The following is a 66,058-nucleotide window of genomic DNA, read 5'->3' as shown; positions in this document are numbered from 1 at the left end:
TTACGTCATATACCAATTCAAAAGCCTCTTTAAACCTAATATCCAAGCCTATTTAACTAAATTAGAAAATAATATTTATGTTGTTTTATTATTACAATGATAACGTTAAAATTATCCAGCTATTTACCTTTCTAAATATTTAAGTATATTTAGACATGGCAACAAGGCGAGTTGGGGGCGGGTTTAAGCATCCCCGTCCCCACCCCCGATTCCATGCATCCACCCCCGCCTCCGTCCCCAAACAATATTGGGGGTAAAAATTGAACACCCAACTCCGCCTTCAATGGAGACGGGTCTCCCGGTCCCGCCCCCACCCCCACCCGCGGAAACTCTATTTTTTACAAAATATTTAAAAAAATGCATGTTTTTTTTTCATAGCAATAAAAAACAATAATTATATTAATAATTAAAGATCTAATAAACTTTTTTCAAAAGAGAAAAATAATTATAATAATTATGTTTCTAAAGAGTAATAATATATTAAAATAGGTTGGTGCTTATGGAAATGAGATTATAAAATTTAATAAAGTAAATTTCAAAAAGCGGGTGCGGGGCATGGGTAAATGCAGGGCGGGTATAAGCATCCCCCGTCCCCGTACTAAAAACTCGGATTTCCCCCACACCCCCACCCTCACCCAGTTAAATCAGCTTTTCCCCGTTAAATTTGGAGCGGATGCGGTCGGGTCTAGGCGAGGGCTGATTTTGTTGCCATGTCTAAATATATAGACCTATGAAAAATACTTTGATCTATAAAATTAGGTGGTAACAAACTTTTAAAAGTTTCATACATAAATGTTGCCATCTTTTAGCCTAATCGTCATTTAGCTTACTTTGAGATAGGTTGATTGAAATTAATTTAAAGTTAGATATATTCTTCAGAAGTGTCCGGCGAACTTGATATAACACTTTTAACAAATAACAAATCATTTTGTAAAAAAAATAACAAATCATATTTGGGTCTTGAATTTTCATAACATCATAAATCTACTTGTATCGTGTTTGGATTGGCATGTAATTGGGAAATATCGCGTCTCAATGCACTTCTAACGTTGGAATTTAAAAGCTACGAAAGGTAGCTTCTTGTCTGCCGCGCGTCTAGAGCAAAAAAAGCGCAGTAACAAACACATGTTTAATAAAAGTCTTGTGGTCGTGCTCACTCTATATCCATCCATGTGTACCCCAATTTTCATGTAAAGATTTTTTTTGGAAGTTTCTATACCGATATCTCACAATTCCTAAAAACCACTTATGTTCATATTTATCCATTCAGACGAAGAAAAAAAACACAATTTTGTTTAGATTTATTCATCCAAACGTGAGAAAAAGGTTCACTTTTTTTCCATCTCAATTGATAAGAGAGTTGTTGTTTTTTAAGAAAAAAAAGTGTGGAGGAAGTAAAAGTAGCTCTAGATTTTTTCACGTAACAGATCAAATAATCCGCGCCACTTAAATCTGCATCTGCCGTGTTTATTTATACTTGCTGGCCTATTTAAGGATGTGTAAATTTGTAATGAACATAACACGACACGAACACGCACATATTTAGGTGTAATCTTTTTTTGAGATGATATTTAGGCGTAAACTTATTATTATCTATTTAAACTATATTATTATGAAATAGACATCTAGATTAAGTCAACTTTTATAAAGAAAATTATTATGAAATAGACATCTACATTAAGTCAACTTTTACTAGAACATCAACCCGTGCGACGCACGGGTCCAACCAACGAAGAAAAGCGACGAATAAGTTATATCGTCTAATTGGGTTGTATTTTAATAGTTCCATAAGGAATATGATGTATTACATGATTAGTATTAAGTTGACATCGTTGGAGTATGACATCATTAAAGTACAAATAAGAGACATGAACAATTTATGCAAACACATTCTTGGATTTACATGGACAATTTACAAAGCAAATTTTTACTACATTAGAATATATAACTATCTTTGATTTTTATAAACTCTAAATGGGAATGAAGATAGTGGAGGTCGGATGTTTGAGACATGCTAACCTCTAAGGCTTAAGAGAGGTTACACGTTCATTCAACATTATGTTACTTAAAATAAATGGTTTCAAAAATACACATTCAATCATAGTCAAGTGTGCTTTACCATATGACCAACTAACTTACATTAAAAAAGGATAACTAATGATAGAAATGTATCTTGGTCATTTTCGGATTAAAATTCCATATGGATGCATGTTAAAATCATAAAATAAGTTGAACTTTTTAAAACTTGATCGTACTATTAATGTATCCAAACTGAGTTGAACTTGTTCAAATTTGGGTATTTTAGATCCTCTAAATTTATATGTAGATGACCTGCTTAAACTATATATTATGTGATGTCCGATAATTGTTAACTTGTAGCTTTGCTTCTATCTCAGCCTGTTTGATGTCTTATAACTTTGCTTCTATCTCTTAAAATAATAAAATAAGTTGAACTTATTTAAATTTGAGTATTAACGATGTATCCAAACTTTGTTTAACTTATTTAAATTTTGTTTATGCTATGTCAGCGCATAATTTTTTTTTGTCTTTTATATTTTCTTCTAACACTATATCAGATGGAATAATTTGCAAATACACTATATTATACTGAATCAAAATAAAGGTGGACATATAACTTAACGCAAAAAAGACGTATTCATTAGATTTTCTGGGGATAAGGAAACATCTTACACGTTGTTACTGAAAACATAAAACAAAAATACATTTCTAAACCATCATTGGTAAGTCTGAGATTAAAAACAGAAACAACTTAAAAACATACTGAAAACATAAAACAAAAATACATTTCTAAACCATCATTGGTAAGTCTGAGATTAAAAACAGAAACAACTTAAAAACATATAAGAAAAATACATAGAACTAACCACATATGAATCTCGTGTAATACAATTAAAATTTGATTTTATCTACAACTTGAAAAACCCCAATTAGAAATTACTAAAACATGGATTGACTCAAAGAAAATATGATGTATCTAAAATACCTCAAAAAAAAAAAAACACACATTTCCTTGACTATGCTGACCTGTGAGAGGGTGAAGAAGATTTCTGCTGAGGGGGTTAAGCTTTAATAATAAGAGATAAACGTGAGCATATAAATGACATTCATTGCGTGACAAAGGGTTAGAAGGTCAAATGTTAGAATTTATTGTGTGGTAAAAGAGTATTTAAAAGATTGATCTTAAAGAAGAAGGTCAAACAATTGCATTTAAATGAGGAGAAATTTTTTGGATTTGATATGAATGAAATTCATTGCGTGACAAAGGGGTGAGAAGGTTAAATGTTATAATTTATTGTGTGGTAAAGGAGCATTTAAAAGATTGATCTTAAAGAAGAAGGTCAAACAATTGCATTTAAATGAGAAGAGAATTTTCAGATTTGATATGAATGGTAAAAGTGCATTTAATGAATGACAAAGGAGTGAGAAGGTCAAATGTGAGAATTCGAAATGCTTTAAGGACATTTAAATGAGAAATTCAAACAATTGAATTTCATGAATGACATTTATTGCATGACAAAGGGGGCGAGGAGGTCAAATCTGCAAATTAATGCATTTCTTTTTTCTTTTTTTTTTAATCAAAGGAAGATAAAATTAAATAAAAAGAAAGAGATACAAAGACTGGGGGGACATTAGACCTGACCCAGGTACAACCCAAATGGGAATACAACAATAAAATCGACCTAGTGGATCAACCCTAATCTATCTTAACAAAGATTCATTAATCACGGACGCAACCCAGCGAACCCGCGTACGGGCGCGAAACCAAGTTACAAAAAAAGTGAAAAATGAACATTGCGAAGAAACATCATGGTATAAAGTTCGGCGAATGGATCGACCGCCAACACGGTATCCAAATCCAAGTGCCAACAGCTCCTTGAACAATACAGCAAGCATAAAAGCTCTTTCGAGCATGAAGTACCCGAGTGTCTGTGCAGACAAGACGACTTGAAACCTGCAGATCTCAACAAATCTGGAAACATCAGAGAGTCAGAGTAGACAAGCCACCAAACACAACAGGTTTCAAACAGACGCGGAAGGACTCAGATCGAGGGATGAGTCCAATACGTTAATTAGTAGCCAGACCCTTTCGGGTTATCAGAACCAGACCCTTTCGGGTTTTTGAAACCATCCACAACATAAGGCCAGAAGTCTTCAACCACCCAATCTTTGATCACGAACAACAGATAAAAACAGAAAACGAACCAGCGCCGACGACGAACCACTGGTAACACAGCAACACCACCAACAACCCAAACAACAACCACCAGCCGCGACAGTTGCTCCACCAACACCAAACAGTAGACGCACAAACCCATAACTCAAAAACAAAAGCACAAACCAAAACTGAACCACCAAGTGCCAACCATATTTAATGCATTTCTTTTATTTGAACCGTGTTTATTTTTTTTGAAACCATATTATTGAAAATTTGCGACCATATTATTTTATTTTCCAACCGTGTTCTATTATTGAAATGTTGCAACCATATTATTTTATTTTCCAAACAACCGTGTCCTTAAATGAAATGAATTGCCAAACAACCTGAATTTAAATGAATTTATGACGTGTATTAAGGGTTTAAATGAAATGAATTGCCAAACAACCTGAATTTAAATGAATTTATGGCGTGTATTAAGGGTGAGGAGGTCAAACCTGGAATTAATGCGTTAGAAATGGGAGGGAAAATGCTAGGTTAATTTTAGGGTTAGGGTTAACTTGACCTGACAAGCTTTAGTAAGTAAGATAAAGAAAAAAGAGAGTCGTGTTATGCCTTGAAAAAAAAAACCTACTCCAAATGAGAAACAAAAGATAGAACCTTAAGTTCAAGAAATAAGTCATAATTATTTTATTTAAAATAAGTGTTATGTTAATAAATGTCTGAATGGCAACTTTTTTTTTAATGGCAAATATAGATATAATAGAAAGATGAGTGATACAAACACCAACGTTGATCGAGAGGTCCTAACGGACACTCGAACCCGCAAACAAAGAAAAACAAAACAAAAGGCCATACACATGTAAACAAGTTGGGCATCTACACCAAAGGGTGTGGCCACCTTAACAACCACCGACCGCGAGAAACAAAACAAAAGAAAGAGAGATAGACGAGATACCCGAAAGGATGAGCCCACCCCAAAAGTATGCATTCACCTCACCTCTACCACCTAACAAACTCATCATGGGTACCACCACACGCCGCTACCAATTCCAACACAGGATAAGTTGAACCTCATACTCATCGTAAGAGTAAGAGCTAGCAGGGCACATGGCGCAGACGCACCATAAGGCATGGTGTGGCAACTGCCACACCAGAATAGTGCCCAATATTTTTTTTAATACAGTAGACCGAAAAACTAATATATATCATATAATTCGATAATGTTACACAATTCAATGCATAGCCCAGCGATAGATTGTCCTTTAACTAAAGGCGTGTCTATGGTTCAACTCCCAGTGACTCTGTTTTTAACTTTTTTAACTTTTTTTTAAGAAGAAAATCATAAAAAGTGTGATGGATGGGATTCGAACCTGAGACATAGGGGTGAAGCGCCTCCGTTTTTAACTTTTTTGCCTCCGTTTTTAACTTTTTTTTTTAAGAAGAAAATCATAAAAAGTGTGATGGATGAGATTTGAACCTAAGACATAGGGGTGACTTTTTTTTTAAGAAGAAAATCATAAAAAGTGTGATGGATGAGATTTGAACCTAAGACATAGACATAGGGGTGAAATAGACCTGCCTTAGCCATTTTACTATAGTGTTTTTTTGTTTTTTTTCCGCATTACTAATATATATATCGTATTATAAATCAAATTTACACTAAATAATTTCTTTTATAATTTTGCTACATCAAACCATCATGTCTAGGTCCGCCCCTGGCAGAGAACTCCGCCGAGATAGAGGTTTTATCGAGGGGTTGACCTTGAAGAGAGTTGTAAGGGTTGTTGAGCCAATGCATCTTCTTCCATCATTAAGGGATCCTCATAGTGAGTACTTCGATCATGCATGAGTATTGTTGAAATATTTTTAGGCACAAGGGAATGTCAGCCAATTCACATGGAGGAGGCGGCTATTTTGTTTGATAAAGAGTTATGAATGGTGGTTGAAGACATTGTGGTTGGTGGAGTTCCTTTCTTTTGGGACCTTCAATGGAGGATGTCTTCTTTACCTATTATAGTTGGGGTTCGGTTTTATACTTGACATTATTGGTTTCCTCCTACACGTTTGTGGCTTCCAGGGCCCACTCATGCATTTCAAAAGATCGCTTACTGAGAGACAGCAAAATAGACTCTAGTTTTGATAATATTTTGGATGACCTTCATTGTACAATTATAGATTTTAATTTTAACATTTTTACTAGCAAGGACATTGCCCCTCTCAAAACCCAGTATTTTTTGGTGAGTGACATAATATAAAAGTCACATATATTTATATCTTCTTACTTATAATTTTAATCAAAATTTCATATAAAATATCATTTATAATTAACACACGTTAAATAGAAACAACAAAAGGACGGGTTCGCTAATATGTATAATGAGTTAATGGGTTGATTTCGTTCTCTATAATAATTCTGAATTATTAAGTGTTCGTTTGTTTCCACGTCGAAACAATTTCCAAACGAACAAATAATAAAAAACTAGGAATTTTAGAGTTAGAAAATCACGACAATATTGTCTTCAGACATGAGAAAAAAGAGAGAAATGTGTATCCAAACATACACCAAGGTAATTTTCTCTAAAAAATATGGTTTCGAAAGTGGCCAATTTATTTTTGTTGGTGATTAAAAATTGTCTTATTCCAAAATGGGTTGTGTCTTTTTATCGTACCAAAAGAATTATGTTTTTCACAACAAACTAATTAAAACATGTATTTTTTGATCGAGAAGTAAAAATATGCGTGGGGCCCAAAACTTTACTAAAATGATAGAGGAAAGTGAAGTGAATATTTTTTTTTTTTTTATAGATAGACGAAATAAAAAATTGACAAAATAATCATTTAAATTCACTTGTATGAGTAGAAAAGTCGAAGTTTAAATCACGACACGAACACAACATCAGTTCAACAATTTCAGAATTTTTCTTCTTGAGGTAAGATTTGTGGTCAGTAAAGTAGATATTTGGATAAATAGTTATTTTGATTCTTGAATGTGTAATGAGTAACCACAATATTCAATATATCAAAATTCTAAAATAATATTTGATTGTGTATTTCGTTATCGTTAGTCAAAATTGTTTGTGACCTTAAAATAGTTCTTTAATACAGACATTAACTATTTTCATACGTGAATTGATATGACACTAAGTAAGTACTTATATATCGATGACTAATATGATAATGTTAATAAAACATTTTAACTTAAATGATTATTTTGACTAACATAATGTATTGTGAAAGATTATTTTAAAATTCCGATATTTCTGAGACTATTTGTGTTGGTCGTCAACATTCAAAGATCAAAATTATTATTTTTCTAGATATTTTAAGAAGGGTATACTCTATAATAATGACCTTAGTGTTAATATAAAAAAAAAAAAAAAATCCGAGATTCGTTCATGTACTAGCTTCTACTGGGTACCCGACTAATAAGTAGTATAGTAGCAGCAGCTAGCTAAAAATCTAAAGCTGTTTTTTCCTTCCTTCTTCCTCCTTTCTTTGTCCTCCTCTCCTCGGTTTTTCTTCTTCTTTATACTATTAAATTATAAAACTCTCTATCTACTTTTTCTTTCTTCCGTTACTTTTTCTCAGAAAACCCAAAACGGAAGAAAGAAAAAACTCTATGCCCCACTCACGCAAAGGAACACGTTGAGAGCGTGAAAAAGTATACACAGCACGAGAAGATTGAATAAATATTCTACTCATATCAATATCAATCAATCAAACACACACTTGATGGGTTTGGCAAAGCGGCAACGTGAGCGCAACAACAATGTCATGAAATGGTGGTTGCTGGTGTTATTATTATTATTGGGGTTTTCAAGCTTAGTTGTTAAAGCTCAACATAAAAATGCATATGCTACTATGATGTATGTGGGTACACCAAGGGATTATGAGTTCTACATAGCAATAAGAGTTCTGTTTAAATCACTTGCTCTTCTTAATGTTCAAGCCGATCTTGTTGTCATTGCTTCTGTTGATGTTCCTCTTCGTTGGATTCGAGCTCTGTAAGTCCCGTCCCTTTCATTACACTCGCTTTGGTTTTTTTATTACAGTAATTCTCTTAATCTAGTTATTCCCCCAAACTTCTGGTAACATGAAAGAAAAAATGTTATTATAGTTTTGAATAAGATCAATTTTTGGTGTTTTGGTTGTATACGATGTTTATGGGTTTGGGGGCATGGATGAGGAGGATGACCACCGTCGTTGTCCGGTTACAATGGTATCTTATGTAAGATACCCATAAAATCTTGTTCTGGGTCCACACGCGCTTCCAAGTATAAGTATACTGTACTTTTTAGGTTAAAAATCTCATTATTATTTACTTTTTTTTTTTCCTGTCTGAATCGGATTATTGTTACTAGTATAGTGTAGATGAGTTTCAATTTATTAAATCTTAATATATCATCAATTAATTGATTCAAATAATAAGAAAATTGGGACGTGTTTGCGAGTTGAATTTTAGAGGGTTAAATCTATATTTTAATATGTACTCTCTTCGGTCACATTTATAAGAAAAAACAATTTTTTAGGTACATCCAATAATCAAATGTATTTAACCTATAAATGTGACCGGATACATTAATTATTCAATTTAGTTAAAAAGTCATTTTTTGCTTATAAATGTGATCGGAGGAAGTAATTAAGTAAATGGTCAGAAATTCAATCGTTGACTTATATGAGAAAAAATTAAGTTGATAAGATATAAATCATCTTGTATGTTTTATAGATTTTCGATAACGATAAAGATTAATCACGGCTAAACGATAACAAAATTTGTCCTTGGGAGCTTAACTCAGTTGGTTTGGACAATACATAATATATGTAAGGTCGGGTTTTAAACCCTGGCCACCATAGAAAAAACGATAACAAAACTCTGGCCAATATCATACAAAAATATCAAGTAATGTTATAATGAGGAATGATATTTTGACAACCAATTTTCAACAACTTTTGTGACAACTCTCTTTCATACTCTCATTATACCTTTATTCCCTCTCTTCCTTTTTCTCTTTCTATTGTTATTGTCCAATAAGAATGGAGAAAAAAGGTTGTCCCTAAAAAGTTGTTGAAAATTGGATGTCAAAATATCATTCCTCTATTATAATAAAAGGAAATGTTAACCAGTGCCTCGGGGGCACTGGTTAAGGACCTTAAATAGTAACTTTTTATGAAAGTTTGTATAATTAATGTTTTGGAAATTGAAAACTTTGACATTTTTAAATAATAATTACTTAATTTAGTATGCTTAAAAGTGTCCCGGGGCACTCGTTAAGAAGACCCTGTAATAAATGATCTAATTTCCTCACTTTTAGATGAAAAATAAAATATTGATGAAGGAAAATATCATAAATAAAATAAAATTATGTCTTCCCTTTTTAAGCATCGATTTTTTTTTTGAAAGAAGCATCGATTTTGTTACTTTCCTTTTTTAAATCACAACTAGCTGCTAAAAATTGTCCCATGCGTTGTGAGTTTGTGAGTGGCGGTGGTGTTTAAACGCTCCGAGTTGCGCGTTTAGTTCAGCACTCTTTCAACCGTCCTTTTTCTTTACATATCCATTGGTTTTTCTGCTTCCTTCGTCTCTTGTCTCTATTGTTGTTTTCTCTTTCTTTAAGATCAAATTTATCTTTAAAATATTTTAAGACCAAAACTAGTATGTTTCTCATGATTACGGGACTAATTTAATTTTCTATTATTGTTCAATGATAGTGATTTTAAACAATTCAAAATCAGGTTTGGTAAGATGATGTAGAAGGCAAATAATAAGTATTGCTAGCTGTCCATATTTCCTCTTGGAAAAATTATTTGTTAACTATGAATTAGAAGAGATTGATCGTTCACCATCTAAATTTTTGTCCTAGTCATAATTTAATAATACTAGTTTATAAACAAGGATCTCCACATACACATCTCGTCAAGAAAGGATAAAGATTAAAAAAATACACTTACAAACATATAATAAGTAGGTCACCTACTCACCTTTAGTCAAACACTCAGCTCAATATTATTATTGGCTCTTGAGAGGAGCCTAAAATATCAAGGGATCATACCGAGAACAATCACCTAAGTGGTTTAGACACCGTTGCTTCATCCAAAATCTTAAGATGTTTAATATACGAATTCTCTCACTTATAAATTGTTGGCTATTCATATTTTCATCTAATATGAGACTCTTTTGCTTGGACACATTAACACATAAGAGGGGGAAATATGTTAAAAGACCAACGTTTCGTTTAAACCTTAAGACACATTGTTTGAACCGTTGTATGCTCACACACATCAACGAGACACACTGATAATTAAAAGTCTTCTTGACAAAGTGATTATCAAACAGTGTATCTCCTTGATGTGCGTGAGCATCCGACGGTGCAAGTTATGTGAATAAAAAAGCTTCTGATTGTTAGGGAGCATCCTGTGTGCTTAGAACTCAAGTGAAAGGTAATTGGTGTCTCTATAATGAAAATGCGAGAGAATCTATATACTCGATGTTTTAAAGTTTCATGTGAAAGATAATTTGTTCTATTATGTCAAATTAAAATGAAAATTTCATGCTTTTTATTGAAGAAAATAAGCTTAAAAAACATAATTATCACTTACAGCGTATCCTTGCCAATAATGTACATAGTACTGTTTATTGAAGCTTCATTATGAGTAGTTGTGACAGGAGTATTGAAATTGATAGCAAGGATTTAGACTGTGCAATGTGGTGGTCCATACAGCCATACCATTATTATATAGAGAACAAAATTTGTAGGGGAAATCTCCACCCACATGTGTAATTAAGAACGCCCTTTTGATTTCTGGCTAGGGGTGAAAGTAGGTCGGCATGTAACCTGTCAAAATATTTTTTTAGATTTGATCTAGTCCTTTTGAAAGTATAATCTAACTTGTTTCGTAAATGCAACTCATATGGTAAAAGGTTGCATAGACATTTGAATTATGGGTCTAAGTTTGAACCCGCAATGTCCCTCTTCTCTTCACTTAGTGTGCGTGAGTTTTACTATCGGGCTCTTCAAATTTTTTATTTTTTAGTCTAATAAAATGTAAACTATATCGAAGTAAGTTAAAGGAATAATAGGCCAAAGAAAGAAAATATATGCAGAATATATGTAACCTTTAAAGTTTGTGACTACATAAATTTATATGCTAAATACCGACATCTATTTCAAGTCAATATACACCAGCATTTCATCACTAAAGACTAATTAGATAAAGTGAAAACAAATACGTCAGGGTTTGGCGTTATATGAAAAAAAGGAACATTATTTGATCCATCAGACCATCAAGATAACCAATTTGATGAAGTGGGCCTAAGTTATACAACTTTAAGTATTGATACCATTTTCTATGTGTTGGACAAGTTTACTTACGTGGACGTATTAGTTAATTAACTTACTTGATAATTGAGTTGAATAATTGACCATAGTGTATTTTCTTTGTGGACTGTCAAGTGAAAAAGAAGATGGTGTCAAAGTAATGAGAGTGGAAAATTTGGATAATCCTTACAAGCATCAAGATAATTTTGACAAGAGATTTAAGTTATCATTGAACAAACTCTATGCTTGGAGCTTAGTGGATTATGAAAGGGTAGTGATGTTGGATGCTGACAACCTCTTCTTACAAAATACAGACGAGTTGTTTCAATGTGGACAGTTTTGTGCTGTCTTTATCAATCCTTGCGTTTTCCATACAGGTCTCTTCGTATTGCAGGTATATTTGTCCAAAATAGTCCTATAAATTTAAATTGCCACGAAAGTGCAGGTGCAGCATATAACACCAAAATTAACATGTTTTTTACTGCCTTTAAATTCTTTCATTTTCATGTTTCATTGACAATATAAATGCATAAGGGTCTTTTTGCTTGGAAGCAGTAGCAGATAAAGGAATTCAAATTTAAGAGGACAGTGAACAAAATTCTAATATTTATTTTGTATGTTGCATAATAAAACAACGGCTCGACATAATAATTTGTTGGTTTTTTTGGACCTTTTGTTATGTTCAATACAAAATGAACTCAAAATCCTCACTCTACCACTTCAAACTCAACTTTCACCTCTGATTAGCGTAGTTAGTAGCCAACATGTATCCACATCCTCCGCTACACATCACACTCGCGCATCAGACTTTTTTTATAGCTAATATCTTCGTACAAAAAATTGCTTCGCAGTTAGAAATTCACAGGTCATAGTGTAATTGATAATGTAACTATAAAAATAGATTATAAAACCTGAGGGGGACCATAACACCTGCCTGTCCCTCTTCTCCCCCCTAAATGAAAGGGAATGTATGGAAGTGGAGAGCGAAGCTAAATCTCTCCCAAGTCAATCGTAGCTTTTTGGGGAATGAGTTAGACTCGATTCAAAATATAAGATGGTGTGCGAGTCTATTATTGATTTTGTTTTTAGACCACTGGGAACACATTCCAAATGTCTAGTCTTTAGCATGTAGGAAGGAGTGTGTTGAGAGAGAAACTAGTTGATAACCCAACGTAATTAGGACTTTTTGACTCCTTGCCAAATCCCCACCCCGGTATTTCTCCATAGCTTTGTCATTTTGAGCCAACTATGAGACTAATCATTGGTCCAAAGGTGTGTATTGTGGGCGATCCCTTACTCACAAGCTCGAATGTGTTGCAAAGTGCCAACTGTGTCACATCTATTGGGTAACCAAAAACAGTACAAAAGTTGCAGGAAAATTTATATGAAAAAAGACACATTTTTACGTGAAAAGTGATCATCTTAGTTGATCTATTTTACATGGGTTCTAATTATATGATACTTGCAGCCATCAATGGTGGTGTTCAAGGACATGGTTCATGAATTACAGAATGGGAGAGAAAATCCAGATGGTGCAGACCAAGGTTTCATAGCTAGCTACTTCCCAGATTTGCTTGATAAAACATTGTTTCATCCACCTCCAAATGGCACCAAACTTGATGGAACATATAGACTTCCTTTAGGCTATCAAATGGATGCTTCTTACTACTGTAAGTTAAAAGGAAAAATGCATCTTTTTAGCTTTTTGAAACCGCACTTTCTTATTTGCTTATTTAGTGCAATCTGAACTCATGCTAACACATTGATCCTGACTTTCAGATCTTAAACTTCGCTGGAGCATACCATGCGGACCAAATAGTGTGATTACATTCCCGGGGGCACCATGGTTGAAGCCGTGGTATTGGTGGGCGTGGCCTGTCCTGCCATTAGGCCTCCAGTGGCATGAAAAACGTCTTCAAACTTTAGGGTAAGTTCCAAAATAAGCGCATGAACTTATTGTGTTAATGAATTGTACTTCATTCTAATGAAAAGTCACAAATTTCGTAAGTTCGTTTTGGTTAAATATGTTTTTGGTCTCTGCATAATAATCAAGTTTGATTCCACTAAACATTTTTCTCACAAGTTTAGTCCACTTATTCCATGTTTTAATTTAAGAATTGGTTCTTAAAATTGTTTTCAGCTGATTGGCATGTTTTAATTTAAGAATTGGTTCTTAAAATTGTTTTCAGCTGATTGGAAATGCATAAATTTAGGCGAGCGCGTGCCACATGACGCCACGTCTAGCATATATTGACCTTGCATTTTGTCTGTTCAATTCAATCAATAGAAAATTAGAAATCATAAAACAAGTGGTGAGATCCATTTTTGAACCCTGGAATAAGTGAGACGCCAAATGTAGGAGAAAAATTTAATAGAACTAAACTTGAATGTAAGGTACTTTGTAAGAATTAAAAACATATTTAACCTTTTCCTTTCTAACATTTTGGATGTTAAAAACAATGGATTTCTTAAACAGACTAGTGAGATCTCACCGAGTATTATGTTCATTTGCTTTATGGTACCATTTTCCCCACAAATATGCAAGTTATAGTAAGAATTGGTTCATTCTTTTTGTCAGGTATGGTACAGATATAGCTGTGATACTTATTCAATCAGCAATATATCTTGGAATAATAGCACTGACTCGTTTGGCAAGGCCAAGCCTCTCAAAATTATGCTACCGCCGCTCTGATAAGAGCATCACATTGGTACAAAACATCCTCAAACTAGTAGCTCTATGGAGTATCCTTGCTGCATATATAACACCCTTCTTCGTCATTCCTCCAACAATTCACCCAATGCTAGGCTGGCCTTTGTATTTCCTCGGCTCTTTGTCTCTATGTTTGGTTGCAATCAACGCTTTTCTTCTTCCGGTGTTACCGGTTCTGATGCCATGGTTTGGTATTATTGGAGTTTTAATTGTCATGGCGTTTCCTTGGTATCTGGATGGGGTAGTAAGAGCTTTATGTGTGTTTGGTTATGCATTTTGTGCCGCACCGTTTTTGTGGACATCTATTACTAGGATAATGGCTGGACTTCAGGTTTCCTTAGAAAGGGAAGGTTTTATGCCTAGATTAGGAGACTCTTCACCACCTTCTTGGTTCAACAAATTATATTGAGGTGTCTAATTGGGCAACATTTGCAGGAACTGAGTCAGGCAAGGTTATTGAAAATTGAAAGGGGAATACCCTACAGAAGTTTATGTTAGAATTATTCCCTAATTTTTGGAGTGGGAGGGACATTTGCACTCATCAGTAGGAGGATGTTAAGAAGCTATTGTTGTGTATATAAGATTGTTTTGCCGTTGATTAGATAGGTGTATGATGTGCCTGATTTGTTGCTGTATTAAACTTTGTAAGCCTATTAGGCAGTTACATAGGATCAAAGATATAGACATCATTAAACCTTTAAACAACTATAACTCTCTTTTTTTAACAGACAAAACTTATTTCGTTTCATTCAAAAAAACATGAATATCATCTGCAAAATTTGTTTATCACTTGATAAAACTAACCTCAAATTTCCATGGAATTTCAAGATATCTGTACACTTCAAGAATAACTATCAAATTAAAAATGGTGGGAGATTTTCAAAGACACCCTTGTCATTCCTCAGGCATACGCCGAATCCAAAGCACCTTTGATTCTCAAAAATGTTACGTCTACATTACACTTTTAACACTCCATGCTTTGGTTTTAACCATCTATTGCCGAGCCCCTTCCTTCTTACAAGCTCGCTCACAAGCACGAGTAATTCTTGCACCATGCCGCCATGGTGACTGATATGTGTTGGCCTTTCTATCACATCCAATACTTTTTCTACCTCCATATCATCATCTAGTTGTCTGGCATCCTTACGTGAGTGTTGTCTCCAACATCAGAACATGCGTATTGATCTATCAAATACTGGAGCGTATTGGTGATAAGGTTCTGGCTCTACTACTCTGCCTCACGTTCCATAAGGTCATAAACTGTAAGATTTTCATGGCTTCTAATATACTAGTTTAAGTTAGGTTTATCCCTCGACCAAGGGTAGTCCTAAACTATAATGTTCCTACCCTTCCCAACTTCTAATGTGCAAAAATGTTCCTACCCTTCCCAACTTCTAATGTGCAAAACTTAGCAATGACCAAACCACCCTTCGACAAAATCCTCTTGAGAAATATGTTAGATTTGAAGACGCGGTAACTACAACATCATGGTCAGTTTGATTCTGTAACATTGTTAAATCTAAACAAATAGACATAGATTTTGACATTTTAAAGCAAGTCATCAAAAGTCAAAAGGCACCTTATAAGTTTCCATACGTCCCCGATATTCTTTTTAGGGTCTTGTTAACCAGTGGAGGCACTGGTTAAGGAATCTAAAAGTAGAAAAATTGTCTTGGAAATATAAACTGTTACTTTTGACTAACTAATTATTACACAACTTTTTAATAAAATTTTACCTCTTTTAGCTGCTTAACCAATGCCCCAGGGCACTGGTTAACATTCTCCTTCTTTTTATAGTTCACACTTCCCTTTCGTTCACTCTTGTTTGCTCTACAAACACAGCTTCATTTTCAAAGCTCAACTGCCATAATGCTTGACATGACGCCATTCTTCAATTATATTTATGCTTTCTCTTCAAACCCTTAGTTTTTTTTTTTTTTTTTTTTACAAGTTCTTTGCTGAAGACTAGAACGTGTTCCTATTTGAAAGTATTTGAAAGACATGAAAAAAATGGAGAATTTTCTCATTCTATTTTAATGTCAAAGTGAGTCTCCCAAAAAAAAGGCATTATGCAGAACGACACACATACTACTTATAAATTACAAAAGGTATCTTGAACCCACCTTTATGTCATCCTGTGTTTTACCTTTACACCACCGCCCCACCCTCTACGCAATACACGCCCTCTCTCCCATTCCCTCCTCATTGTGGTAATTCACTTAAAACATATTTTTAACGACGATCCAACTCATATCAAGTACGGACTGTCTTGCTTGGTCATCAAATGGTTCTTTTCAGACTTGCATATAGCTCGTCATGTTTCATAATGGAAATCTAATTCAAGGATTTCGAGATTAAATGAGAAATTATTTTCAAATTATCAGAGTAAATTTTGTTTGCAACTTCGTTGTACTATCATTGGTCTCATAAAATGTGAGTAGACGAATCCTTGGATCATATACAACCTTTAAGAGAGGCTATAAAAAGTGTGAAATCCTGTAACCTTACAGTTAGAAGGAAAAGAACAATTGTAACCAATAAAACTATATTATTCTGACAGGTGAATAAAAATATTCCTGAGAATCTGCAAACCAGCAGCTGCCACATAACAAAAGGGAGGAAACAACTTCACATTATACAACAATTTGGCTGAGAACCATCAAGCATTTCCGGAGATCTGCAGAAGAAAATGTTCATATCAGCTGATGTCACACATAATATGTAGGTTGACAATTACAAGATAAAAACTATGAATAGATATAGTAACTAAGTTATCAGAAGAGCACAAAGGTATAAATCAACAATGGATGCTGCCAAGTGCCTAGGATCATAGGCTAAGGCCTGGTAGCTTCAGGATATTCTGATACCAGTTTAATAGCAATAATTCCTTGCAAGTTAGATCACATAATTCCAACAATGTTCTATTTGATATGCAAAGTAACTACCCCTCTCCTCAGTGAAAGTAAATAAATAAACAACAATTATTTTTATATATCATAAGTTGCCAATTTATTTGAGTGAGTATGGAGTATCAGGCATCAACCAAAAATATGAACTGAAATATTAAGCAACTCTACAGTCAACTTATACAACCTATTACTATTAGTCAAATTCCATGAAAAATCATTCATTGAGTATTTAGGAAGCTGAAACTATATAAATGCATGTTCATGCATAAATATGTGATTATGAAATAAGCAAAAAGACAATAAAGATTACAGCTACAATTACATACTGTGATAAAATCAAGAAGGAACTTACAACTGGCCAAGGCTGGCTAAATCGAAATCGGGAGCAAGCTCTTGAACAATATCATTTGGAGGTTGTCCACATTCTTGCATTTTCTGCATGAGCTCAACAATCTTGTTGAAGTTTCCAGAATCTTTTTCATAAACTTCATTAAGGTTCCGTATCAGTTCGTATTGGTGTGAATACCGGTCATATTCTTCTTTGCTTAAGTTGGCTTTATGCTCTTCCAACCACTTAGGATACCTTTCTCCTATTTCCTTCATTGGTTCAGCAAGTATCTCCTTGGACAGAAGTTGTTGCATCATGGTCTCCACAATAGATTCCATGTCCTAAAAAAATTATTAACATTATCATCACTAATTCTAACAAAGAAAATCATACATTATACATTAATTAATAGATCAAACAGCAGCTGCTTTTGTTATTGGACATCAAGCTCGTCATGAAAACTACAACACTTAAGTAATCAGTATATCCAATACTGAGTAACTCATCAACTTGAGTTCTGAAGCAACACTTTGATCTAAGGTATTTGTTAAAGCAGCAAGTGAAATTTTCAAATTCTGAGGCAGGAACTATGTGTAAGGAATTAGGCAGAGGACTAAAGCATTAGTCACAATTGAAAACAGTAATTGACAATCATGGTAAAAAAAACTAGTTTCTTTCATGGTGCAAGTGGTATCTTAGTTAAGTAAAATCTCCATCCGATTGACACATAAGAACCCAAGGTGTTGCATACAGTAAGACCACTGCATTTGGTTACAATGAACAGTAAACATTAGCACATGTACCTCTCTAAACTGTAGGTGTGCCAGCCAGGTTTCAGACAGTAATACTTCTCCGACACTCCTTGGACAATGTCAAACACTTCTTAACAGCGTCCAATTAAAAATGAAATTTTTGGTTCAGAAACATATTAGACACGCGCCGCCAAGCGCCCAAGCCAACACCTGCTCTTAACTAGACACTTATTTGGCACTCCTAACCTACTACATCTTTTACTTTTTGAGACAAATAGCAAAATGATGTATGTTTTCATTTTGTTATGGCTCATTGTCAAAGGATTAACTACTTGTCATAAAAGACATGGTTAACCTCTTTACATTAAAATGATTTACGCAAGGATTGCGTTATAATTTATAAATGATACCTCCTAGTCTCTTTTTTAGTTCAGAGTCATTATCATAACTTTTAAAAAAAAAAATACAAAATTAGGAAGGGAAACTTGATTAATAAAAATGGTACCAACGATCATTTTACTACCATCCGGGATTTGAACATTGTACATTGAGGTTACAAAAATAAGCTCTTACCATCAAGCTAGCACCTCATGTGTATCATTGCCATAAGTTTATTCTTAGAAGATTAATACAAAATCTTAATTCTCATTTAGATTTTTGTCACGTTAATTATATACTATATGTATAAAGGAAATATGTAAGTGGTGTCTATCTTTGTATTGTGTCGTTCGTACTGGAGACATGTTACAGAGATAGACACAACGAATTTCCAAACTATAGTATAGCGGGACACCACTTACATATTTCTTTTATCCAAATTCCAAAGCACATTAACTATGATTATACCAAATGCAGCTAATCACTAACATAAATTTGAATTTCCAAACTATAGTACACCGGGACACCACTTACATATTTCTTTTATGCAAATTCCAAAGCGCGTTAACTATGATTATACCAAATGCAGCTAATCACTAACATAAATTTCTAAAGCATTAGATGATTAATCTCATTTTTTTTAATACTAAAGAATAATAGGCAAAAAGCATAAAGGCAATATATTTCTATATCCTAAGAGTAGTCATATCATATTATACCTGAGAGCCAGCAAGCTCTTCAAACTGTTTAACCCAATCCTCCATCATACCATCTTTACCCAAATCATCAACACCAGCACCGGCACCGGGTGGGTTAATGAATTCAAGGCCTTTAACAGCCTCTTTAGTTTGCTCCCTGAGCTTGTTGAGAGCTTCAGAGACATGAGCATCTTTGGAAACCTTCTGTTTCCCTTTTTTCTTGCTTTTCAAATCAGGTAAACCTAATCCCAATCCTTGAACCCCTGAGGGTAGAGAAGGTGACTCTTGTTTGTTCGCAGTTTGTTCTCCGGTTCTAATAAATAAATAAACAACGTTTGAGATTGAGTTAAAGAAGGAAGTGAAAATAATGAATAAAAGGTGAGTGAAAGACTGACCTTGGAAGGGAAGAATTTATGTTGAGGGTCTGGAAATCATCCAAAGCACCTGAAAAAAGATTGAATAGAAAGAATTAGAGATAAGAGAGAGGGCGGTGAGGAGGGAGAGAGAGAGAGAGAGAGAGAGAGAGAGAGAGAGAGAGAGCGAGCGAGCGTATTACTGTCGAGAAGTTGGTCGAGGTCGTCGGAGTGGTCAGCCATGGTTGTCTTGTCTGTCTATCTGTCACCGCCAAACTACTAGTTGTTGTAATCGTCAAAAACTACAACAACCAATGCTGCCTCCCGATACAAATTCTCCTTTCATCCACTTCCAATTATCACCATTCCCAAACCCTTTTTTTATTTCTTTTATTTTTTTTCAATATATTATTATAAAATGAATAAATTTTGTGGTCTTTGATAAAATAATGTATTTATTTAGTTTTTTCTTTAATGAAATGGAAAATAAAAGAAAAATACAAGGAAACAAGAAAAATAAACTAAGTTTGCTGATGAATGACGCCGACAACATCAACATGAGATTGATTTTCGATGGACATCTATTCCAATTTTTTAAGGTATCATTAGAGGAAGCTCCATTCTTCGTTTTCTCAAGTCAATTCCTTTTTGAGAATATGCTGAAGAGAGATGTTCCAACTTCCGTGCGAAATGATAAATTTTTCGGATGAACAAATCATAAGTATGGGGTTGAGAAGTTTCATGAGAAGTGAAATCAACTATTAGAGTGAAATATGATTCAATGATGCTATTAATGAATCCTCTAGTTTGAGCAATCGTGAAACCATTTAAAATTGCATGAAGTTCGTCACATAAGGAAGTAAAAATTCCAATAAAGTCAGAGAACTCAAATAATCGGTCGCCATTGTTGTTGTGAAAGATGCAACCAAAGCACGATTTTCCGAGATTATTGCAAAACCTACCATTCATATTAACCTTTATGATGTCTTCGAAAGGAGAATTCAAGTGACCTTACACATCGTTTTTTAGATGGAATGAGTGACCTGCTAAGAAAAGGCAAGATATATTTTTTAGTATCTAGCTATAAACTAAAAATGTATATTTTTGTTAGAGTTTTAAGTTTGTTGTTTACAAATATTTTATTCATTTTGTCAAAGAAGAAAATAATTATGCAGCAAGATGTTTTGAGTTTTTATCATTTTTTATTTTAAAGAGAGTTTTATCATCTATGATTGTTATATTTGACTTGAGTGATTAATCTTAATTTTATTTTAAAAATAAACTCCAATTTGAAGAAATACAGTTTTATTAGAAAAAAAATGAAGAAATATAATTTCTTTTTTGACAAGAGAAGTATTAGTTTTTTTTTTTTTTTTCTTTCTCAAAAGAAAGAAATATTAGTTGTTAGAAAATGAAATATAATTGTAACCAAAAAAAAAAAAAAAAATGAAATATAATTGAAAATAAGTTAACGGATATAGGAGTTGTCAAGGAGAAGTGAGCATTGCAGCAAGAAGCAAATGAGTGTTGCAATGGCAACAAGGCCGTTACGCATAGTTAAACCATTCAGTTACGCAGCTTTTGCTTATCTCAACGCTTCATCACTTAAACCTTCTTTTCTCCTCCGTTCTCATCCTCTTCCTTCTTCTCCCTTCTCCTCCTCCCACCGCCGCCGTATCTTCTGCACCGCTACTCTCCCTTCCGACGCCACCAACAAGGTTCCACAATTCCGTAAGAAGCTCAAAGTCGTCGATGTAAAAGACGATCAATTCGATTCCCTCGGCAACATTCTCGTCCTTCAGGGATGGGTTCGTACTCTTCGTCTTCAGAGTAGCGTCACTTTCCTCGAGGTTATTTCCATTCAATTCACCGATTCAATTGTCAATTTTATTTCAGTTCCTTCAAGTTAACCTAATGTGCATTGCATTTTAGTTTGATTGGATTTTTCAATTGTTTAACTGATCGAGGAAATTTTTGTTCTTTGTTTTTGTTGCGTTTAGATTAATGATGGTTCGTGTCTTTCTAATATGCAATGTGTATTGGACACTGAGGTTGAAGGTTATGATCAGGTTAGTATGCTTTATTTTTTGTAATGCCAATAAGCTAGCTTATAGCTTATTGGATTAACTTAAAGGCTTGTTTGATAAAACTAGACGTGTTTGGTGACAAGCTTTTTGCACCAGCTTATAGTTTTTCTTTGGCAACTTGTTTTTTTCACTAACTTATACGCTTGCCATTTTTAAACTTGTTATTTTCATTATTTTTCATCTTTTAATAATATGAAAAATTGTCCACACTCAAAATATAAGCCCGCGCACTTGTTCTTTCCATATAACATGCACTTTGCACCATGATCATGACATTGCTCTTTGAATTGTCTTCTCGTTGAAATTCATAAAGTATTTAAATTTTAAATAAAAAATATTAAAATTAAGTTAAACAGAATTAGTTAAACACAAAAATTTCAATCAAATTCATATATAACATTTATCATCTTAAAAATGATCAGTTGACGGAGTCGGAAAAAAAGGTCTAGTTTAAGACATGAAGTGCGTCAAAAGATAAATTTGAGACTTAAAGGTTATTAAGCATATTATGGAGAATAAGCGTGTTAAAGGAATTTGTAGGGGAAAAAGAAGTGTGTTAAAGGAAAATACTTTGTGCTTTTCATTTAGTGGTAACTGAAAAGTAGGAGCCAAAAGAGGTTATTTCATTTTATATTAAATATATTTCATATTAAATAATTATGTACTTTTATGTCATTTTATATTTAAAAAGGCTAATATTTACCAGATGTTTTATTTCAGTCAACGAGCTATTCAACTACAAGCTAGCTTTTCAGCTATCAGCTAACTTATAGCTCAATTTTACCAAACAGAGCTTTACTTGTCGCGGAAATAGATTATGTGTTTATGTTTTTAACAGAAAAAGCTTATTTATATTATTATTAGGTAGAATCGGGCTTGATTACCACTGGTGCATCTGTGTGGGTGCAAGGAGTTGTGGTTAAGAGCCAAGGAACAAAACAGAAAGTCGAATTGAAGCTCAACAAAATAGTACAGGTAAGTTAGTTCTCTATTTTAGACCTATATTGTTCTTTTTATTCCTTATGCTTATACTTTTTTTTTTTTTTACATTAATACAACTGAAAGAAACAGTAGTGCTGCAAATGAAATGATTTTGCTAGATTTCATTTTCTATGTATAGACCTGTTAATAGACTGATTTAAATCTTTAATTTCTTTGGTCTTACATGTTCAGGTTGGCAAGAGTGATCCATCCTTTCCTATCCAAAAGAAAAGAGTCAGCAGAGAATTTTTAAGAACAAAAGCACATCTTCGTGCAAGGACAAATACTTTTGGTGCTGTATGTTCCTTTTCTTTAGCATGTTTACCTTCCTGCTTAATGCTTATGTCATTGCCTCAGCATGCAAAAAGGAACAATTCCTTCATCTTTACTGCAATTTATTTTTATTTTCTTTTAAATACTTTTATTATTGTTTTTCATCCATCCAATTATGAAATGCAATTTCTAGATGATTGAACATGCATTTTTTTTCTCGTAATTCATAATGAAGAATTTCTTTAACGTGCAATAATTGGGGGAATAGGCATCTACAAAATTTGATGCATCCGTTTACTGGTGGGACGTGGCTGGTGCAAATGTGATTGCAATCTGTGGACTACATAAAATATGATATTTGAATGTTTCGATTCTTCACGTCACCCCAAATTCTTGTGACAGATCAAACTTTAAGTCATACATATATGTAACATAATATGTATAAATACGCCAAACAAACAATTACTAGAAATGGGTTTAGTGCCAGTCTAAATTCTTCCCATGGACATTATTTTTTGCTCTGCTGCAAGTGTCTATTCAAGTAGTTGGAGTTTTATATTGGATTTTATGCTCAAAACCATACATTGGCAAATTTTGAAATACTAGCTTGTCAATTAACTCTGGTGCTGCTATGTTGTAGCTTTTGCTATTTGTCATCCTAGTGGACAGTGAACCAGTTTGAGTCATCTTCGTAGGTTGAACATCTAATAATGTCATTTTTCAATGCATGCCGAATATTCATATAGAATGCTTTCGCAATAATTCTTTTTAGATCTTTTTTTTTGGACTATACGATGTTTTAATGTATTTTCAATGCATTGACGTCTGTCAGGGGCTTAATTAAACTTGGAGTTAGGTTAGAAAAGTAGAATAAACGGGACTCAAATTAGTTAGGAGAGACTCAAATAAAAAATGGGGGGAAGGGAAATGGTAGAAGGGGATTCTGATGCTTTGGTTTGGGAAAACATAGCAGTGGCTCAATTGTAGAAGGGGTGTAACTCTTGAAGGAGAGATTTCTCTCCTTGTTTAGTTCATTTTCAGTTGGTTAATAAATTCATTATTTCCTTTTTTCGATTCCCATGGTGGATTCTTAACATGCGGTTACTATTTTTATTAGAAGATAATCTTATTTTTGTTTTCACTATTATTTTCTTTTGATTTTGATTGTGTAAAACAATTTCAGGTTGCAAGGGTTAGGAATGCATTGGCATATGCTACACACAAGTTCTTTCAAGAAAATGGGTTCGTATGGGTCTCAAGTCCTATTATCACAGCTTCAGATTGTGAGGGAGCGGGTGAACAGTTTTGCGTTACTACCTTGGTATTCACAGTTTCATGAGATACTATCTCTTCGTATGTATTTTTATCAGATTTTATGTTATTTTTTCACTTTGAATGCTCAGGGGCACAATTATCCTACCAATCTTCTCCGCCGACCTGACAATCTCATAATTAGAATATTTATTACAAAGCCCTGCTTGTGGTGGAAGCTGTCCTGCACCCCAAAGTACTTTTACATAAACATGAAAATATCTATGTAATTCACACTAGTAGAGCAAACTAAAACCTTAGTAGAGAATAGATATGTCACATCATCTTATTTTACAGCCTATGTGCAGAATGTTCGGTTATAGTTTGGATTCCTTGATAGTCACTCATATTATGCAGACAACATTCATTTGAATTCTTTATTCATATCCTTTTTCTGCTCTGTATCTTGAAATTCTACAAGACATCTGCAGAGTATATTACTTGTTTGTTACTATTCATAGCAGCTCCTTGATAAATTTCTTCCCTTAGTAAAGGAAGTTAGTTTCCCATAACTTAAAAATGGTGCCAAGAGAGTGTTACAAGTCCTTCATAGATATTTGCGCTTGTTTTTTGTCATCTTATATACTCAGTTTATTTCTCTGTGAAATTTACAGATACCGAATTCTCATGAAACAACTGATTCTCCGGTTGATGCTATTCCAAAAAATGATAAATTAATTGACTGGTCACAAGTGAGTCAGATGCATATCTCTACTCTTTTGATATCTGTTGTCAACAGCCAATTTGAGTGCAATGCGGTCACTGTATTTTACATATTTGCGGTCACTGTATTTTACATATTCTAATTGGGATCGTTCTGTGCATCAGGATTTTTTTGGAAAACCAGCATTTTTGACCGTTTCAGGCCAACTTAACGCAGAAACTTATGCTACCGCTCTTTCTGATGTACACACATCACCTTCTCTCATTTTTCAATGTTCTATTTTATAGATGTTTATGTATTCTTTTAAATTTAGCATTTAAGAACTAGGAATTGAAATAAACTGAGTCTTTACCCATGCAGGTGTATACATTTGGTCCCACATTTCGAGCAGAGAATTCTAACACTTCAAGGCACTTGGCTGAATTTTGGGTCAGTGATTTCTGTTTCTATGTTTTGGGTCTTATTTGTCATTCTTATGCATGTCTTGTGAAATAAAAACCAAAGAATAGGTATCTTCTTGCTTCTTCAGATGATTGAGCCGGAGCTTGCATTTGCTGATCTAAACGATGACATGGCTTGTGCAACTGCATATCTCCGGTTTGTAGTATGTAACCTTTCACATTTACTACAAAGTGGCCATATTCTTTAGATTTTTTTTGAAGCTCAATTTTATGTTATTTCTCATATTAAAGCTTGTGTTCTTCATGTATTTGTTTCTTGAAGATAAGACACATTCTGGATAACTGCAAGGAAGACATGGAGTTTTTTAATACATGGATTGATAAAGGAATCATTGATCGACTGAGTGTATGAGCTCTCAGCGTAAACATCATATTACTGGTTTTTATTTGGTTCATACCTCTAAATGTTAGTTCTAATTACTAGCGTGTGCTTTGTGTAATCTTTTGTTGCATTGTGAATAGGATGTAGCAGAAAAAGACGTTTTGCAGATAACTTACACTGAAGCGGTAGATCTGCTGTCACGAGCAAATAAGAAATTTGAATTCCCGGTAACTCAATAGTCGATTTTTTTCCTCATATGTAACAAATCTAGTCAATATGCAGCCACTTTTGTCTTATTGTTTCTTTTTTATCTCATCTTTTTTGCATTTATTCATTGCCTTCATCTTCCCTAACTTCATGATGCTTGTCTGTATTACATTCTAAATCACGAGTAATAACACGGATAGCAAAAGAAAAAATAATCATTTAGAGAAATTTGTCACGGTAATTGGGAAAAACCAAATCACTAAGTTTTTTTAACTAATGTGTTGTGTTAAAATTTAAAAACATTTCCGACCAGTTAGGGCATGTGCTCTTACTGTTATGCTTTCACATATTCTTGACTCGAGTTGGTAGCTTGAGGCATGTGATGTCAACTCAATTAAGTTTTATTTGAGCTAAAGTAGTTGGACATGTGCCATCCAATTTTAGTCTGTGATTGGTTCACAGTTTAACTCCTGCTACCTTATTAAAAATAGTATTCCCAATACGTGTCACCCACCCCGTCTAATGACACAAGGCTTGTTATTTTTGTATTAGCTGTATAATTTTATATCTGTGTGGTGCTTCCAAATTGTATGTATTTGATATTCTTTTTTTACTTGGCTTCGTAGGTGAAATGGGGTTGTGATTTGCAGAGTGAACATGAGCGTTATATAACTGAAGAGGCATTTGGTGGATGCCCTGTTATAATCAGAGACTATCCAAAGGCAAGCTACTTTTCCCCCTCATTTTCTGTTCACACTATTGTTCAAGCTGCAGTATATAGAAGACAGTAGAAGATGGCATTGTAAATCCCATTTAAAATGGATGACAATGTTAATGGAAGAATAAGAACTGTTGTCCTTGAGGCAAGCTGTAGAATCCCCAAAAAGTTAAGAGAATTATGTTCAACTTTTTCAATTCAACTCTTTCAGGATATCAAGGCATTCTACATGCGACAGAATGATGATGGAAGAACAGTTGCTGCGATGGACATGTTGGTTCCGAAGGTAATTTATAAGATATCTCTTGTATATAATCATTATCAGTAGTGTTACTGTTTGTGAATAACAAATTGTCAGTACTATCCAAAAGAGTAGAAATATAGGTTCAGGAATAATACTTAAAAAAGAACCTCCTACCTTGTGTGTCTGATTGATTTTATTAAGCTGGAGCTCTGATTGTTTGTCTAGTGAAATAGCACAGGAGTTATTCTAAGTTATATATTATAGTTTAACGATGCTGGGCTGGTGAAGCCTCATGATTATATAACGGTAGATGGTAGTATGTTTTTTTCTTGGGTTAGCGGAACTATATGCACATTGTTATGATTTAATTTCATTCCCTCCTTGTTAGATTGGTGAACTTATTGGTGGAAGCCAAAGAGAAGAACGACTTGAGCATTTAGAAGCTCGTTTAGATGATTTAAAGCTGAATAAGGATGCATATTGGTGGTATCTTGATTTGCGTCGTTATGGTTCAGGTCAGATGTCTTTCACTTTAAGCCTTTTTTTTCTTGATTTCCCCATTATCAGCGTTCTATCTACTTTATTTGAACTGTTTCATTCCATCTTTTGGGTCAACTGGTCATCTTCGTAACATTGCCACCCCTGCCCGCACAGCCAAAAAAAACTGTCATCGAAGAAACTTTTCCTCTACCTTATTGTAATGTAAAACTTTTTTTGATAAAGTAATGTCAAAATTTAGTCACGAGTTCCCGCATATATGCATTGTTCATGGACAGAAACTGATCTTATGTCATAGTAAATGTAAAGTAATGTAGACTCCATTGAAGACACACCAATGTTGTAAATACACTTCAGCTCCGTCTCTACTCATAAATTTCACTTTTTCAGTTTTTTTGGGTTATAAAACAAGGTTTTAATTTAAGGAAAAAAGAGGAAATACAAGAAAACCGATGGAAAGCCACATATCTGTCGTCAATTTTTCTGTTTTTGTTTGGTTCTAACAAGGAATTTATGCACATTGAAGCAATATATTCCCTGCTAGTAGATGGATGGGAAATGCCCGAACTACCTTTGTTTAACTAATGAATAATGTCGTTTCCTGTCAAAAATTTGCCAGCTCTATGCAATCATCTGGCTATTTATCTTTCTAAAGAATAGTGTGATCGCTTCAGTAAAGAATAGAATTACCAAATTTATATCGTGTCGTTATTTTAGTCGTTAAATAGTATTATAATCTTCAAGAGATGGTTAATTTAAGTTGGGAGTTTACTACCTTTCTACTTTTGAACTCATGATAGTGACTTTTATAGTGCGTCTTCTTGGTATGCAGTTCCTCATGCAGGCTTTGGTTTGGGATTTGAAAGACTTGTCCAGTTTGCAACAGGAATGGATAATATAAGAGACGTGATTCCTTTTCCTCGAACACCTGGCTCGGCTGAGTTCTAGTATTTTATTTAGACCTTGCAGATTTATCTGGAATCTGAATTCATTGATTGTATTCTTTTTTTCTTTTTTTTTTACATAGCTATTCTATAAAATGTTTTTAAATTTTTTAAATGAAAATAATTAATTATTTAGTGATTTAATTAAAAAATGATTTGAGTGAGAGAACAAAATTTGTATTGAAAAATATAATTTCGATGTACTGTAATTTAGTTAAATTACTTTTATTTGTAATAATTATGCTGCCTTATTCTTTTATTAATTTTTTTTAGTTGTAATTGTATTTTAATTAATATTTTTTAGCAATATTTTTAGGATTTTTTTTAAAAAAAAAAAACATTTATGCAGAGGCCTTTAGTTCTTCAAAAAAAAAAAGCTCCTTTAGTAAAAAAATAAAATAAGGATTTTTTTTTAAAAAAAACATTTATGCAGAGGCCTTTAGTTCTTCAAAAAAAAAAAAGCTCCTTTAGTAAAAAAATAAAATAAAATCTTGTCAAAAATAAAGTAAAATAAATAACAACTACCTTTTAAGTCTTTCCTTAAAAAAAAAAAAAACTACCTTTTAAGTTTATTTCAGACTATGAATAAAATATATCCTATAAAAAGTATTTTGTCAAAAAAAATCCTATAAAAGACATCCCAAATAAATATTATATTATTTGCAGCACCCGAATAAATTTATTGATGAATAGGATAACGAGATACAGGATAATATATTGGAGAGACTATGCCAAAATTCAAGAAGACAACAAAAAGTTTGTACAACTATCTCATTAAGTTTTTTTATTATAAAACTCAATGAGATAAAATCTGGTGTAGGACAAAAGAGTGCAATTCAACACACAACTAGCAATAAGATCAAACTTAGAATAAATGCAATCAACCATCATCTATATATGTAATTTGACCTGATCACCTTGGTAACAAATCCTACCAAATGAAGTCAAAAATTTGAAAGTCATAATTAGATAATTTATCAACAAAGGTATTGCCTGTCATGGACACTTTGTGGACTCATAACCAACCCTACCACTCATTCCACAGGAACCATATTTTCCTCCCCCAAGAGTTGAAAATTTGATTTGAAACATTTTGTTGTTGAGTGCCTTCCTCTCGCTGCTCCTGTCATTATCAAGGTTGATTGGATTTCTCCTGTCATTTTGTTGTTGAGTGCCTGTCATTATCAGGTTTATGGTGTTGCTAGGGGTTCCTCAACTCCCCAAGTATCTCGGCCTGTGAAGGAATTTGCAGAGACAATAATAGGCATGGTTACTTCATGTAAAGTCTTATCTTATGTCTCCTGTGCCATCATTTTTTTTTATAGTTTTTCTTGTTAGTGCCAAAAAACAGTTTTTTTTGCAGGCAATGCTAATACAACATGAAGAGGTTGAGCTGGGTTGGCAGCTGTAAGAAATGTTGTCCTGAAAGAACACGTGTTTGCAGAAATTCTATAGAAAAAGGACTAAAGAAGGAAGTGCCTATTTTTGCAGAGTTCTTGCAGCATTAGACCAATATTATCAATGACCTTAAACATAACATGACAATATGACATTATTAACTCTACATAGTAACTTCCGAAGCAATTTGTGATCTATGGTTGGAGATGCTCTAAGGTCAAAGTGTGAGCACCTCAAGATGTATGGGAAATACATGAGACAACCTATAACTATTTTTTCAGGATAGCGTGAACATTAAAATAAGAAGAAAAATAAAACAATATAAAAGACACGGACCTAAATCCAACAAAAGAAATAATAATCATTTAAATTTAAAATGAATATATATACCGACAACATAAAAAAAGTTTGGCAATACAAAATTTATTATGCATTTTTTTTCATAATAAGAAAATAGATGTTAATAAATTATTGTATCAATAGGTATTATTTAGAATTTAATTCAATTTCTCTATTGGATTTTATTCAGTTACTCATAGTTGGACTCACTTCAAACATCTTGTGTTGTGTGTTTTTAGTTTCTCATGTTCAAGCACTCTAAAGCAGCAGGAGACTCCTCTTCACATGTGTGGTGCGGGCATAAACCTTTAGCCACAAGTATGAAACCATGATCTTAGGGTTGAAATACAAACATAAGCATTGCCGGTGGCACCAAGAGATGTGAATGGTATGAGGATATTATGAGGAAGTTGGATTTGATATGCAGATGCCAAAGTGGAACATCAGTTCTCAGTCAATCAATCTAACCTTTGAAGAGTGACAATACAATGAATAACAAGTCAAGTTCCTCATCAAAACATGAAGAAAATGACAATTCGTAACATACTGCTCATCACTTGTGAAGCTGCATCTAGAATTACAAACATTTCAACAATGATTATTTTGAACACCAAGTTTTGAAATGCTCATGAAAGATGGGTCAAATTGATGATATAGTTTCACATACTAGTGATAGGGGTGAGGCTTGATTGACAATGATTGAAAGGTGTTTGGAACGAGGGTTAGCCATAGTTTTCTTTTGTGCCCAGCTTTCTTTCATGACAAATAGTAACACTATTTGTGATTGTCACAATATTTGTCTCTCCTAATTCTAAATATATGATAGCAATAGAGAAAACTGTCTCCAGACCATGCAGCAATACTAATTATGTAACATTTCAAAGCTCATTTTAGGTATGGATCTATGACAAGTCATGGCGCCATGATTTCAGGCTACATTGAGCAATGCAACAATGAAGGTACATCACTCATTAAACCTTAAATGGATCATGGCAAAGGAAGGATAGCAAATAATGGAGGGAAAATAATACTACACCCACAATCCCTCCTAATTATACAACACTGACTTGAAGACCAAGTATATGACCCTTAAAATTTTCTACTCTAAATCCAAATATAAACCTCATTGAATTCAGCTCTGTGACGTCCATTAGTGACGTCCATTTGTGAGAGAGATGAACACGAGATAGATTAGTGGGACACATTTTATCTAGTGGATCCAACTAAACTATCACAAGAGTATCTCATAAATGGACCAAAGCTAGACTCCGTTCAATAATACATCTAATACATATTTTTAGAGCACAGCCCTACAGGTTAAAGGCTAACGACTTCACAGAATCACAGAATCTATGTGTGAATAAGCCATATTAACAAAACCATCACCAAATCATTTTCCTTCCTCTCTACACTCACATTGATACAGATAAAAGCCAAAGATTTTGCAGAGATTTACTACTACAAAATCACATCTCTGTATGTACCGAGGGTCCAAATCCCAACTATAAGTATCAATTTGCAACATGTTCTGGTGAACTAAAATTCTTAAGTTTGGCTATCTTCGCATGGGTGAATCACCTAGCAACGGCTGCTATTACTATACAATTACTATAGTATGAACACCGAAGGCTACCACAAACCTAACTCCACATACTTCAAAACTAAAAAGAACCACCACTAAATCAAGCTAACAATTAGCAACAGTTCTAACTTTCTTAACAATTAGCAATAATCCCACGTACAAATTGTGCATAAACAAAATGTGCGAAAACACCTCAATGTCTTAAAACAAAGAAGCTTCAAATATTCGACAACAAATTTTCCCAGCAAAGGTCAAATTATTTGCAAACTGCAAAATCTACGTAAAAATAAACGATGTCCACACCAACCCATTTTGTAATTAAAAACCAAACAATCATATGGTCGAATAAACAAACTCTTTCAAAATTACCTAGCACAACAAAATTCTTTCATTTAACATAGTCAGAAACTTCATAGTTCCACAATTCATGAATCAAATAAAAAAAAAAAGTAAACAAGCTAATTAAAAAAACTTCCACTAAGCATCATCTTCACTTTTCAGATGAGTTGGGTCCACGCTTCTTTCCGAATCCCACAACTGCAATAATAATCATACAAAACCAAAATCAGAACAAAAAAAAAAATAACGTTGTGAAATTTACAAGCTCTACAGATCTAACAAAACAAATCGTAAAGCGAAAAGTAAAAGAAAGAATGATAAAGTTACCGGCGGTGACGAAACGGCGATTGTATTGCATACGCTTGTGAGCACGGCCTCGTGGCTGCTTCTTCTTGTCTTGCTTTGCAACTTTTGGGGTTTGTCCCCTAACTTTTCCAGCACGAGCAAGGGAACCATGCACTTTACCTGCATTTCAAATTTCGATTCATCGCGTTCATTCACTTTTCACAAACACTGAAATCGAAACCAATTTTATAGAAATCGTATCAAATAATAATCAACTCACCCATTGTGAAGACGAATTTGTCAGATTTTCTCTTTCTCGCTTGATTCGATTTGCAGCAGCAGCTCTCGGATTAAACCCTAGAAACTCAAACCAGAAATGCTCGATCTATTTGTATTGGCAGGGGTTAAAGGTTGATGTGGGCTTATTCTGTGGGCTCATATTTTGGGCCCTCTTATAAATATATGATAGTTTCTTTTTAGGCCCCCTCATATCTCTCTAGACCCTAAAATTACATATTTAAGCTCAATAACATTATAACTACCCGAGCATACTGGATGTCTGTTTTAAATTTTCATTTTTACACCTGTCGCAGTTATCTATGGAATGTTTATTTTAAACATTCATTTTTACATCTCTGATAATTGTCTATCGGATGTTTATTAGAGAATCATCATGAGACAAAAGTGCACTAATCTCACATCTAAGGCGGCAAGCATAGCAAATTTGTTAATAAGAAGTAACAAAAATAAGAAGTGTGTCAAGAAGGATTATTAAAATAATAAACAGTTGTCACTTTGAGTTTGCTAAATATCATATGTTTAATTTAGAAAATGGAATTCGTTTTGAAAATTAGTGCAGATACGCCTTTGTCACCATTACTCTCATTTTTCTTCACTACGCCTGGAACCTTGTTCCTTAGGATCAAAATTAAATTGAAAAGTTTTAAGCTTTTTCTTTCCCATACGTTTCCAATCACACCAAACATATAAGCCCAACAAAGAACCCACAACAAAATGTAGATAACTACCGGAGGTACAAAATGTAAATTTAAAATTAGCATCCGATAGTTATATACTGGAGGTGCAAAAATGAAAATTTAAATTTTATTATTTAATTCATTTATAATCTTAGGAATGAATTTTAGTCTTTCTTTGTAAACATTTTTTAAACTTCTTTTTATTAGAAAATATATTTTACAGCTACAAAGGTATTGTTCTAAATGGATGTAGCCAAAGGTGTAAAATCTTTGTAGCTGTATCTAGTTTAAAACTTGTTTAAAACTTGAAAATTGTTCTACATGCATTTTAGAATACACCTAACACTTAACATCAACAGTATTAAATTCTCACAAGGGTCACAGGAGATGGATTTTGCCATACATGCAAGTCTCTATAGCACAAATTAATGTCAAACCATTTTGAGCAACTTTTAGATGAAGCATCATTGCACGGTAAACTTGATCACTGCTTTAATTCGTCTCAATGGATTACGTTGTAGTGTTAACTCTAACTGGCCATAATCTTTGTTCAAGCAGTGATCTTTTATTCTTTGCACCTTGGAGGTTGGTAAATGAGTAAAAGTCTATATAGCACCGACATTTTTGATCAAAGGTGTGTCATGTGTTGACGCGTAGTGTCATGAGACATGTCCTGTGTTTGGTGTCCGTGTATTTGTCGGTGCTTCATAGGTAAATGTTCACTAAGAAGTTATTAATTTTTCTTTGAGATGATTAAGATACATTGCGCTTCGAGGTACAAACCTTAATCACTTTGAATTTTTTCATTCCATGGATGACTTTCTATACTTGAACACTAGAAAAAAGCCATGCAAAATGAGAAAACAAATTAGACCAATCCACATAATTAACCATAAACACAAATACTATATGATATATCAAAACCCAGTGAAACCCCCAACAAGGAATACTAACCTTGTAATATATCTACATGTTAATAATGGATTTTGACAGTTCTTAAGACCTAAACTAAACATATCTCATCATGGTTGTAATCAGTTATGACAGCTTCATAAAAGTGGTTGTCTTCAGGCCCTCTAGTCCAAACTTTCTTCCAAATCAATGGATCAAATGGTGCTCCTTCAGCAGGTGCATTCAGATTACTAGAAGAATCGCGATTTGCGAAATGCCTAGCCCCAGTGCGTCCAGTAGAAGAATACTGTACAGGCTTCACTGAAGACAAACCAGGCAGTGACTGACCCTGGTGCAAAATTTGGTAGAAAATTCAAAACCAAATGGACATCAATAAATTACTTTTCTCTGTAATACTTGAGTAAATAATTGAAGTAAAATGGAATTAGTCGACTTTTAGCCACTGGCTTTTAAAACCATCTCCTACAATTGCAGCATGAGTACAAAGATACTTACGGTTCTGTTAATGCTCACATCACATATAAAACAAGAGAGGGTGGTACCGAATGTGATGTCTTCGATTTTTTTATGGGAAGCTGAAACGGTTGGACTGGGTAAAATCTCATGAACATGCTGAGATGTGGTGCATCCTGGAGGTTGGTAAATGCCAGTTTGTCTCCAATCCCTGATCGCGTTTCGCATCAGATAACATTGTGAAAGAAATAAAAGAATCTGAAACTTATGATATTTTATAGCTGTAATTACAATTTACAACTACTCAAATAACTACAGATACAATACCTTATGCGGTGGATTATTTCATCGGAATTAACCCTGCCAAGAAGCTCCCTATGTTCGTCATCTGAAACCCTTAACTCTACTCTGAGATCAGTTATCAAACTTTCTTTTTCCTGATTAATAAATAAAAATAAAGCACAGGTTATAATTCTTCAAAACAAGACCAATATATAGATAATATAAAAGATATAGAGGGAACTAACTAAATATACACACCCAAGAGCATCGAAATGAGCTTTAAAAGCATGCAAGACAGCAGAGTATGCATCTTGCTCAAGTTGATGACTTTGAACCTCCATGTCAGTTTCCCAGTCCAATCGATAGCATGAAACAGAAGCTACGGTAGATTTTTCATATCCCACAACACTACTACCTCTCAGAACTGCATTTTGATTGGAGGGAGAAAGGTCATCATCAGTACTTGAATTTTTTTATGAAAAAAGAACACAAATAAGAAACAAGGACATCATTGTAAACTACCAAATTTAACTTCACTCAAATGTATCGATTCGTCCATTCTTGGTAGAAAAGCTCTTTTATGAATACTGATAACACTATTTCTAAGATTTAATTAGATACAGCTAGAAAGATTTTGCACCTTTAATCCTAAATACTTCTAAAGTCGCACATGTTTGATTGCAATTTGCTGAAATTTTAAAATAACTAAATTCAATCAGAAAACCACTTAGGTTTAAATGACAAAAAACTTGATTTCTCTTCAATAAAGTGAGTTTAAAATGAATAGAAAATAAAGTTATAAAGATACATTTCTCTTATTTAAAAATTTTAGCTTTGGATTTTATGAGTCGAAAAAGTAAAATAGAAGAGAAGTAATCCTTTTAAATGGATCCACCATAATTGAAAAAGTCGTTGCATTGGGGCATCCATGATTGAAAATTGTAACTATGGGAGCATTCTTGGTGTTATGGGATAGGGCACAGTAGAATCTCAGTCCAAAAGTTTTAATTTTGGTGATTGTTGTTTAGTCCCTTAGGCTGGTATATCAAGAACAGTACCATCCAATGGATCAACCTCTATTGACAATCAAGCAAGCATATTAAGCAATTATGATAACTTCCAACCAAATATAAATTACACTGTGTATATAGGTAAAATAACGTATATGTAAGCTATCACTTCAAATCAAGGAGGGCTCTAAATTGTAAATTAAATTCCATTTCATAACTGAAACAATTACAAGTGGGGCAAAACTTATATTTCACATTCCCTATACTACTCTTTTGTCCTTGATATGTTGAGGCCTCTTTTTCTCGAGGAACATGGTGTCTCCTTGTTTAATAGAATGAACAAATGAGTGGTACTACTCCGCTACGTGGTATATCCTTGCTAAAAAGACACCAGTTCCTTCCTTGACCTTGAGCCTTAGATGGTGGTCAGTGCCAACTCCCTTAGCATTTTAAGCAAAACAAGAGGTGGGGCGAAAAGACGGCCAGGGGAATGGCTTTTCCTTCTTCATGAACTTCACCAGATGTACACCGGCATTTGGGGCATCAGAATGCAGCAGGACGTCCCAACTACTCTGATGATTGATGACCATGAACAAAATTTGATATTTACAGCTTAATTATGTGTTGAAAGATCAACCTCGTGAAGATCTTCTCCGAAATTCCCACTCTTCATAGGTGTACGCATTGAAGAAATGTCGTCAGACATATATGTCGATGGCGGCATTCCCAAAGCTTCCCCCAGAGGCATAATTTCACGCATTTTTGTGGGACTATATGTAACATCAGTACTCCCACCCCATGAAACTGTCCGCCGTGAGTGAGGAGAACGAGAGTTACTGTCACTCACCACTGCTTCATGGTTTGCAAAGTTGCCCATACTTGGACACCTTTGCCAGGTCGATGGTGATGCGTGTTTGGGGGATTGGAATGACCAATCATTTCTATATGATGTTGAAGGATTTTCAGCTAAATTATCTTCCTGATTGTTTTCTTCTATCGCCTCCATTGTTTGCTCATTTGCTGATGGCGCGGGAGTAGGAATAAAAAACTTGGCATTGGCAGCAACAACAGGTTTGGCAGATGGAACAGATGGCGACTGAAACAGGTTTGAAGAATTTCCACCACCTTGGTTGAAGGTGTCAACGTACCTGTAAAGTCCATAAAAGTGGGTCAATTTAATCTGCTTTTTAAATGTTATTGATAGTCAAGAGAATGAATTATCACTAAAAAAGGTATCCTCTTGTTCAAGGGATCTAGCTGCATGTAAGTGCCAGTACCAGTCTTTCCTAATTCAATATTTCCACAATGCATACTTTTATGATTCCTAGAAACAAGACTTGGTCTCCACTCAGTCCTGACAAAGGTAAATTATGCCTCAAGGCTGTGCTAGTTATAACTTTTGAGCACAACTATTCTTGCAGCTTTATAATGGAGTGTATGGCAGGCAGAGTATTTTTATTCAGTACTTTATAATTACGATAACTAGAAATGTATAAAAATGAATTTGGTATGCCAAAAATATTCCTCGGAATATTAGACAATGTTTACAGGAAGAATGTTTATGTGAAGTTTCCTATGGGAATCTTGCGTTCCTATCCCCCTTGTGGAAATTATTTGTCATGAAACATAGTTAAAAAAAACATTTATAGGAATGTTAGCTTTCTAGGAACATTTTTTAAGTATTCATGCCAATCATGTAAATCTAAGATTAACAAATTAAGATTCCTAAGAAACTTATAGGAGGTCCACTACTCAATGTTTGAACACTGACAACTACTTCGCTTACCAAGTTCAAACAACAACATGGTCTTAATAAAAATTACAAAGTAACTGCTTACCTTGATCGAATACCAACACGGCCACGAGCAGAGAAATGATTTGTACCAGGTGGTATAGGTGGGATCCCTGGAGTAAGTTCAGGATTTGATGTTTTTAAATCAGACCCCTCTTTCGAAGGTGGTCCTTCTGTCTTCAATGCAGATTGCAAGTTGTATTCAGTTAAACCATTCTGGAAAGCTGCAGTTGTTGGAGGTGGTGGCAGTGCAGTTTCTTCGGCTGGAGGTGCAGCACCTTCCTCTACCCATCTTTTCAGGTTTTCATCATAATAGAACTTGTTCTTTTCACCCAATTTAGCCTTTATATAGGACAACATAAGAACCTTTGAATTGGCACAGTTGAAATAAAAATGGAAATAAAACATGGAATTCAAAGGAACTAATAATACCTGTTTTCCAGGGCGAGGTTTCAAGACTAGACCCATTGTCTTTTGCAAAAGTTGTGAGCCAAAACTAAAACGAGAAAAGCGTGATGTGCCCCCTGACGCTTTTCCTTGTGCATCATGTGACGTTTCCTGTCATGAATCAACCAAATTTTATTTTTGCAACAAATAAAATATACTAAAACTTAACCAAATGCATGAATATGTAAGCTTTTAAAGTACACTAAACCCTTGAGGCCTTAATAAATCACATACCTGTCGAGGGCTTCTACCAAAGTCTGGCTCTGAAACACTTCTGTTAGATTTTGTCATTCTATTATTGTCAGCTGTCCACTCGCCGATGGGTTCCATAGAACCAGATGGAATTAAGGAAGACATGGCCATTGTTGATTGGCTATTGGACACTCTATGTGCCCCAGGCTGATAATTTTGTTCATTTCCATGGACATTTCCTTGTGACGATGGAGCAGGTGGTGGTAAACCACCAACGACTCGATGAGCAGTGCTATCAAAAAAGTTCAGCAATTTGCCAACTAATTTGCCAGGAGCCAAATTTGCAGCATATCCACCCTGAACATATGTTGTTTAAAAGAGGATAAATAACAAGACTAACGAAGAAAAAAAAAAAGACTCGATAATGACAATGAAGAACCTGTTGGTGGGTTCTAATCCTCTCCTCGAGAGATGATAGCCGTTGCTTCCATGTTTCAACTTCTGGTGCACGGCCAGTTTTTAAGGATTTCAGCACTGCTTGGCAGTACCTGAAGTCACATAACAACAATAAGGCGGATTACATAAAGCATAATATCACAAAATAATATTCGATTAACTTACTTCAACGAGTCTGAAACCTTTCCCACTTCGGCTAGCATATATGCATATATAAGCTTATATGGCTGAAACGGAAGCAGAATAAATTGAGAGTTTCCAAGCACCTTCGAATATTCGTACAACTCGGTTCTCTGTCCAACAAACAATCGGATATGATAAGTTTTGAGTGCTTCCAAATACACATCTTTCAAAAACTAAATTATATTGAACATAATACAAAAGAGAGGGATCATTTAAAAACCTTACGGAACACAATACACCAAAAAATCTCACATCATATGTTGATAAACCTAGGATCATATGCTAGATAATCGAGGGAGTACATGTCATCTTCTTAAGTATATCTACTGTTAAAGTAGAAAATAAGAAAGATTCAAATTTGAACCCTATAAAATCCCAGAAAATTAAGAATCCAGGAACCAGAAAACGGCCAAATTAAGAGTCAGAGAGAGGCATTCGCAACAAGCAGAACAGTGCAGTACACTACATTTTGTAAGAACTGAACTCATAAAATACACAAGCAATAGAGCAATCAACTTATATGGAAGAGAAGAGGTTGAGAAATTTCAATGAACCTGGATAGCCTCTGGACTAGCATAAGTTCGAGGAAATTTCCAGTGATCAGCTCCTATTAAACAAAGTCTTGCACTGTCTGAGTATGCCTCAAAGTTTGCTTCAGCAATTAAATAGCAGATGTGTGCAGCAGTGATCTAAAATATGAGTCTCAAATCAGAAGGGGAATAGAAATGTACAAAGACTATTCGACAGCAGAAAATATAGATGGAGAACTATACCTCACTTCTTTCCTTCCACAAGCAATCACCAAGGTGAATAATTACAAGCTCGTCATCTTTAGTTCTGTTCGAAGTTATTACAGCCAAATTCTCCTCCCAATCATCGAGCATGCCACTAGATCCAAACTGAAGCTGTAAAGCAACAGTAAAGGAATGAGCTTCCAAGTAGAATAAAAAACCATAACATTTGCAACTATTGAAACTTAAAAGTAAGAAAACAAATAAATTGCACATCCCTTGCATCATTGCATGGCTTGTTAGCTTTTCCTACTAAAATCACCTGTGCAGGATGCTGAGGCATATTAAAAGCACTAGGGTCCCCACTATTTGAGCTGTCAGAAGAGAAAACTTCAGCTGGTTGCCCCGCAATTAGAAGGCATAATGTGCGCAGAGGAGACCCTGCAACCAGTTGACGAAGTGCCATTTGCTTCACTGTATCAACATAAAACTGCAGTGCAAACATGTACCAAATTCATTCCCCCAGTAAAGGCAGGATGAAAAAGGACTGTAAGACATATAAGAGACTGTCTAACTTAGGCATTTCAGGATCAGTAACTAAGTATAGTCTTCAACACTGAAAAATTTGACAGCATATACCTTTTCACCAAGCTGCGAAGCAAGAACAAGTGCAGGTCCCCACAATTGACCTTCTTGTGCATATTGCAAAGCTTCCTTCTTTTTGCCAGAAACAAGAAGATTTTGTACCTCAGAAGCCGTTGCCTAGCTCAAAATAAAAACCGGTAAGAGTACAAAATACAAATTCATAATCTGAGAGGCGGGGGGAGTGATACACACCCGCATTTGTGCTTCAGAAGGCAAATTTTGCAGGCAGTGGCTCAGTACACCATACTCCTTACCACTCATCTTGGCAGATGCAAAAAGCTTGGCAACTGCTGACCCAGGAGTATCATTGTCCTGTATACAATCCAAAGCCAGTGTGTTACCAAATCTGGAAGTCATCCCACGAGGAATAGTATTAAGGAGCAATATGAGGATCATAAGTAAAGTAGGTGAATCAAATATTTACAAATCAGCCTGAATAACTCCATGAAGTTACAGCAACCAAATGGCTTTTCGTCTTGCAGTTTGTCCGAATACATCCTAGGACCTATTTTGGAACCCTTAAATCAATAAAACTATTGTCTGGTGCTAAAGATGGTAGATAACTGATAGACACTGGTACCAAATGTAATTATTTATGAATAACAACAGAATATTATTGTTCTATCTCTACAGAAGGACTCTCAATCATAGATTCAAATCTCTAGAGAAGGATTCTCAATCATAGATTCAAAAATACACATGTACAATGTTTACAACAGAATTAGAGAAATTGGCCTCTCCCTCCCAATAACCAATTCTCCCGTATTTCCCTCTTTAATCTAAAAGAGAAACAAACATAACTCTCAAACATAACTGACACAGCTAATAATAAAAACATAAATGCAAAATAACTAACTTTGCACTCCTCTTATAGTGTTCTTTAATAAGAGGTATAACAATAACACATCACTAAATGCAATTACATTTTTATAAACCGCTCCATAAAAGATGTAATTTAAAAATGCCGGGAAACAAGGGTACATATGTCATTTACATCAACATTAGTAGTACTTATCAAACATAAAAAGATTGAGTACTAGAGATCCAAGATATGAAATGATAAAAGATAACAATATAAATCAGCATATAATAATATTCCTTTCGATCTAATGCAGTGTAAATCACCTCTATCAATCTTAATAATTATGGAAAATTAAATAAACTGTCACATAGAGAGAGAGAAAATACAAAATGATTTGCAGAACAATAGATTTAACTTACTTTTAATATGGTGTCTGTACCAAAAGGAGAACGTAGTTTTCCATAATATTGACAAGCTATTTTAAGCAAAGAGAGAAGGAGCCTCATCCTTTCACTTTTCTTATAATCCATGTCAGGGGATCCACAATGTGCAATCCTCTCATCTATCCATTTGTTCAACTCTTTACTTCCAACACTCCCACCAACCAATGGACCTGGGATAGATTGCTGGCCGAGAGCACGAAAATAATCACCAGCACCATTTCCAATACTGGAAGAACCAATACTTCCTGAGACAGCTTCCATCAAGTTTAACACAGAAACAGAGCCTTGTACGGCACTCTTCAGATAAAAACATATGCACATTGTTAATCATTGTAGAAACCAAAAGAAGCATATATCAAAACTGAAACAGGAATCAATAATTAACCTGACTTCCATATGTTGAGCTCGAAAGACTAGAATCTTTCAATATAATGAGTTTTCCACCAAATCCAAAGGTTACCAAGGCATGAGGAGGACGCCCAGCCGATGATCTTCCAGCATGAGGGGCATAAGATTGCTGATGTCCACTCTGATATGATTGATTGGAGTAACCAAAGGGCTGGTGACTTTCAGCATAATCATTTGAGAGATTTTTTTGTTCATCAAACTGTGTATTTGAATAATTATAATGTTGACCAAAGTTCCCACTAGGGGCAAAACGTTGCACTTCCACAGTTCCATTAACCAAACCGTGACCATGGTTAACTTTATTGTACAATGGAACTGATCCAAAGGAGCTAGAAGCATTTTGTTGATTTTTGTTGACAGAATTACTAGAACCAAAAGAATGATCAAACTGTTGGTTTCCACCATAAGCACTGCCCCCACTTTTAGTAGCAGTGTCAGTTGTGTGTCTGTCCAAATCCTGTTGGTGATTAATACCATATGAACCACTCCAATTGTTATTTGCAGCTTGGCTACCAACACCCTGCGATTCATAATAGCCGACTTGGCCATAATCTCTATACAAACTGTTATCATTATGCGAAAAAGTGCCAGTAGACGCATGTCCATTTCCATGTCCCTGAACAGCAGATTGAACAGATGAATGGTAAGCCTCTAAAGAACGCCATTCTTGGGAAATTGTGTCATAATACCAACCAGGATACTGAGGATCAAAAATCATGTGTTCTGGATACCCATTATTCCCTTGTGACACCTGATTCCAGCTTGGTACAGTTCCAGTTGCGGCAGATTCAGCTAAAGTTCCAGCAACAGCTGACTGAGCAGTTTGCTGCATATAAGAGACCTCTGCTTTAGCATCAGAAGCAGCTATCCAACTCGCGGCTGTATTGACTTCTGAGCTTCCTTGACTAGCGCCTGTTGCATTATGTTCAGCCACTTGATACCATTGCCCAGTATTGTAATCGTACTTCCATCCAGGATAAAGACTCTCCCAATACTGACTGCTATTTACGTCCTCCCCACTTGTGTTATTTCCCACAGATGCATCGTAACTTTGACCCTCTTGATATTGCACATAATCAACCAAAGCATTCAAGCCATCACTTGTGATTTCATTACCAAGTTTCACCTCAGTATTAGAATCATGATTATACGTTTGCGCATATTGATCTCCCGGAATTTCATTACCATGTTTCACCTCAGCATTCAAATCATGTTGATATCCTTTCCCATTTTGATCTCCGAATTCACTAAAAAAATCCGAATAAGATTCAGACCCAGCACCTAAATTTGAATCAACATTAAATGCATTCCAATCCTTCTCCTTAACATCTAAACTAGATCTTCTATTGCTCTTATCCGCACTCGAACCCGACGAATTCCTTGATTCCATCCCATGATCGCCACGATCCATCATACCATCACATCCAGATGAACTCCCCTCTTGTACATTTCCACCATCCAATTTCACACCACCCTCTTCCTTTCCCTCTTTCACCTCTCCACCACTTCCTCCACCACTCGAATTCTCAAATACAGATGCATTAGCATCGGCATCATCACCACCAATACTTAGATTCGAAAACGCTTTAACGTCATCAGACTCATTTGCTTCATCATTAACATTTCCCACATCATCTTCAACAAGTTTATCAAAGAAATCTTCATCATCCTGATCCTCCACATGAAATGGAGGATTCGAAGCCATTACAACAAAACCCTAATCCTTCTCAATCACACCACAAATAATTCACCGATAAACACAAAAAATCAACATATAAGCAAAGACACGTAAAAATAATCTCTGATTTCACCACCGACAATTCCTAACCGTCGAGATCCAAATCAAAATCATCCACAGTTGAATACACAATTAAGATCCAGAAATTCTAAATTTCACACAGTACAATAACCAGAAATCAGAAATGAATATAGAAAAAGCATTACCCGGAAAATGCAGAGTTTCTGTTTGAACTAAACGCAGCGTTTTGTGCCGCGTAACAGAAAGAAAAAAAAAAAGAGAGAAGAAAAAAACAACAAAAAATGGATGAAGATGCGTTAGAGATCCATTTTCAGAAACAGAGAGAGAACGAAAGAGAGTAAACAGAGGAAAGCCTTCGATTTCGCACCGCTACCAAAAACAAAGAAACTACGACGTTTTTCCTTTTTTAGATTTTTTATTCATTTCTTTTTACATTTATTGATCTAGTTTTGTTTTTTATTTACGTTTTACCGCCAAATATACTATAGATTGGAATATAACGGTACGTGTGTGTATTTTACATGTAACTGAAATTTCTATTTCTGCTACTAGTATTTTGCTTCCTACTTCCGAATGCTCATTCTGGTAGATCATAGTAAGGTCAAACTAGTACTTTTCTTTCTAAGTAAAGAAAATGTATTGAGTACTATAACTAGTAGATAAAAATACATTTTGGTTTAAACAAACAAACCACGAGATAACTTTTGGAAGCTTATCAATTTCTTCTTCTTTATATTTTTAACCCTCTGAATCTCGAAAAAAAATGACTATGATAATCTGAAGTTTGGTTAGAAGATAAGTATAGTCTGACGAAGGATTGTTTAGTTTAGAAATTAAACTTGGGTCCTTCAAAATAATTTATCTTTTAGTGAGGTTCATTAACCATTTAAACTCAATTGCTTAGTTAAAGCTTACAACTTATGTATAATGTAGAAGATTTTATAGAAATCAATCAAACAGCTTTTAGATGAGACAATAAACACAACTCTACCACTAATAAAATAATGATATGATTGGAATAACTTTTACCTTACACGATTTTATGATAAATGCTAGCATAAGAAAATCAAATATTTTTTGTAAGATTTACTATTCTTAAATATGAAGTATTAAGGTAAAAGCTATAAGATAATCATAATTTTGTAAATCAAATTATTTGAGACAATAACCACATTTTTAAAATAAGAGAGTGTTACAGATTCAATAATGAGCAATGTGACGAGTAAAAGTACATATGGTAAATGATACATAAGATATTTTTCAGATCAATGATGAATTTGATCTGACGATACAACCTATTAGACGAAGTAACTTGACAACATGAAGAAAAAAAAATCATAAAGTGCATTAAAATTGGATGTAGAAAACTCAATAGAGAACACCGATTAGACATAACAAAATCCTAAAGTAAGAAACCTAATGAGAGTTAAACAATCATCAATAAGACGTCTATGAAGTAAATATTATGATATCACTGACGAAGATCAAAACTTCACATTGAAATGGTCGACAAGGAAAAGTAGACATAAATCATAAAGAAGAAATGAAAAAAGTAAATGCATTCTGATTGAAAATCATATGTATGATTGGGTCATGCTAATTAGTGTCCATGGGGCATTGGTTAAGAAAGTTAAAAGTAGAAAATTTTAATTGAAAACAACAAATTCTTGATTTTAAAAAAAATGAATATACAACTTTCTCATACTTCCCAATACAATATTTCTATATTGGTTGTCTTAACTAGTGTTTAAGGACACTGGTTAGCATTTTCCTAGTTGTATTCTTGTTTTTAGAGGTTTTTTACTACTTTATGTTTAAATTCCTATAAATATGATACATTAAGGTAACACGAAGGAATGATAGATAAATAATGGAAATAATGCATTGAAATCTTGATGATCAATAATGAGTTTATGATAATTAAGTCATTATTCAATGCAATACGTAATAGTGAATAATCAAAGTATAACACCTTAAATGCGCTGCCAAAGGACCAAAAACCATCGCCGTTACTGAAGGCAAGATGGAAAATCGCAATGCAACAATCAACATCTCATTACGGACAGCTTTTACGACCATAACATGCATCAACTTTGAATTTTGGAAGTTCTACTTTTTTATCCCATTGGTTTCATATAATAACCAGCATTTATGCCTAAGTAAATAATGAATGCACGGACTTTGTGACTTTAAAGACTATAAATAGAGTTATAATCCAAGCTAAAGACACATTCCACTTTTGTAAACAATTAGTAAAAATCTCATGTATTTTATCTTTGTATTTAATAGTTTTTTTTTTTACTTTCGCATCTTCTTTTATATTTTTATTTTAAGCCCACCACTTTGATGAACAAGTTGATTTATTTATTGTCATGGAATTATGTAAAGTAATCAAAGAATAAGCTTTTCTTAATCTAAATCATTTCTTTTGTTGTGGGATTTCAAAGTCCAATCTCTTCTTATCGTTTTTATGAAAAATGAAAGCAATAACCTTTATTGAAAGACAAAGGAAGTTTATGGACTTATAAGATTAGACAAGGGTTTTGAAGTATTGGAATAGTCTAGAAGGCCTTGAGGTGACATAGTTAGTAGAACTTAATGGATTTTAGCAACATAGCAACCGCGATAATAGGGGGTTGTATTGGATAAAACACACATTTGTACCTTAAAAAATGACTTGGTTAATTTAGAGTTACTTCTGTTGGAACAAAATGTGTTTAACAATGAACCTTAAAGAGTTTTGATGATAACAAGGTATTAAAAATTATAAATTGGACTAGCTAATATTTGTTCAAGTGTACAGGACCACAGTTAAAAAGTTACATCATTAATTGGTTCTGAATGAGCAAATAAAGAGCAAAAGAAAATGAAGCTTAGACGCTTCTGAAGGCAATACGCTCTTGAAGACGGAAAGCGCTCCTGAAGTCAAGCTGCTTCTGAATTGAGTAAAGCGCTCCTGAAGTCAAGCTGCTCCTGAAGAGAGTAAAGCGCTCCTGAAGATTACTGCTTCTGAAGACAAGAGGTCCAGAAGCTACATCATCAGAAGCTGCCTCATCAGAAGTCATTTCACCAGAAGCTGAAGATCAACTGGATCTGCAAAAGATTCAAGGATTGAAGAATCATCACTGCAAAAGCTGTCTATTGGATTTAAAAACACAACAAAAGATTAGTGGAATCTTGCAACAGTCATTTCAAAGGTGTTTGAAGGCATGTGCTTGCAATTTTGGACGAAAGCGTTGCCATTGTACTTTGTACGAACTGTACAACCACCTTCTCCACTACTCTGTTTTGTGTCTACGCTACAAGACAAGAAAACAGCTCCAGAATACGGCTTCGCCTGCATAGATGTTCCTTTGGATAAGGAATGGATTTCAAATTGGTTCTTCATACGACAACAACCAAATCAGGCAAAAGATCATTGGTGAAAGATCAAGCTTCAACAACGACTCTTTGATGTGCTGGCAATTTCACAACGTCTCTTTCACACCTCTATATAAAGGAGTGAAGACTTAGAGAATTGGTAATGCAAGAACGTTAATGCTAGAACGCTAAACGAAAGACTCACAACATTTTTACAAGTGCCAAACCTCTGCTGAAATTGTTCTGCATTCACTTAGAATTTTTGTGTCTCAAAGTCATATCTTAGAAATTCTTAAGTCATTGAGTCTGTATCTGATTTGTACTGTGAGCACCTCTGATTGTATATCAAGTGTTCAACCTTAAACAATTTTCTGTGTAATTTTGTTTAGTTGGAAGTCTCTTGCAGTTGTGCTTGAGCAAAGGAAGTCTCTTGATTGTGTTCTTGAGCAAAGGAAGTCTCTTACTTGTGTGCTTGAGCAAAGGAAGTATCTTGCGTGTGTGCTTGAGCAATTGTAATCAGATATTACTCTTAGTGAAATCTCCTTGGAAGTGCAAGGGGGACTGGACTACTTCCGGATTGTGGAAGGAACCAGTATAATTGCTTTGTGTCGTTCTTCTTCTCTCTCTCTGTTTTATTCCGCTGCATTTAGATTTTGATTACCACTTCAGAAGCTGTCTCACTTAGCTTCTGATCAAGTGTGTTCAGTTTTAGGAGAAACGAAGAATTTTTCAAAACACAATTCAACCCCCCTTCTTGTGTTTTTCTCACCTTCAACTTCACCTTTAGACTTTGATTTTTTACAACATTAGAAAAGATTGGGATTTAGATTGTACATTGTCGTGATGATCTCCAATAATTCAAGGACAACTTTTTTATTGATTTGAATATTTTCAAAAACCATCAAACTCTCAAACATTCAAGCACGTCTAGCTAAACACCTAGGAAAAGTATCATTGATATTCACAAGTTTCTCTGGATCGTTATTTTTATTATGTGACATATCGCTGGGTAGAACTAATAATAAAGGTGCCATTTAAAAACAAACTAGTGTAAACGGCAAGACATGAATGCAATCAAAATCATGAAGACAAAACTTGTATCGTGGTTTAAGAATCTAATTAAAATAAACTTAAACCCTATGAAGTCGTCTCCATATTAAAAGCCACAACTTTCTTTAATTTACCTATTGCATAAACTTTTTATTTCCTACTTATAGATATATTATGTGAAAGAAACTAACATTAAGTGAAGTCTCTTTGACCAACAAAAAACTTCAGAATTTCAGTCAAATCTTTTTTAGAGGTTTTTCTTCCTTTAAATCATCCGAAAATACCACCAAATGATCACGATTCAGTAATGTGTACAATTATGCAATATTCTAATTGCGATCAAGATTTATAAACTACTGTACAACAATACAATTGTGTTTATTGTAGTTACAATTATAAATGCGAGTGATAATATTCATGATATCAACGTTATTAATTACAAAAGATACTTACATAGGTTTTACATATATGTGAAAAGGAAATTGCTACTTTTAGCGAAATAAATCCAGCGAAAACTTCACGATAGCTACTCCATGTTCATAAAAAAAAAAAAAAAAATTGCCCCATTACCTCCCATTTATCCCAGACAAAAACAAATTCAATTGGCTGATTTCATTTCGGGAACCATTCGCGGTCAATTCTATCGCGACAAATAGCATTACTCATGTGAAAAACCACTCCACTGATTATTCATTAATAGTATAGAAGTATTCAACCAATTGGAAAACGATGAAACATAATATGGAGATCACAGTGCTATGTTCTATGATATTATATATACTATATACACCAATCTAGAAAACAAATATTTTACTTGGGTTGTTTTGAGGGAAACATTTAAAAAAAAAAATATAAGAATCACTTTTACATCTTGAGAACAATCACTCTTATAATTGGTAGTAAACTCATGATGCTAATCTAATTTTTCTTACAGTGCAATTCAAATTCAAAGTTTCATAAATCTAAGCTTAGTCCATATCCTCTAAAGGACTTTAAAGTTTAAGATAAATAATTAACATATTGACATGATGGAACATGGAAAATTAATGCATACACATGTAATAGGCTTTTAAATCCTTGATAATAACTATAAAATTTCCTTATTCTAGATGCACATACTCCACCTCCATCTTGCATGGATTATACTAGCAAGGATAAGATTAATCGTAAGTATTCATCATATCCAATGTACTATGATTATACTCCTTATATCATAATCATTGTCGATTAAATATGCAATACCTTAAGTCACCGTAGTTTAAAAAACATCATCATCTAAAATAGTACATTTTTTTCTTCATATTTTGATATGTTTTTAAAGTGTGGTTGTAAGTAAAAATGTTGTAGTAGAATTCATAGATAACTTTCATCATGTTTCTAACTAGAGGAAGCTCATTTAATTGTTTTCAGAATGATTCTTTTTCAAGTTATACAACTAGATCTAAAACCATTGACACAACTATCTCAAAGACGTCTTCAATTATGAGATACCAAGTGGACGATTGGACTAAGACTGAACTGACACTTTGGGGATCGTTGTTCATCAACATGGTAAAGGAAATTGGGAAACAATATTAACATATCCATTTATGCTAGTTTTGATGAATAAAACTCCAAAAGAACTAGCCACAAGAGACATTGTAGATCCTTCCAATAGAACTACCATTATCAATTAGAACCATACTTTCTAATGGTTCAAAGAAACATTATAATTCTTCAGCAAACAATGAGGTAGAAGTTAGGCCTCGACTCCTAATATTTGGATTTGAACTACTGTTTACCGGTGTTTTTGGAAGATCATAAGACTAGTTTTAAATTGTTACTTTCAGGATCGACTAGAAATCCTAGGGCATGTTGTGCAATGATTTTTCAGAAAATGTATTAATGTTCATGGATTTGCTTACGAACAAGATGAAGAAAACTATTTTATGATGAAGATAATTGTCTTTTGACATAAATCAATAATATGTTTAAAGATTAAAAGACTAAAAGACTTAGAATTTTAAAAGGCAAAGAAACTTAAAGAAAGATAAATTGTATTGCATTAAGTAAAGATGGTTCATCAAATCACGGTTACATACATTCTTCACTCATTTCTCTAAAGGATGGTACTTTGAGTTTATAGAACTTTTGTTAATGATTTGTGACCCCTTTTTCTATGAAAAACTACTGTATATTGATAAGAAAATAACTAACAAACTAACGGCTAGAAACTAAATATTTTCGACAGCTTTAGCTTGTTTTGCACGTGTCTGGACCTTTGATCTTGCCTCTTCAGCGAGGATTTGAAATTCTTTAAGTCAAAATCCAAACATCTGTCAAATTCCTTTGTTGTCGAGACCATGCTTCCTCCTTGTACTTAAAATTTTTTGTAGTCTTGATAATCACTTTTCTCTTTTAAAGATATGATCCAAAAGCTTAAAGATATGATCCAAAAGCTTTTTGATATACTAGACGAAATAAATGATGTTGAAAGGAAGGATGAGGTCTATGACGAGATCCTACAAATATACGACGCGACTAACCACTCTGATCCTAAGGAAGTGAAAGCTTCATATACAAGGATCAAGGCTATGGTTGAGCAGTGTCTTCGTGATTTCAATATAAATTACAATATAGCATCATATATTGTAATTTATTTTGAAATCACGAAGACACGGCTCAACCATAACCTTGATCCTTGTATATGAAGCTTTCACTTCCTTAGGATCAGAGTGGTCAGTCGCGTCGTATATCTGTAGGATCTTGTCATAGACCTCATCCTTCCTTTTAAGATGCTACTTGCATCACTTTTCCTGTCGAAATGAACATATGAAAATTCATGTTAACAACCACCGCCACATTGTTAATAACAATACAAGTTAGGCTGAACAAAAATTGTAATGGTTAGTAGAAATAAAATTAATAACATAAACATTAAACCTAAAACAACAATTCTCGTGAATGGGTTTGACAAAATGACATCTCTTATTGTAACTTTGCACATTTTAAAATGTTTATTTTATACAACATCTTATTGTTTATGTTTTTTTTAAGGACTTTGCATAAATTTTCATATGAGAAAACCTACAAATTCAAATAAATAAAATAAATTGAATTCAATCATAGTAAAATCAACTAATTAAAAATAAAAAACTTGAAGGAATTATAAATGTATCATCTTACTGACATTTAATCAAAGAAATCACACTCGTAGGATGTTTACTCAGGTCCCCTTTGACCCCTTTGACCTGATATGAAGTGAAAATCCATGAATTGAGTTTTGTTGCCTCACTCGTGGATCTGGTGGACACAAACCAAAATAAGATTAAATAGGCAAAAGGAACTGTAAAAATAAACCTAATAACAAGGTGAACAACCTAAAATTCTTCTTGTAAATAATAATAACAAATTTTCCCCTCTCGAACATAACATACTCAATTCAATCATAAAAGTCAATAAACACATACATATTTTATATACAATGAAAGATAGATAAATAATGAAAGATTCAATTTACCGATCTATTCAAATTCAGAAAGACAAGGGAAGAGAAAGAGGGAATAAAGATTGCAGTTTTTGAGAAGTGTTATTTTTTGGTGAGGAATAGAGAGGGTGAGGCGCTTATAAAGAGTGAAAGGGGGAGGCTAGGGTTTTGTAGCGAGAATCACGGATGTTGGGCTATTCGGGTATTGAGACCCAAACTCGTTTCTATTTTTTCCTCCTTTTTTATTAACTCACAGGCCCAATGTTCTACTTCAATTATATTATGTAAATTATTTTGATAATATCCAACCATTCTTCAATTATGTATAAATAATAAGCTTGCAATTTTAATTTTAATTTGGATATTTTACTATGGAATGGAACTAATTTTCCACTCCATTGTTTGGAAAGTGAATGGAACGGAATGATTTATAACTTTTTTATTCCATTTTTACCCTTTACTTAAAAACATCACTATGTTGACTTCTTAACTCAATTCAATTTTGAAAAAACTAAGAATACACGATGTTGCTCTGGCGATTAACTAGGCGATCTGTTACTGTTCATTTGTCAATTTCAGTCTAGCTTTTTTCTTCCTTAGGTAAGCTCTGTTCACCTTTGTCGATTTGCATCCTTCAGCTTTATCCACCATGAAACCAGCCATCAACAACTGGAAATGTCTAATTGACTTCACTCCTGACCCTCAACCACAATCAATTCACCAAACCGTAAACACCTTTCCCAAATCTAACCCTAGCGCTAAGATTGTTCAAACCCAGAAAACCACCAATGTTTCTAACCCTTCTGATTCAACACCAACCGAACAAAACATCACTAAAACAACCCTTGTGGTTCAAAAACAAGCAAAAACCTTTGCTCAAGCTGTTTCGAATCTTTGTGACATCCCAACTTCTCAGTTACCTCAGCCAGTGATCAAGGGAGATAATCTCTCTATAGTGATTCCAGAAGAAGAGTATAATGATGGAATGTCAGCATGTAAGTTCAATTTACATGCTAGGGTCTTGTGGGCTAAAGGCACTACCCCTCTTACTGTCCTTGCGTTGAAATCCAAGCTTTCCACCTTGTGGAAAGACCTGAGCCCATGGGGTATCCAGTTCCTAGGTAAAGGTTTTTATGAACTCACTTTCACACGTTTAGAGGATGTTAAACGTGTTCGCTCTGTTGCTTCCTGGAACCTAAATCCTGGCATAATGAAGCTTTTTGCCTGGACGAGGGATTTTAGCCCCAGCTTGCAAAGCAGTACAAATGCGCAGGTATGGGTGAGGATATATGGGTTGGCTCAAGAATATTGGCGACCCAGAATACTGTTCGCAATTGCAGGTAGTGTGGGGACTCCAATTTGCACGGACTCTGCCTCTTCAAAACCCATGATTGAGAGATCCTTTGGGCAGTTTGCAAGGGTTCTGGTGGATATGGATATATCACAAACCCTAAGGTATAAGGTGTTGGTTGAAAGAAAAGATTATGCATTCTTTGTTGAGTTGGATTATGAAAACATGCCGGATTTCTGTCACAACTGCAGGAAGATTGGGCACTGTATGGATGTCTGCAAGTTTCTAAACAAAACTGACACAAAGAAGGATGATATTAAAACTAGTAAGGATGGTGCTGATATCAGAAATGAAGAAAGAAATAACAAAATGATTTGGAAAAAACAGGGTAAATCAGTTGCTAACCCTATTACTGTGGACAACACTTCTAATGCTGACAAGAATGTTTCTGCCCCTAGACCAACACAGGCTGTTGGAGATGATCATGCTGATACAAGTAGAGATAAGGAGCCAGAAAAAATACTACAAAAAAACCAATTTGAGGTGCTAGTTAATAATGTTGAAAATGATATGCGAACGCAAGACCTTGAATTGGAGAATGAAATCAATGAAGAATTTCACTCTGGGGATGATAACAACTCTCAAGCATCTGAATATGTGGAGGATACTATGATTGAAGGGGAGGATGATGAGGATGCAGTAGCTGCTGATGGGAATGAAGTCTCATCAAGTTCACAACTGGATGTATCTCGCCTCAATATCCTGGAGATGGAACATGGAAGAGTGGATTTGGAAACTAGAAATCAACAATTCCTCAGGCAATCTTGGGCCCACTTAGCTGAAGATGTGGATGCAGAGAATAGTTTACTTAAAGGTTTGGATAAAAATCCAGTTGAAGATGATGGGTTTCAAGTAGTCAAAGCTAAATCTAAATCCCCTAAGAAAAAGGCCTCTACTGTCAGCAGTTATAGCACCAGGAACAAGGCTGGTAAGCAAAAACCCTTTAAATGAAGACTATATATTAGAACATAAGGGGTATTGCTAACTCCCCATCAAGGTTAGCACTAAAAAGACTGATTCTTGTACATAAACCTGACTTTATTTTCATTGCTGAACCTAAGATGCATTATGATAATTTTCCTGCTACTTGGCTCCAAAGATTAGGTTTAAAGATTTTTTCATTCAATGAAAGAGGAAATCTTAACCCTAATCTTTGGTGTATCTGTTCTTTAGATCTGAACCCTACTGTTTTGGACATTGATGATCAACAAGTTGCTTTCAGTGTTGGTGTAAATAATACAGTTGTGTATTTGTCTGCTATATATGCTTCAACTGATTACTTGAGAAGAAGAAACCTCTGGCAAAAGCTCTCCTTGCTTCAAAACCAAACTCAAGCCCCTTGGACATTTATAGGTGACTTTAATGTGATTTTGGGTGCTCATGAATATAGTGGGAACTTTTCTCCTGCTAGAACTCCTATAGTTGACTTCCAATTATGGACTGATGTGCATGAATTAGTTCATCTCCCTACTAGAGGTGCAACTTTTACATGGGACAATAGAAGGCATGACAGAAGACACACCAAAAAAAGACTAGATAGAACCATATGTAACCAACCAATGATTGACCTTTGTACCTCCATCTCTTGCTCAACCCTCACCAAAACCAGCTCTGACCATTTCCCAATCTTGTTCGATTTCTCTATAACCAATCATAATTTCACTCCCAACTTTAAGTTCCTGAAAATGTGGACCCTCCATAATGATTGTAGGCAACTTATTTCTGACACTTGGAATACTAGAGTTATAGGGTGTCCTCTTCACATTCTCAGCACCAAACTAAAGCTTTTGAAGAACAAATTAAAGTTGTGGAATATTGAAGTATTTGACAACGTTCACAACTATGTTAAAGAGGCAGAAACTAAGTTAGCAGACATCCAGAACCAAATCAATCAAGATGGCCACAATGATGCCCTGATGAGGGAAGAAAAGAATGCTCAATGTATTCTTGAAGATGCCCTTAATAAGCAAGAGTTATTTTGGAAAGAAAAGGCTAGAATGAATTGGCACTTGGATGGTGACAGAAATACCAAGTTTTTCCATAGAGTGACTAGAATCAAAAACAAAACAAAACTCATTTCTTCCCTAAGAAATGAAGATGAAATTGTGACTGATCCTCAAAGAATTTCCTCACAAATTGTTAATTATTATCAAACTCTTTTTTCTACTAACTTTGTTTTGCAGGAGCCAGATCTTGTAGATGAAGTCATTCCAACTGTTATAGATTCTTCCACCAATAGGTTGCTGACTATGATACCATCATCAAAAGAGATTAAGGATGCAGTTTTTGATCTCAACAGCAATAGTGCTCCTGGGCCAGATGGATTTGGTGCTGTTTTTTTTCAAACTTACTGGGAGATTGTTAGCAAAGATGTTTCTGATGCAGTCATTCAATTTTTCCAGTCAGGTTGGCTCCCTTCAAACTTCAATGCGAACTCTCTGATTCTTATTCCTAAGAGTCCCAATGCAGACACCATAGAGCAGTATAGACCTATTGCCCTTGCTAATTTCAAGTTCAAAATCATTACAAAGGTGCTAGCTGATAGATTAGCCAAAATTTTACCTAGTATAATTTCTAAAGAGCAAAAAGGTTTTATTAGAGGTAGAAACATCAAAGACTGTATTGCTTTGGCCTCTGAAGCAGTCAATGTGCTGGATAAAAAATGTTTTGGTGGGAATTTGGCTATGAAGATAGACATCTCAAAGGCATTTGATACTCTTGATTGGGATTTTCTGATTGCAGTTTTGAAGAAATTTGGTTTTAATCAAGTTTTCTGTGATTGGATTCACATTATTCTCAACTCAGCCAATATATCTATTTGTGTGAATGGAAAGCAGGAGGGATACTTTAAATGTAAGAGAGGGGTCAGACAAGGAGACCCTTTGTCCCCTCTTCTTTTCTGCATTGCAGAAGAAGTTTTGAGTAGAGGCATTTCTAAACTGGTGGATGAAGGTAAGATTGATCTTATTAGTGCTTCTAGACATGTTAATATTCCTTCTCATTGTTTGTATGCTGATGATATCATGGTCTATTGTAAAGGGAAAATGTCTAGTCTTGTGGCCTTGAAAGATCTTTTCACAAATTATGCTAATTGCTCTGGTCAGATTATTAGTGTGAATAAATCTTTCATTTATTCTGGTGGAATCACTCATAATAGATTGCTCAGCATTGTGGACTTTTTAGGTTTCTCTGTTGGTTCTATTCCTTTCAACTACTTAGGTGTTCCCATTTTCAAAGGGAAACCTAAAGCTGTTTACTTCCAATCAGTTACAGACAAAGTGAAAATCAAGCTTGCATCTTGGAAAGCTGCCTTACTCTCTATGGCTGGTAGGGTTCACCTGGTTAAATCTGTCATCCAATCCATGTTTATTCATTCCATGACAGTGTACTCTTGGCCTACTAAGTTACTTAGGGATATGGAGAAATGGATCAAAAATTTTATCTGGAGTGGTGATCTGAATAAAAGAAAATTGGTCACTGTGGCTTGGAAGAAACTTGGTGCTCCTCATGATGAAGGTGGTCTGGCTTTGAGATCATTGATTTCTCTCAATGAAGCAACTAACTTGAAACTCTGCTGGGACATGTTACATTCTGAAGATCAATGGGCCTGCATCTTAAGAAGTAGAGTTTTAAGAGGTTCCTCTTGCATCAATCATCATATTTACTCTTCCATTTGGAGTGGAATCAAGAATGAATTCTCAACAATTATGAACAACTCTATTTGGCTGATTGGAAATGGTGAAAGCATAAACTTCTGGCAAGATGTGTGGTGGAATGACCCTATGATACATTCTCTGAATGTCCCCTCAGCAGTCATGGAGACTTTTCCTTCTTCTCTGAGCCTTTATATCTCAAACCATCATTGGAGTATTCCTGATGAAATTACTACTAGCTTTCCTCACATCAGAAGACTTGCTGATCAAGTTACTCTCCCTTCACATGACAAACCTGACTGTTTGATATGGAAACACAATCCTACAGGTTCTTTGACCCTTAAAGAGGCTTATGAGTTCAAGAGACATCACTTTCCAAAGATTGACTGGACAAAGCACATTTGGTCCAATGATATCCCGCCTTCAAAATCAATGTTGGTTTGGAGAATTATGCTTGATAAACTGCCTACAGATGACCTTTTAGCTCGACGAGGGTGTCATCTACCTTCTATGTGTTCTTTATGCTCCATCAGTGAGGAAACCTCCTTCCACCTGTTCTTCCAATGCTCTTATGCTGTTCATTTATGGAGATGGCTGGCTTCTACTCTAAACCGCACGTTGCAATTCCAGACAAAGGAAGAAGTATGCTCTCTCTGTAATAAAGGTTGGAACTCTCAATGCAAAACTGTTGTTACTTCTGCATTAATCAATGTTTTCTGCTCCATTTGGTTTGCCAGAAATAATGCAAGATTTAACAATAAAATGGTCCACTGGAAAACTTCAGTCTCTACCATCATTTCTGGTGCCTCTCTTGCAGGTAATTTATCTAGCAACAAAGCTCACACTGATATGCGAAATTTCACTGTTTTAAAGAAGTTTGATGTCTGTATTCACCCCCCTAATGCCCCTAAGATTATTGAAGTGGTGTGGAACCCTCCTATCTTCAGTTGGGTGAAATGTAACACAGATGGTTCCTCCATCATCAACAACTCAGCCTGTGGAGGTATATTCAGAGGCAACCAAGCCAATTTTCTGCTTTGTTTTGCTGAAAATACTGGCCCAGAAAATGCCTATTTAGCTGAGTTATCTGGTGCAATGAGAGCTATTGAGCTGGCTGATCAATATCAGTGGTTTAATTTGTGGTTGGAATGTGATTCTGCCTTGGTTGTTAATGCTTTTACAAATCATCATCTCATACCTTGGAAGCTTCGAAACAGATGGGAAAACTGCTTGAATTTAGCCTCTAATATGAATCTTTTGGTTACTCATGTTTATAGAGAAGGAAATGGTTGTGCTGATGCCCTTGCTAATTACGGGCTTAATGTAAATGTTTTAACTGTTTGGTTAGAGATCCCTGCTAACATTAGAGGGCTTTTTGATAGAGATAGGCTAGGTTTGCCTAATTTTAGGTTCTCTAACCCTTGAGGAGGTTTTTGGTTTGGTCCCCCTCCTCTCTTTTGTATATTCTCTTTTTTCTTTGGTAATCTATTTCGGGTGTCCTAGCTTCTAGTTAGGCTCCCTCTTTTTGGTTAAAAAAAAAAAAAAACTCAATTCAATCAATATGCAGTTATTTTGACATTATTCATAAATAGCACAAACAGGGCCGGCCCTAGGCATAGGCCGGGGGTACGACGGCCTAGGGCCCATGCCGATAGGGGGCCCTAAATTTTTTTTACATTGGGGGTGTATATATAAATATTTGGTTTTTTGGGGGTGTGTAGCAATGTTTAATGAAAGACCCAAAAATTGACATGTTGAAAGGCTGAGTTGAAGCATGTTAATGTTTTTGGCCTTTTTGTCTCAATTTACTATATATACCCTCATATATACAATGATTTCTATATACACCCTCCCTATATTTTTATCTGCCAAAACAATTATTATCGAATAAATTTGTGATAGTTTCTTGGGCCCTTTGTTTCTGATATTGTGCCTCACTGATATTAAATATATTGGTCATATTTATTATCCAAGAAATTGGGATAATTTTATAACAAAACAAATTATATTTTAGTTGAAAAATAGGCCTACTAGCGAAATTAATCTTAATGTTGTCTTTCAAAGGTTCCAAAAAATTAAATTATATCATTATGTTAAATCATGCAAGATGCATTTATGATCATGAGCTGATGTGAGATGCATTTAGGATCATGTGGCTCACTCATTTTTTTTTGTTTTTATGTCCTTTTTTGGTAGTAAAAAGCGATAAAAATATGAAAAGAAGACCTGATAAAATCACAACAATGAGCTAAAAAAATTATGATGTATTATGTACGGGACCTTTTTCTCATATTATGCCTAAGGCCTGTAAAAGTTTAGGAACGACCCTGAGCACAAATTAAACAAGTAAAGGAATAAACACCAGTAGCACACCACAAATTAAGGTAAGAACAGAACATTTTTAAATTTCGGTTCAGGCATAATTTGCAACTACAATGTTTCCATTTGTCAGGTTAAATCAAACAATAATAATACAGGTTACACGTTAAAATTCATCTATTTTCTAGCCTATGTAGGTTACGTTAGTTGCTAATTACTATTCATCGTATTTTTAGATATAATTCAATATCAATAGTTTTTAGATACAATTCAAAATCGATCTCAAAGAGGTTTATAAAGAAGAAACCTATGTGTTTTTCCATTTGTAACTTCTATAGTCAATTTTCGTGACACTGTAACAGGAAAGAAGAAGAAAGAGATTTATAAACAAGAAACAATGAATGGAAAAAAGAAACAGGGAATGAGGAGTGACTAATGAAATAGAAATAGTAGGGATAAAAATGTAACTGGGTTATTACTGTCCCTAATTTGGGAGGAATGAAAAATTGGATGAATGAGTGGTATTGGATGGAATGAATTCCATCACATTCCATTCCATTTCATTACATTTTTGCAAAACCAAACAATGGAATCTGACTCTATTCCATCCCATTCCATTCCATTCCACCACTCTCCATCAATCCAAACATAGCATTAGACTTAATTATCTTCACCACAACGACGTTAAAAAAAAGATGTAATTAGTATATGGTACCAAAATTCAACATGACTTCCAAAGTGTGTAAATTAGGAAATAGATATGTTGCCTTTCAGCCAGCTTAAGAAACATTGTTACGTTTTATTAAATGACAAATTAGCACATTGCAATGTCAAAGGTTGTGAATAGACGACAAAATCAAATCGACACATTTCTAACTAATTTTGTCGTTTATTTATGTTATCCAATAGCCACATTACACCCTCCAATCCAATACGGCACCCCTGGATAGAAAGCAATTCGATGGGGACGAATCTGGCTTTTGATTTGTCCTATTTTCCAAATTTATTTTGTTCAATGAATGGTTATGTTAAGGGTTAAAACCAATGAGCCATAATCCAGTTTCAACTTTCATGTTTGGGTCACGTTACTTATAGTGGCTTGCTTGTGATTAAACAAGATGCTCTCATAAATCATTAAAATTGTTGAAGGAAAATGAAATTCTTGTGAAACAAGATATCACATGCACCCTCTGTCTCCCTTTTTATATTCCAATTTCAGATTTTAATTTTACTACTAACAACTCTCTCCCAATTCAATATAAACAAAATGATAAATCATTTTTCATGCACTCACTGTTAAGAGTCCCGTGTTTAATGGGATATAATCTAAATGTATTTACAGGTTTTCGTTAGTCATCACTTTACAATTCAATTTCTTAATGATCGAGTTACAAGCAACCAAAATTCTAAGAAGACATTAAATCTTATTAAAAATTTGTTTGACCACTCGCTTCAAATGTGGGTGGTCCTCACCTTACAAACGTTTGGTAAATTTAATCATATTTTTTATTTTAAAAAGTTAGGTCATTACTTTTTCCACCCTGTAAGTTTCTCATGCGTCCTATTCGGATTTTAAAATATGAAATATTTCAACGTGTTTTTAGATGTTTTAATGTTTATGTCATTCGGATTCTATAATCCGAAATGCATAAGGCGTGCGAGAAACTCATAGGGTTTAAAAAGAAACGGTCACAAAGTTAAATAGAGTTCTTAAATTAAAACTAAACGTACTTATTTTTACTTTGCAAGAGTTTTGGTGGGAGTGTATAAAAAACAGAATTCCTCGTTGTCAGACACATTTATTATATTAATCTAATCAAATTTGATCAACATAGGAGTATACTTTATCATATCATAAATCTGACTTATTCTTGGACAAAATAATATGGGACCTCCTCCTTTTACTCGGAGACTTCATTCTTTTCAAAGAAGATAAAGTCTGCTATGACAAAACAAAATATACTATTCCTAACACAAACAAAAAAAAAAATCAGATTCAGAAATTTTTGTGACTGTTAAAAATTTCTAGTTTCTTAGTAAAAAATAAAAATCCTAGTTAGTTCTGTAACTTCTTCCAGAGCATCCAATCCAAACACTGAAAAAGAAACTAATAGTGCAGTCCTATTGGCTTCTTTCATCATTAACCGTTTCTGACTCCTTCTTTGGAATCATTGCTTTCATGCTTCACGCTTAAAACAATATGAACTCAACAAACCAATACAGACAGAAAAGAAGTCAATAATGAAGAGAGAGAGAGAGAGAGAGAGTAACCAATTTATTTATATATTTATTTTGATGAAAAATGCCAGGTGGAAGCGAGAGTACATGCTAGAAAACTAGCTGGAATGCCAAGTAGCTTCGTCGAGTCGATAAGGATTCAACTCAGAATTCCCAAGTTTTTGGATTCAAGTTTAGCAGCCGATGTAAAGATCTCATCAATGGTAACAGGTGAGTGCTCGTTTGGATCTGCGTCCAAAATCCTTCAACGTGCAAAAACGAGAAGCTACAAATTGGAGCGTGTGGCTTTTACGGTGGAAATGCCTTGGGAAGTATGTGCGAACGTGAGTATCCAAACACATACTAAGTATTTTTGTGAACGCTCTTTGAGTCTTGAGATTTTATTCGACCTTAATAAGTGATCGGATCCAAATCACATGAACTTTTATTTATTAAATAAAAAAACTAGGTGGAACAGAACCAAAGAGTTAAAACAGAATTGCAGAACTTTAGTACTTTTAAAGGCAAAGTAGTAGGTCCACATGAAAACCAAATCTCAAATTCCCATTGCAAAAGTATGCAGAATTCTAGTACTATTATCAAGTATGAACCAAGTTGGATAGTACAATGAAGAAACTTCAACTGTTTTACCAATTCATCATGTAACTGTATAACACATAGCAGGCAGTTGGTGAAAATCATAACTAATACTCATCTAACATTATAGAATCAAAAAGCATTTGATCTATCAATTAAACATAATGAAATATTCCTCCATACATAAAAAATTAAAATAAAACCAATCTACCTAATTACCCAATCCCAACAAATTAAATTAACAGCTAATAATTAATTAACCAATATTAATTATTCCATAGCCACACAATTAGGCATCAGAAACAACACTAAGATCATCATCTTCTTCAAGTGGAGCTGGCATATTGAGATCTATGAAACTCTCTTTGAATCTAGCAGCAATAGGATTAACATTAACGTTAACATTAACATTAGCAGTGGAAGTTGATGAAGAAGGGATCATGAGATGAGATCTCTTGTGACCACCAAGTGCTTGACCAGAACCAAACACCTTAAAACAAAATGGACATTCAAAAATCTTATCATCTTTACCATTACCATTACCATTCTTCGCTTCATCGCGACAACAAATACTTCTATGACTTCCCAATGCTCTTGAAGATCGAAACGTCTTCCCACAGTTTTCACACAAATGCTTCCCACGAACTCGTTTCAATAACTTCACCTTCGATATTTTCTCCACCGATCCCTCTTCTTCTTCATCTTGTTCCACATTGTTGATGTTGTTCATCTTTCTACTCCATTTGTCTCGCGAAAGCATCATGAGACACATAGCAACATCTTCTTCAGGGGAAGTATCAGAAACTGAACTCACAGGTTCTTGTTCAGTGAATTGTGATGGAGTTGTTGGCACCATGAAACTCGGCTTTGGTTTCTTCTGTTGTAGAAAATTCTGGTTGTTGTTGTCGTCGTTGTTGTTTGGTTTTCTGTTCCGTTTAGATCGTTGTTGACGAGTCGGGTTGTTCTTTGACTCAGTCTCACTTTCTCTATCTTGAACAATAACAGACTCAGTTTCACGTACAAAAGAAAATTCAGGATCTGCAACTTTGAGACTTTTCTTGGGATTCTCTCTCAAAACATAATTAATCAAAGTTTTTTTTTCTTCTTCTTCTTCTTGTTCTGATTCCGATGATGAGAAAGAATCAGGTTGAGTGAATTGTTTCTGTTGAGACTTAGCAATAGCAAGATGAGCCTTCATGTGTCCACCAAGTGCTCTTCCATTGCCAAACGTCCTTGAACAAAGCTTGCATTTGTGTCTTTCCATAGCAACACCAACTTCACACTTTTAGTTTCTCTTACTCTTCTTTTCTTACTCTCTCTCTCTCTCTCTCTCTCTCTCTTCTCTCTCAACAGGCATACTAGTAAGTTTTTAAGGAGAAAAATGGGAACTTAAAAGGAGTAGGTGACAAGCATTCTTCCACCAAAAGACACACACCACCCCATAAGTTATGATTTTTCTGTTTTATTATATTATAATATAAAATAACTAAAAAATAGTACTAGATTTTTTTTTTACAGAACAAAATAGTACCAGTTAGTTACCAGTACTGCTACAAAATGGATTTCTTGTCGGGTAAATACAGCAAAGCTCGTAACTGCAAAGATATTTGATATGTATGAACACAAAGTCGATCTTGTGATTCTTCATTTTTCCACACTTTATACGTGTGATTCTAACCACTAAATTATTTTTTAAAAAAATAGATTCTCCGCAGTCAAATGTAATTTGCGAACGATGTCAATAATCCGATTTTAATCGGACGGCTTTTAATATACAGAATTTCCATACAGTAGAGAATCAAGGTCCCTACTACTACTACTCCTCTATAGGTAGTACCATATGAGTGGTGTAAACACATTGTAACAGTGACATTTAATTATTCCGCGGCAAAAATTTAGAAAGTGTGATCTTGAATAGGAAAAGAGCTATAAGTAACATGCAAACCTTGCTGCTCAAATGGAATAACCTTTTTTCTATTTATTGCTTTCTGGGCTCTCCCAAAGTCCTAACTGGCATTGCAAAATTTTAAATTTATAAACAACATTATTTATTTTATTCAATTAAATTCGGTGTATATTTTTCTTTGAGGGGTCAAGTTGGAAATATTTTGCATATTCGTGTCACTAACTCTATTGGGCAAAGTTTGTATATACGTGTTGCTTGACAGATATTTTAATTACTTAAAAGGCTGAATATGGGACCATGAAATATATTCATTGAAATTGGAATAGAAGGAGTGATAATAATAGATAATTATTTTGTTGTGATGTGCAACTCACTAATCGTGATTGATTGTCGGTTTTATTAGATTATGATTTCAAAATGTAATGAAAATGGAGAGAATTATTTCATAAAATGGAAAGAATTATCACCGTACGGAGACAAATTGCTGATAATTACAAGAAGACTTTTTTTAAGATATAATTACAAAAAGACTTTATTAGTAATAGGTTAGTAAAAGAGGAACGATTTAGCAAGATAAAATATGATTTAGGAATTTACTTAGTAAAGAGAGAGTTGAAACGTGTACCAAACAAAAAAAGTTGAAAAAGGTAGTAGAAAAATTGTAGAATGTCGTCTATTATGGTTTGAGAAAAAGTGAAAAACCTTAGAAGTGGTTGTAAAATTAGATAGTGGAGAGTAATCAAATACTGGTTACGTGCTAAGGAAGACTAAGAAAAGTTATTAGTCAAACAATTAAAAGAGATTTATAGATAAATGTATCTTTAAATTCAATTTACCGCATGCAAGATTATCATCAAACTCGTAGAAAATTTACAATGAAAGTATGTGTGAACCGAAGTTCAACTATTTATGTTAACCACAATTGATACTATAGCTTTTCTTTGACCGATAACAATCCGAGGTCGTCATGGAAAAATAATGTTCATATCCGAGGTCGTCATGGAAAAATAGTTACAATACAACTCTCTCATTGTGGAGTCATGTTTAGGGTTAGCTCAGTAAAGTTTGATGTCATATAGCATTTTCCCTTCCGATCACTTGTGTATCCATGGCGATAATTATGTAGATCTCTCCATCTGACTTTTCGTGGTTTTATCACATGTTAAATTACTTTGATCGTGTTTCATCGTCATTTTTATTTTGCTTCGAGTATGTGCTTCATGTGTTTGCTAAAATGCTTGAGTAACTCATTTTGTCGGTATTTTATTTTGAGTAATTAAGGGGTTAATTGTAAATTTCATCAAATTTATTTTGACCATTTATAGTTGATGCGAGCAAACATCAAATACCTTTTTTTTCCGAAGATAGGTGCAATTAAAGATTGTAGATAGTTCATTATTCTTAACCATCTATATATGAGGAAGAAATTAATTTTGTTGTTAGCACTAAGATTTTGGTCTGTTAATGATATTTTGACTTATGAAATTTCTATTAATGTTAATGATAGCGTGTATTTGATTCTTAAAATGTGGATGGAAAATGTCCAAATTCATGACCTCTTTGAGTGTCTTCTCCTTATTTTCACATTTGAATGAAACTTATTTCACTATAAAAATAATAATGTTCAGATTTGTGGTTGATTAACTTGGGTTGATGATCAATGAGTTATTATATACCAGGTGACCACTCATTCAACTATGGAGAAATGTTATGAACTCTCTCTCTCTCTCTCTCTCTCTCTCTCTCTCTCTAACACTCACTTTGGATGAAATTCAATTGATTCTCATCATATGTTATGTGAGATCTATTTCTAAAACGTAAGACCCATATGATTTTCAGTCAATAAGAGAATGATTATTTGAGAGTTTTAGAAATATAGTATTCATAAAACTCCTCTTCAACTATGCTATCCACGTCTGTAACACTTATGTAAAGTCATACCGTAGAGAAAACCTAGAGACTAGTGTAGAATGACTCTTTGTAATAAAAAAAATTGATATAATGAAATTCAGGGTCAGCCCAATAATCTTAGGAAATAAATGAAGCCTAAAGCAAATTATTACATATGGGTATTTTTTTTTTGTTACAATGTTAGATTAAGAAACAAAAACAACAAAAAAGAAAAGGACAAGGAAAAACAAAACTACTCTCTAGAAAAGAAAGTTTCACTTGTATCAATCTTGAAGAGACTCGGCAATTTATCTGGAGGAGAACTGTGAAGAAAGAAATCGATATCCAAAGAGGCACCTAAATTGGCCATGAAGTTCGCATATTGATTCCCCTCACGTAGAGTGTGTGACAAACAAAAACATTTATTCACACTATTATCTCATTTATATGGTAAATATAAACCGCATAGACATTTTGATA

The 66,058-nt window shown here is 34.3% G+C and overlaps 7 protein-coding genes across 8 annotated transcripts; 2 read left to right on the top strand and 5 right to left on the bottom strand.

Moving 5' to 3' along the window:
• The first annotated feature begins 7,452 nt into the window (after window positions 1–7,452).
• LOC146901441 (putative glucuronosyltransferase PGSIP8) lies at window positions 7,453–14,911 on the top strand. Its single transcript, XM_085732777.1, has 5 exons — window positions 7,453–8,184; window positions 11,632–11,890; window positions 12,965–13,166; window positions 13,276–13,423; window positions 14,075–14,911. The coding sequence occupies exons 1-5, from the start codon at window positions 7,913–7,915 to the stop codon at window positions 14,613–14,615; spliced, it is 1,422 nt and encodes a 473-aa protein (XP_085588903.1). The 5' UTR covers window positions 7,453–7,912; the 3' UTR covers window positions 14,616–14,911.
• A 1,685-nt stretch (window positions 14,912–16,596) lies between these two features.
• On the bottom strand, window positions 16,597–19,953 carry LOC146901440 (peroxisome biogenesis protein 19-2-like). Its single transcript, XM_085732778.1, has 5 exons — window positions 19,828–19,953; window positions 19,667–19,715; window positions 19,293–19,584; window positions 17,468–17,784; window positions 16,597–16,883 (listed from the first exon to the last, which is right to left on the bottom strand). The coding sequence occupies exons 1-5, from the start codon at window positions 19,865–19,867 to the stop codon at window positions 16,835–16,837; spliced, it is 747 nt and encodes a 248-aa protein (XP_085588904.1). The 5' UTR covers window positions 19,868–19,953; the 3' UTR covers window positions 16,597–16,834.
• Window positions 19,954–21,113: 1,160 nt separating this feature from the next.
• On the top strand, window positions 21,114–28,572 carry NS1 (Class II aminoacyl-tRNA and biotin synthetases superfamily protein). Its single transcript, XM_085732774.1, has 15 exons — window positions 21,114–21,474; window positions 21,625–21,693; window positions 22,576–22,686; window positions 22,885–22,989; window positions 24,149–24,286; window positions 24,891–24,968; window positions 25,105–25,182; window positions 25,301–25,369; window positions 25,470–25,544; window positions 25,664–25,747; window positions 25,864–25,950; window positions 26,557–26,652; window positions 26,860–26,934; window positions 27,281–27,407; window positions 28,223–28,572. Exons 1-15 carry the CDS (start codon window positions 21,145–21,147, stop codon window positions 28,336–28,338), a joined length of 1,638 nt encoding a protein of 545 aa, XP_085588900.1. The 5' UTR covers window positions 21,114–21,144; the 3' UTR covers window positions 28,339–28,572.
• A 3,419-nt stretch (window positions 28,573–31,991) lies between these two features.
• LOC146901438 (small ribosomal subunit protein eS30z/eS30y/eS30x) lies at window positions 31,992–32,636 on the bottom strand. The gene is made up of 3 exons (XM_085732776.1): window positions 32,558–32,636; window positions 32,320–32,457; window positions 31,992–32,190 (listed from the first exon to the last, which is right to left on the bottom strand). Exons 1-3 carry the CDS (start codon window positions 32,559–32,561, stop codon window positions 32,144–32,146), a joined length of 189 nt encoding a protein of 62 aa, XP_085588902.1. The 5' UTR covers window positions 32,562–32,636; the 3' UTR covers window positions 31,992–32,143.
• A 1,559-nt stretch (window positions 32,637–34,195) lies between these two features.
• On the bottom strand, window positions 34,196–35,359 carry LOC146901437 (protein EMSY-LIKE 1-like). Its single transcript, XM_085732773.1, has 4 exons — window positions 35,156–35,359; window positions 34,947–35,056; window positions 34,662–34,830; window positions 34,196–34,494 (listed from the first exon to the last, which is right to left on the bottom strand). The coding sequence occupies exons 1-4, from the start codon at window positions 35,240–35,242 to the stop codon at window positions 34,258–34,260; spliced, it is 603 nt and encodes a 200-aa protein (XP_085588899.1). The 5' UTR covers window positions 35,243–35,359; the 3' UTR covers window positions 34,196–34,257.
• A 621-nt stretch (window positions 35,360–35,980) lies between these two features.
• Window positions 35,981–44,158, bottom strand: LOC146901436 (protein transport protein SEC16B homolog). 2 transcript variants are annotated; one of them, XM_085732772.1, is made up of 13 exons: window positions 41,988–44,158; window positions 41,579–41,899; window positions 40,550–40,669; window positions 40,352–40,474; window positions 40,035–40,202; window positions 39,755–39,886; window positions 39,536–39,670; window positions 38,964–39,091; window positions 38,782–38,890; window positions 38,385–38,699; window positions 38,136–38,261; window positions 37,750–38,045; window positions 35,981–37,059 (listed from the first exon to the last, which is right to left on the bottom strand). In XM_085732772.1, exons 1-13 carry the CDS (start codon window positions 43,713–43,715, stop codon window positions 36,525–36,527), a joined length of 4,236 nt encoding a protein of 1,411 aa, XP_085588898.1. In that variant the 5' UTR covers window positions 43,716–44,158; the 3' UTR covers window positions 35,981–36,524. The 2 variants fall into 2 exon arrangements, with proteins under 2 accessions (XP_085588898.1, XP_085588897.1); XM_085732771.1 differs by having other exon boundaries at window positions 37,750–38,261.
• Window positions 44,159–61,805: 17,647 nt separating this feature from the next.
• On the bottom strand, window positions 61,806–63,145 carry LOC146901435 (zinc finger protein ZAT9-like). The gene has a single exon (XM_085733604.1). It carries the CDS (start codon window positions 63,044–63,046, stop codon window positions 62,072–62,074), a length of 975 nt encoding a protein of 324 aa, XP_085589730.1. The 5' UTR covers window positions 63,047–63,145; the 3' UTR covers window positions 61,806–62,071.
• Window positions 63,146–66,058: the final 2,913 nt, after the last annotated feature.

The sequence above is a fragment of the Medicago sativa genome, chromosome 8 (assembly GCF_051527215.1).
Source record: "Medicago sativa cultivar Bolivia chromosome 8, Bolivia_mono, whole genome shotgun sequence".
NCBI classification, from domain to species: Eukaryota; Viridiplantae; Streptophyta; class Magnoliopsida; order Fabales; family Fabaceae; genus Medicago; species Medicago sativa.
This window is presented reverse-complemented; position numbering and strand designations above follow the sequence as displayed.

Coding starts and splice junctions, on each gene's coding strand:
- LOC146901441 (XM_085732777.1), top strand. CDS start 7,913: ATGGGTTTGGCAAAGCGGCAACGTGAGCGCAACAACAATGTCATGAAA. Junction 11,891..12,964: donor CAGGTCTCTTCGTATTGCAG/GTATATTTGTCC, acceptor TGATACTTGCAG/CCATCAATGGTGGTGTTCAA. Junction 13,424..14,074: donor AAACGTCTTCAAACTTTAGG/GTAAGTTCCAAA, acceptor TCTTTTTGTCAG/GTATGGTACAGATATAGCTG.
- LOC146901440 (XM_085732778.1), bottom strand. CDS start 19,867: ATGGCTGACCACTCCGACGACCTCGACCAACTTCTCGACA. Junction 17,785..19,292: donor AAGAGCTTGCTGGCTCTCAG/GTATAATATGAT, acceptor TAATTTTTTTAG/GACATGGAATCTATTGTGGA. Junction 16,884..17,467: donor TTAGCCAGCCTTGGCCAGTT/GTAAGTTCCTTC, acceptor TTTCTTCTGCAG/ATCTCCGGAAATGCTTGATG.
- NS1 (XM_085732774.1), top strand. CDS start 21,145: ATGAGTGTTGCAATGGCAACAAGGCCGTTACGCATAGTTAAACCATTC. Junction 21,694..22,575: donor AGGTTGAAGGTTATGATCAG/GTTAGTATGCTT, acceptor TATTATTATTAG/GTAGAATCGGGCTTGATTAC. Junction 25,183..25,300: donor ATGCTACCGCTCTTTCTGAT/GTACACACATCA, acceptor TTACCCATGCAG/GTGTATACATTTGGTCCCAC.
- LOC146901438 (XM_085732776.1), bottom strand. Junction 32,191..32,319: donor TCGCCGTTTCGTCACCGCCG/GTAACTTTATCA, acceptor TTATTATTGCAG/TTGTGGGATTCGGAAAGAAG.
- LOC146901437 (XM_085732773.1), bottom strand. CDS start 35,242: ATGGAGGTTCAAAGTCATCAACTTGAGCAAGATGCATACTCTGCTGTC. Junction 34,831..34,946: donor GAAATAATCCACCGCATAAG/GTATTGTATCTG, acceptor AAACGCGATCAG/GGATTGGAGACAAACTGGCA. Junction 34,495..34,661: donor ATGTGAGCATTAACAGAACC/GTAAGTATCTTT, acceptor ATTTTGCACCAG/GGTCAGTCACTGCCTGGTTT.
- LOC146901436 (XM_085732771.1), bottom strand. CDS start 43,715: ATGGCTTCGAATCCTCCATTTCATGTGGAGGATCAGGATGATGAAGAT. Junction 41,900..41,987: donor GCTCAACATATGGAAGTCAG/GTTAATTATTGA, acceptor TTTTATCTGAAG/AGTGCCGTACAAGGCTCTGT. Junction 40,475..40,549: donor CTTCTGAAGCACAAATGCGG/GTGTGTATCACT, acceptor ATTTTGAGCTAG/GCAACGGCTTCTGAGGTACA.
- LOC146901435 (XM_085733604.1), bottom strand. CDS start 63,046: ATGGAAAGACACAAATGCAAGCTTTGTTCAAGGACGTTTGGCAATGGA.